Raw genomic sequence first — 72089 nt, 5'->3', positions numbered from 1 at the left:
TTTGTACGGCCAAGTCTGTTTTACCTGTTGATAAATTTATTATATCGACGCTTGAAAGGCAAACATATCTAAGCGACATTTAGTAAACTTTACAGGAGAGTGATTTAAAGTTCAAATTTTTAGAAAAAAAATCATAAAAATTTACCTAATGGTCGGATTTCGATACTTTTAACATACGTATATATGTATTATATTTTTTATAGCTATTTATGATATTAAAATAAGCCATAATATAGCTCTTGTATAAAAGGCACTTTATGTCGCTTAGATAAAAATTTACCCCTTATGATAAACAGGTAAAATTATCTAAGCTATCAATGAAAGTTTTGTAATAACAAGTGAAATTATATAATTCTTTTCCGAAATATTAGCAGCAATATGTAAAATTATATAAGCTATCATTAAAATTTCCGCGGCACCAGGTAGAAATAGATAAATTCAAAAGGCTTTAGAATTTATATACAGAAATAAGTAACTAAATGATCTAATAGTTTATAAAAAAATCAAGTTAAGTTGTATAAATGTTATTGTACATTTAGTATCAACCACTTAAAATGTATCTTAATAGATAAAATGAATGCGAATGATCCTTCTTAACCGACAATATTTTACTAAAAGTAATAAATAATTAATAACACATATAACACACATGAAATTAAAAAAAGTTATGTTGAATAAAATTCTTTATTTAAAATAAATCTATAAAATCAAAACAATATTGTATTGTATTTAATTTGTATTGTGTAATTTGTATTATAGAACACTTATAAATTTATGTAGTTCGGAACTTTAAGGCATAAAATTAGATCAATATTAGTATCAAAACCAGTCTTCAAAAACAATAACAAAAAAGTAGCTCTTGTGCTCTGCATTAATAAAACATAAAGTAAACCTTTGGCAAACAAAACATCCTTACAAATAATAGCAACATTAATGCTTAAATAATTTTTAAGGTAGGAATAATTAATCAATCAGTCTTCAAAAACTACAAAATATTAAGATTTAATATGTTTTGTAAAAATATCTAACCGACATCATTGATAAAAAAGTTATCAAGTAAAAATATCTAGAATTCAAAAAGTTATATTGTTTTAAAGTAGTCAAAACATCTAAGCACCAATAATATTCCATTTCAGTACAGGTAAAATCTTATAAGTCACAATTTCACAAAATAAAGGCATCAAGTAAATATAACTGTAGGTACAATTCATAATATTTTTTTACGGGTAGAATCTACTAAGTATTTTCGAAGAGAAATTTTCAAACAAGTAAAAATAATTAAGTCCAAACAAATAAAACATTAAAGACATGAACAATATACTAAGTTGATATAGCCATTTCCTAATTTTCTTAAGTGTAGAATTTTCGAAAAACCCCTTTTTTTTCGTCGGTTAGTAAGCACATAATTGGTGATTTTGTGTAAATTCCTCAATATCTAAGCGACATGAAATGCGTCGTAAACGCACGACGAGTAGACCAAACGACGCAGAAAAATTGACGATTCGAATGGTATATAGAACTCATTTTAGGTATTTTTGTCGATTAGATATTTTTGCCTTTCAAGCGTCGATATATTATATGATGACCATAAGTGGGTCACTTGGTGGGGAGGCTCAAAAAAAATAGTGTCATTTATTTTCTTAAAAATATATATATCAGTAGTATAGTATTAAGTTTACTTTGTTCTTTTGCAAGAAATAAAAAGGCTTTTTATTTTTATTTATTTACTTATAAGTTATAAAACAATGTGTACGCATAAAATTATACAAGAAAATATGACATCACAAATTTTACAAACATCAATTAATGTTTAATGTTTAAAGAACTTTATTTCTCATTACAAAAAAAAAATGTTTTTTTACATGAGAAAATTAATATAACGTATATCGCCATCGGCCATCCTAAGTTTTGTCTACTAGGCTCATTCTGATATGTATCTTTAATGCCCTTTTGAATTGCTTAAACACCCGAATATTACGAATTTAAGACAGTAATTGATTAAATAATTGCACACCCTCATACTTAATAGACTTCTTCAAATAATTTGTACACGGCTTAGATTAGAACATTAGCAAGGGAAAAAATTAAACAAGCACCCACAAATAAATAATAATAACTAAAAACGTAAATGAAAACTTTTACCTCATTAAGAGCATGATAAACAAAGTTACGGTAAGGTGTTGTAAAATATATGAAATAAAATATTTTTAATTTCATTATTTCGTGAATAACCTTTATCGCGGTCTTCGTAGTTCGTACTGTTATACGAGTTCTTGGATTCAAATAAAAAAAAAATACGTGTGGCAATCGGGGACTGCCGCGGTAAAGTGTAGCATTTTTTATAAACGTATGCAATATAATTATTTATTTTTTGCAGTATTTTTTTTCTTTGATATTAACTCAATCTACCATTCTACCAGACTCAGACTAACACGCCTATCCGATCACGCTAAACCGATGTGAGACGCAGTATGCGTTCTGTCCCGCTCTAACGCGTATTGGCCGCACCTATGTTACGTCATCGTGTGTTAGGTTTATTTCGTTACGGAATTTCTTGATTCGGTCGCCGCGCTCAAAGCCCGCGATAAAATCTATGCAATAGCTTAAAAAAATATTTAAATAAATATATTTAATAACTTGCCATGTGCCCCATCCATTTCCACTTTAGATTATTTATTTGTATTGTAACATCTGTTACCTTAGTTGTTTTTCTTAAAGCTGTATTATTTATTTTGTCTATTCTTTTCTTCTCTATAATTTTCTTCCCTTTAATTCCCTATAATCGTTCCATCGATCTTTGTCACATTTATTTAAAGAGATTAGCTTATAAAGAAATAGGAAGTTAAGTTAGAAGTAACTGAAATCATATCCTCCATCACGTGTACAAATCAGTGACAATGATAAATATAATTCGTAATTATTTTCATATTAAACTATTATTATAAAATACTTTTAAATATTATATTCTGCTTGACACTTCCGTATTTCATATCTAAGCTGTTGTTATCTGGGGGCCTACCAAGAACTTTCTTAAAACAATCCTGTTGAGATGCAGCGGAGTTTAGGTACCTAAAGTCAATAGCATTTTTTCGTACCATGACCGCCTATAGGCTGAAACGTATTAGCATCGCAAGACCGAATGAAAGAACGATAATTTTGTTTGTGGTTTCTGAGTACGTTTAGAAATTTAACTGTCAAACTTACTTCGACAGATGTTTCTATGAAAATAAATAAAATATAAAATAATTCATCAATGACAATAAGCTATTATGTCTTAATATATATATTTATTTTATATAAAACTATTCTTTTGATATATTTTAGACGGAAAGTTCTCTGGTGCTATGACAGTTGACACTTATTATTTTTAAACGTTTCCTTCAAATTTTGATAGGAGCTTTCAATATTTTGGTGTTTACAAAACTTCGGTTTTATAAATATAGTTTTACAAATTGTTTCACTTATAAAATAATGGTATGGGGTAAGTATTGTTCACAAATTTGTTTATTAAAAAAGATATTACAAATCAACTTATTACTCTAAAATCATAAGTAACTATAGTAAAAATTAATTCCTTCAAATTGTACAAACTCAATTTATACGTTAACTAATTCATATAATATAAATAATTATACTTTCTTTACAGGGAAGCCCCTCTTCATCTCCCAATACGGCTGGTCACCGCGGGGGATAATGACTACAACCTTCCATCTCCAGTACAAAACTTCGATGTATGCACTTACAATGCAAAATTTTTTCTATCAAATGAAAGATTATTATTATGACGAACCACCAAACTATTCCAATAAAGGTTAATAACAGTACATTACAATATGTTTAAAACTATCTTTACCTGGTCAACAAGTATCTTTCTCAAAGACAAGACACGACGATGAGCTTTAAAAGACGAGTCAACATAACCTGGAATAAATCCTGGAGCAATAAAGAAACCCTTAAATCAGAATTTTAAAACTTAAGAAAAAAAAATGGACTCATATTTAATAGCTTGTCTTACATATTATGGCTTCCAGACATGGATTTACAATAACTACACCAAAAACAAAATACAAGTGTGCCAGAGAATGATGGAAAGGAGTCTACTTGTTACAAACTATTTTAGAGTAGGAATTTAGTAAAGAGAAATAAATAAAACAGCTGAGTTAGACAATGGTGCGAACCGCTCAATTTCTTGGAACAGAGAGGGGCGATACAATTATTATAACAGACTACATTGACAGATACAGATTACATTGACAGATACAGACTACATAATATTAAGTGGTTGCGTTCAGTTTAACATCCTCCCTTGAACGCAAACCCATAGCGATGAGGAAGTGCTGGTGTTTGGGCTTCGGTAGGGCTTTGGTGAGGCAGTCAGCAACAATCGAATCAGTGCCCACATATTCAATCTTGACATCACCACATTCAACTTTGTTCCTCAGATAGTGGTGACGAACATCAATGTGTTTACTCCTAAGTCCTAGCATGATAACTGTAAGTACCTGTAAGTTTAATAGCACTTTGATTATCACAGTACAAAGTAATAGGTGTAACCTTTAAAGAAGGCCACAGTTCACAGTGCAACTGTCTCAGCCACATAGCTTCTTGAGTAGCAGCTGAGAGCGCCATATACTCTGCCTCAGTAGTAGACAAGGCAACAGTTTGCTGCCTTTTTGAATTCCAAGATATCGCTGCACCCTGGAAATTAAAAATGTACCCAGTACATGACTTTCTGTCTTCAGTACAGGAAGCCCAATCAGAGTCTGAGTATCCAGTAATTTCTTCATCAACATTACTTTTGTATACAAGCTGTAGATACTTTGTACCTTGTAAGTATCGAAATAACCACTTAACAGCATTCCAATGCTCTTCTGTATGAGAACTATTATATCGACATAATGTATGCACTGCATAGCATATATCTGGCCTAGTTCCTTGTGAGATGTATAATAAGCAGCCAGTGGCTTCCTGGTAAGGTATACTTTCAAATTTTTCAGAACTTGAAAACTTGATATTCGGTTCCATTGGAGTTCCTACTGAGTTACATTGTTCCATACCAAAACGTCTTAATGTATTTTCTATGTACCTAGTTTGATCAATGGCTATTCCTTCTGAAATGTATGAAATACAAAGTCCAATATAACAATAAGCAATTTCAAGCTCATTCATTTTGAAATTATTCTTCATTTTTATTTTTATATTGTTTGCTGACTCATGACAGTTGTGAAACAACAAAATGTCATATATAGATATATAGTTATAAACATAACATGTTCATTTTCATATTTATAGTAGACACAAGGATCTACATTCGATTTTGAAAAAACCAATATTACTTCAAAAAATTAACTTAAAGGCTTGCTCCAATGTTTCAGGATCTGGCTCAATAGATTTCTTAATTTCCTTCTGACAGAGGAAGGTAGGCATAGCTCTGTGTTTTCTAGGCCTTAAATTAATTCTGTTTATAGGTGATTCACTCCTGGATATAGAATGCTCCGGGACATAATCATCATCACTTGCACAGACTGCACTATCAATTTCCTTTAAAGTCATGTCAGTAGTATCATCTAAATTATCTTCATTTATAACTACTTGCGATTCAGTAAGTGGTAGAAAAGCAAAATCTTTATTTACACTCTCTTCTAGGAAGATTACATCTCTGCTTCTCATTACTTTTCCTTCAGTTTTGTCAAACAATCTATAACCCTTGGACTCTAAACAATAACCTACAAATATAAGCTCTTTTGACTTACAGTCCCATTTTAACCTCTTCTCCTTTGGCACATGCATCATAGCTCTGCAACCAAACACTTTAATGTTACTGATATTAGGTTTAATGCCGGACCATAATTCCTCAGGAGTTTTATATTGTAAAGACTTTGTTGGTGAGCGATTGATAACATATGCAGCGGTGGCTACTGCCTCAGCCCATAACTTCTTAGGTAGGCCAGAATTAATAAGCATACATTTAGCACGTTCTGTTAAAGTTCGGTTCATCCTCTCACTCATGCCGTTCTGTTCGGGGGTATAGGGTATAGTGAGTTGACGTTTGATACCAGAATCCCTACAAACCTTATCAAATGCTTCATTGACATACTCCTTTCCATTGTCAGATCTTAGTGTTTTAATTTTAGCATTTAATTGATTCTCTACTAGTAGCTTAAAATCTTTAAACTTTTCGAGTACTTGTGATTTAGAGCTGATAAAGTAAACGAATACCTTTCTAGACCAATCGTCGACAAAAGTGACATAATATCTGGCACCACCGAGAGACTTTTCCTCCATTGGCCCACATACGTCTGAATGCACCAACTCCAGGAGGGCGGAAGCCCTTGTGCCAGCATGTTTGAATGGTTGCCTTGTTTGCTTACCTTTTAAGCAAGTATTACATACCACATGCTCCTCTCTACTTGATTCTATATCTGCTCCTTCTGTAGACTCATTAAGTTTCTGAAGATCATTATAATTTAGATGACCCATCCTTTGATGCCATAGATGTACAGATGACATCAAAGCATAAGTTTCATTATGAACCACATATAAATTGTTCTTTATATATCCAGTGAGAATTAATTTAGACTCTTTATAAACATTACATGTATTCTTACTAAATTTTACTTGACAGTTATTCTGTGTCATTTGGCGGACTGACAGAAGATTAACAGCCAAATCTGGCACATATAAAAAATTTTTTACTTGTATTGTACCAATTTTTAATTCACTTTCACCATCATATGTTTCTATATTTACTTTACCACAGCCTTTTACTGTTAATATTTTGTTGTCTGCAACTTTATTGTTTGTTACTAAAGCAGGTCCGTAATCATAAAGCCAATCTCTATTGTTTGTCATGTGCATTGCAGCTCCTGAATCAATGTACCAGCATCCACTCTCTAGGCCTGGTGAGGCTGGAAACGCTGCAACATAGCTAGAAGAAGTATTAATAGTTTCAGACTTATTCTTTTGATTTGAGCTGTTTGAGGCACAAAATTTGGCTAAATGACCATGCCTATTGCACCTAAAGCACCTGGGACCTTTACTATTTGCTTTAGAACCTGAACATTTACTATTCTTTGCCTTGCCTTTGTGGAAATTTGAAAAAAAAACAGATGAGTTGTCCGGAGACTTTACATCCTGTAAAATCTTTGTTTTAACTAAATCAGCAGTGATGGACACACCTGAGCTTTCCATAGCCATAATCATAGGCCTATATGACTCTGGTAACCCGGCTAATAATAATGTGCCGAGCCACTCATCATCTACAATGAATTTAATATAACGAAGCTTGTGTGCACATGTGATGATTTTGTTGACATAGTTCTCAAAACTACCACAACTTTCCAGATCTGTTGTAATTAGTTCTCGCAGAAGACCTACCTTCCTCAACAAGCCGGAGTCATCAAAAGCCTTTCTCAGGTTATCCCATACCTCCATAGCCGTGGTGGCATCCTGGATATAAACATAGTTCATAGGGTCAACTAGAAGGACTATTTTTGACCTTGCCTTCGTATCTTCGGTCTTCGTAAAAGCCATGCCCGATGTCTCGACACATTTCCACAAATCTTCATGCTCTAAAAAGGTTTTCACCGCGAAACTCCATGTAGGATAATTATCACGGCCCGCCAAACGATCAATTTGAGCAAAACGGGGGTCCGCCATTGTAAGCTGAAAAGTTAATGACGTCGCGACGTATCACGAAATCAATTTGCATCAACGTGATGCCTTTCACTTTATTAATCCTACTTTCCTATTTCTATCCGGGCGTCTGGGCCCATAACCTGTTACAAACTATTTTAGAGTAGGAATTTAGTAAAGAGAAATAAATAAAACAGCTGAGTTAGACAATGGTGCGAACCGCTCAATTTCTTGGAACAGACAGGGGCGATACAATTATTATAACAGACTACATTGACAGATACAGATTACATTGACAGATACAGACTACATAATATTAAGTGGTTGCGTTCAGTTTAACACTACTAAACATACAAAGACAACATCGGAAGAGAAATACAGAAATAAGGAAAACAACAAAAATAATTGACGCTTTAGACAAAAATGTAATTGGGCGGGTCTTACTGCTTGCATGGACAAGGAAAAATGGACACCAAGGGTATCCTGGCGAGAACCAACAAAAAGATTAAGAGGTAGACCAAAGTAAAACTGGATTGATGAAATAAAAAGAAAAGCTGGTGAAAACTGGACCACCAAAGCAAAAGACAGACAGATGTGGAGCAAAATGGAGGAGGCCTTTACCTGTAGGGGTCCATAACGATTTAATGATACTTTATAATGATTTATAAAAATGAATTTTGGTTTGATTCTTATTAATTTATTTATCATTTCAAACTTATATACATTGAAATTATTAATTATGATTGATTCCAATCATAATTAATAATATTTAAAGATTATAAATAATAATATTGTATTTTTTAATGCATATTTTGTAATAATTAATCTTATGATATACTTGTTTAACATGTTATTCATTATGGAAATAAAGAGGCTGTAATAATAATAATTTTCTTTACAGCTTAACCTGACAAAATTGCTAAATTGAGACTATATGAATAAATGTTTATATCCAATTGAACATTGCCTGAAGACATCTTTTTCTATCTTGATGGAGTCCTAACTAAATAAATACTGTTATTTTAATTTTTTTTAAATGGCTTATTATTTACACATTATAAATTTAAAAATACCTATGTTTTTTTCAACAACAAAAAGCAGAGGAGAATAATACAATTCATGAACATAGTGAGGAAAAATGTAATTATAATAAATATCTGCTAGTAATATGGCATTCTTATTTATTGTAAAATATGATATTATATTGGGGGATTATGTTTTTGTTAGACATTAATTGAATATTATTGAACAATGTGCAATTATTTGTAGGTACACTGAAATCTTCAATGAATCAAAGTCAATAATCTATAGTAAATTATAAACTCAATATCTACGAAGTCGGTAGTCGGAAGGGCATTGCCGTCTTGTTTCTCATCTCCGTCTATATTTTAATAATTTATTTATAATCACACTCTAAACTCAAAATACTCCAAAATATCGTAAATATAAAAATTATATTTTTTTTCCTATATTAGCCATAGTAGATAAATCTTATTATTTTAACTTTATCAACAAGTTTTAATACAAATATTGAATTTTATAGGTTCTAAACTATTATTTGGACATTTCGATACAAAAAAGTTAAACAAAAAGTAACTTTTTTAGAATCGCTTATTCTGTCATAGTTGGAACTTGGAAGGCGCAACTGTCAAATTGCGGTTCAGCCGAGCGGCCATGGTACGGATTTTCATACAAATTAAACGAAGGAAATCTGATAACCGCTAAGGTCACGTGGGAACATAAACTGTCTCGTTTTTTCGATGTCATGGTACGAATTAGCGATGCATCTCAGTTGTAGGTTGTCAATAGGCTCGCAATAAGAGTTCATGGTAGGCCCCCTGATCTTGACAACTAGAACATAAAGCTCGAAGCTCTTAGGCCGGGGGATAGTGACACAAAATAGTGGGTCATTTGTAGCAGTATGGCGGTTCTTCAGGGGTCTTATTATGCAATGAAAAAAAGAAAAATGATCGCCCAATCGTGTGGGATTAATTAGGGTGTCAAACGATTTCTTCCACAAAAATTCTAGTGTTTTCTGATAGACCACAAAAAAATAAGAGGCGGCAGTGTCATGCCATACTTCTCCTGTGTGACTTACAGCCATTTCGAAGGCTGATTACCTGAACAGGTACAATCTGCGGCCTATATGTTGTAGCGCCACTGGATTATTATTATAAGCAATTGATCACATAGGAATAAATGTGGTATTATTTCACATTAAGATTTTACCTTTATAACTTTCAAACTATTATAGAAAGCAATGCCTATAAACAAATAGGAAAACTAAACTTTCCATAAACAGTTTTCCTGCGACTACCAGGAAAAACTAATGTGAAACAAGAAACCGGATAGTACTGTGCAATGCAACGTTATTACGATAGTATTATTTAATATGTTATATAAATATTGTATTTATTGTATATGAACCATCCATTGCTCGGATTGGTTTAAATATAGGTTATTTTCAATGTCTTCTATAAAACTAATACATCATATTGCTTAGAAGAGATTGCTTATGGCTCACTAGCCATAACACTATTAATGTGTCACATGTCAGAACCATAATGTATGTAACTTCTATGTAAAATTCCTTTTAAGACAAATTGGCCGCCAATCGCCATGTGTGGCAGAATTGCAAACTTTAGATTGTAATACTAACACCATAATAATTTGTACCATATTCTTGCTAATAAATTATTATTATTATATATACATGTATGTTAGAAAAAATGCCATAGATAATTTATATTATAAAAAGGTTTTGTATATTTGTAAGGATCAAATTCGAAAACTGGTAACATTTTCACAAAATCTTAAAGGTGCAAACATACTACTAAAACGCCACGCGACGCAACGTGTCGACACCCGATGTCCATCGTGCACATTACCAACACGCGACACCACGACTTAAATCCATTTCGTAGAAATTCCACACAGTATGCATTTTCAGTAAGAAACAATTTAAGGAATATTTTGGTGGTGTAGGCGCCGTTCCGTGACAGCTTGATATAGTGAGGAAAGGTAGACAAAATTAAAAACATGCAACTCATACAAAAGTCTTTTAATATTATATTTTAATAAAACTTTCCGCTTGTATTCATTTGTTCGGCTATTTCTTCCCATGCATTATTTCTCACAGTATGGTCGCTGTATTGGGCTAATCTTATGTCATATAGAACAGAATATTGTTTCACCAACTCAGTTAATTGTTGGTCGTTCATTTCGCCAAATAAATAAATCCAAAAATATGTAAGTATATAAATTGACATTTGTGCCAAAAACTCGAACGTTTGACGCTTGGCGTCAACAACACGACAACACGCTGATCCAAATCGATTGGATATTACCGCGTGTGATCACATGGCGTGTTGTATATGTGCACCTGACCATATTAAATATATGGGGATTGATAAGTACTGACATGCGTCGGATGGCGTGGTGTAGCGTCGCGTTTTAGTAGTATGTTTCCGCCTTAACTTATTACTACTTAATTGTAACTATAACGTCAAGAAATTATTTCTACCAACTCAATGAATAAAATTATTACTAAATGTGCGACAGGCTAATTAAAACTTAAATTAGAATCTCGATTGAGTCCAACAAAAACGAAAGCTTTACAAAATCTTAAACCGTATAACAAAGTTTTGTAATATTAATCGTAACACAATTTTATACTTTTAACGGAACAAATCAATATAGATTACGCAATTAATCTGCTTAGCGGAAGCATGTTAATCGTTTTCATAATATTTTTGCGTAAATAACATTCCAATTTATCAATTAATTTGACCATATTACATATGCGGTATATCTTCGCACGGCTGGAGCTCGGGTTTTTAATTTTGATAATCATCATCAGCCTCTCTGTTTTTTAATGCTACGGTAAATGGATGCTAAGTTAGTGTATAAAATATTAAGTTCGGTTATATGAGGTAAAGCTAGTTTTTTGTAATTGTTGTAATTTTTGGTATGTTGTTAACATATTTTATAGTGAGATCTTTTTCACCCTTTTCGATCCTTAGGGCAAGTTCGTCTCGCAGACCTTTTAGCTGATCTCTTTGGTACGGGGTCATATCTGAATAAACTCTAACGGGTTTACCAATTTTACTCTTGTTTTTTAAAATATCGGTAGCGGCGCGTTTATTCTCGAAGACGACTTTTATCGGACGTGGCTGTGAGGGGTTAACGACTGCCGGTTTACCTAAGCGAAACACATGCACTATCTTGGGGTCAGGGATTGGTATTGGATTGAAGGCGTAGCTTTGTCGTAATCCTTTCTTTCCTCTGAAGAACATGATTTTAATTCCGGTATACCAAACACAATAACATTGCAACTGCGCTTCTTCCTCTCCTCTATTTCATTTATAACAGTATCCAAGTTGACAATGGACGGTTGAGTGGTCTTCAGAACCTCGAACTCTTGTTGGAGCTCAGTAACCAATCTACGCAACTCTGGAACTTGCCTTAAACCGGTCTCACAGTCATTACAAAGATACGATAGTTTGTGCGTCTGAAGTCCAAAGACACGCAGTTCGGTCGCAGAAAGACCTTTGCATTTGTTACAAATGAGTCGGCAACACCCTTTGCAAGTTACTTTGACATTTTTCTCGTCCATTTTAGCAAGACACTTAAAACATTGAGACATGTTGGGACTTTTTAATGTCAATATATATATATTTTTTTTCTTTGTTTTTTGAGGGTAGGTCTTTTATAGCACTTTTAAATTACTAATTTTTAGAGTGTTACAAAACAAATAGCTATGTTTCCAATAGTTCTAGCACAAGTTAAAAGTTTTCTCCAAATCACATACACTTTTCACTACAATCGCGCGTATACGACCATATAATTAAATTAAAAAACACAGGAGCTGCGTAATACGATGTTGACAGGTTGACGACGCGGCGAGTACATTGTTTGTTATCGTTTTGATGTTTCAGGTTGTTGTCGTTTTGATGTTTCAGGCTATTTAATGGTTCATGTGTTTCGTTCGCACTTGATGTGATTTGCTTGTTGCAGGTACTCGGTATTGTATCAGTGGGCACATCTGGCTCGGCGATTGTGTAGGCGGGTTTGAGTCTGTCAATAGAGATATTGGTTTCGCGGTTCGGTAACTGCAGCGTGAATATCTTGCTGTCTCGTTTCAGCACGCGATAGGGTCCGTCGTAGGGTGCTTGTAATGGCTTCTTTACGGCGTCTATGCGTACGAATACGTATTCACATGTTTGCAGGTCGCGGTGTATGAATATAGGTTTTGTGTTGCTGTGTGGTTGGTTAGGCATTGGTTGCAAGTTACGTATTGCGTCGCGCAGCTGATCGATGTAGGCAGAATCCATAATGACGTTATCGCGGGTCGTTGATAAGAAATCATCGGGTAAGCGTATGTTGCATCCGTAGGTAAGTTGGGCGGCGCTTACGCCGGTGTCACTTCGCATAGCGGTGCGTAATCCGAGTAAGACGGTTGGTAGCTCGTTAATCCAGCTTCTTGCGGTCTGTAGTCTTGCCTTCAATGCGGCCTTAAGGACACGGTGCCATCTTTCGATGATACCGTTACACTGTGCATGGTATGATGTTGTACGCGTTTTCTCAATTCCGAGTAAGCGAGAAAGAGATGCAAATACTCTGCTTTCGAATTGGCGTCCTTGGTCCGTTGTAATTGTAGCAGGGCAACCGAAACGGGAAATCCAACCTTCGTATAATGCTTTGGCTACGTCTTCGGCTGTTATTTCGCATAATGGGTATGCTTCGGGCCATCTCGTCGCTCTGTCGATCATTGTCACGAGGTATCGATGACCGGTGGCCGCGGTAGGTAGCGGACCAACGATATCGATGCGCACGTGTTCGAATCGTTCGGTTGGTGAAAAAATTGATAATGGACTTGTTGTGTGGCGTTGTATTTTGGCGCGCTGACACTGTAGGTATACTTTTGCCCACTTGCCGACATCTGCGTTCATTGAGGGCCAAAAGTAGCGTTGCGTAATTAATTTCCTCGTGGTCTTTATTCCAGGGTGGCTAACGTTATGTACTGCGTCGAATGCGGTACGTCGATATTCTTCAGGTAGGTACGGACGTATGTATGAGGTCGAAGTTTCGCAGAGTAATTTGATGTTTGACGCGGGCAGGTTTACTTCCTTGAAAGATAAGTTGCTCTGTAAACCGAGTGCTTGAATTGTATCGCTATCGCGCTCTTGAGCTATTGCAAGTTGATTGTAGTCAATCGGCGATGGACACGTGATTGCGTCGATGCGTGATAATGCGTCTGCGGCTGCATTTTGAGACCCACTGACCTGTCGAATATCAGTGGTAAATTCGCTGATATAAAGTAGCTGTCGGGTGCGTCTCGGTGATTCGCTGTTTGTATTTGATTTTGTGTAAGCGAAAGTTAGCGGCTTGTGGTCCGTGTATATTGTGATTTCTCGTCCCTCGAACATTTTTCGGAAATATTTGACAGCCATGTAGATGGCGAGTAGCTCTCGATCGTAGGTACTATATCGAGTCTGTGCGTCGCTGAATTTCTTAGAGAAATAGCCGAGTGGTTGTCACGAGTCGTTGATAAACTGGTTGAGTGCGGCACCAGCTGTTTTATCGCTCGCGTCGCTGAATATAGCAAGCGTCGCATGGTGAGACGGATGAGCGAGTAAAGCGGCGTTTTTTATGCTCTCTTTACATGCTTCATAAGCTTGCGTCGATTCAGCGGTCCAGTCGATCTTAGTTTTGTCACGCTTCTTGATGTTGTGCAGGTAGGTATTTAACGGCGCTTGTATGGAGGCGGCGTCTTTGATATTTTCGCGGTAAAAGTTGATCATACCGAGAAAACGTCGCAGTTCCTCTACGGTTTGTGGCTTTGGGAAATCTGTGATAGCCTGTACCTTCTCTTGGGGTGGCTGTATTCCTTCCGCCGTGACTTGATGACCGAGGAATTTGACAGTTGGCTGGCCGAAAACACATTTTGATGGGTTGATGGTAATGCCGTATTCTTCTAGTCGCTGTAATAGAACCGCGTAGATGTTTTCGGTGCTCTTCCTCGTCGATTGACGATATCAGTAGATCATCAACGAAAGGGAATACGAAGTCGAGTTCGCGCAGTACTTCGTGAATAAAGCGTTGGAATGTCTGTCCGGCGTTCTTTAGACCAGGACACATGCGCGGGAACTCGAAAAGGCCGAATGGTGTTATGATAGCTGTTTTCTCCACATCTTGCTCGCTGACTGGCAGTTGTTGGTAGGCGCGGTTGAGATCAAGTGTGGAGAAAATTTTCTTCCCTGCGAGTTGGTATGGAAATCACGTATGCGTGGTATGGGATACCGATCGGGCTTGGTTATAGCTTTAAGCCTTCGGTAATCGCCACACACGCGTAACTCTCCACTCTTCTTAGGCACGACGTGAAGAGGTGATGCCCAAGGGCTTTTGCTTGGTCTGCATAACCCTTGATTTATCATGTTCTGAAATTCTTTCCTGACCATTTCGTAGCGATGCGGCGCAATGGGGCGTGGCCTGCAGTGAAGAGGCGGTCCATTTGTTTCAATGAAGTGTTCGACGGAATGTTTAGGACTAAGCTTCATTGAAGTGAGTCTAGTTGTGCCTGGGAAATCTGCTAGTATGCTGTGGTAATTTTTCCCAATGTCTATACTGCGAACTGTAGGTATGCCTGCAGTACTGAGTTGAGCGTTAGTTACCAGCTGTGTTTTCCCGTCGATCAATCGTCGGTTTTTTACGTCGACAATGAGGTGGTGGTACTGTAAGAAATCTGCTCCCAGGATTGGCTTGGACACATCTGCTACGACGAATTTCCATGTGTATGGTCTTCGGAGGCTAAGATCGAGTGTTAGTGACTTCTCTCCGTATGTAGGAATTACAGTGTTGTTGGCGGCGTAGAGTTGAAACGGCAGTGGTTTTTCGCGTGAGCCTTTTTTCTTTGGTAGCACGGAGATATTGGCTCCTGTGTCGACCAAAAAGGTAAGTTTCGTTACCCTGTCGGTAACGAAAAGGCGGTGTGATGATTCGGTAACGCCAGCTCCCGCCGCGGCCAGCGTTACTTTTAGTTTTCCGACTGCTTAATGGGCTTGAAACTGCACGGTGGTGCGCATTTCTTCGCGTCCATTCCGTAGCGATGATGGTAATAGCAGTACGGCATCGGAGATTTTTTTCGGCTTCGGTCTTCCATCTGCGACTCTCGTCGGTTTTCGTTGTGATGTGGAGATGCGTTCCGCGAGCGTGATTGAAAACGGTGGCGAGAGCGACTGTTGCGGTAATTGTCGCGAGGTTGTGCTCGTAGCTCAGCCACTTCCAAAGACAATCTTCTTATTTCACCGATGAGTGTGTCGATGGTTGGCTGTTGCGGATGAGGTGGTGGCACACGGAGCGACAGTGAAATACCGGAGACTTCTTGGCTCGACGGTGTTGATGAAGTTTGACGCTCTGCACCGGAATTTTCTGTTGTCGCCATCTTCAATGTTCTTGGTGTTCTTCTCGGGGTTGTTCTTCTCGGAGTTGTACTTCTCGGGGTTGTTCTTCTCGGGGTCACCACTTTAGGGATGTTGCTTCAAGTTTGAGTGCTTCAGAATTACTTAGTCGATGTTAAAATAAAACTCCCTAATTACTTGTAGAGAAGAGGTGAAGATGGAATAGTGAATGATATTTATTTACAAAACTGTGTACAATTATACTTAAAAATTATCCTACACTTACAACTAATATTGACATGTGGTGCCAAGATGCGGAGCGCTGGTTGGTTGCGCAGGTACCAGAGAAAGCGATAAAAACGCGGCGCGGCAAAAAGTTGGCCTTTTTCTGCACGCAGCCGTCGAAGCGTACGATAACGCTAAAAACTGTCCTTTTCAGGACAAATTATCGTATCTCGACTAAACGTCTAACAACTGTCCTTTTCAGGACATATTACCGTGTCTTACGACACGATGAAACTGTTCTTTTCAGAACACACGACTGTATCTATTCTGATATGTTCTTCTCAGAACACATCACTGTTTCAATACGACACGTTAATCAATCACCTACAAATCCTTTGAATTGTTAAACGTAGGCAATATATTTTAACATTAGACGGTATTGTGTTGATTCTTGGCGATTTATAAAGCTTGGGTAGAATAGAGTTTTGAACAGAAAAATTATTACTTTTATTTGAAATTTTCTTCAGTATAAACGTCACCAAGTATCTATATACAGTTATTAAAAATAAAATATTCGTAAAAAATTGCTCCTATGGATGTTGCACAAAGAATGACTTAAGTAGCATTTGAAACATTCAATTATTTAATGTATTTAGACCAGGGATTTGAAATAATATATCATAGAAAATGTAATAATCTATTAAGTTAATATTTTGCTATATAATATCGTATTCGTTAGAATGCGACTTATAGCGCCATCTTTGGATATTATAAACAAGCATTTTCGTATACTTTTTTTTACTTTTTAGTATTGATGTTGATTAAATTTGTTAATGTTATTATATCTAGTTTATATATTATATAATTTACACCACGACTTAAATCCATTTCGTAGAAATTCCACACAGTATGCATTTTCAGTAAGAAACAATTTAAGGAATATTTTGGTGGTGTAGGCGCCGTTCCGTGACAGCTTGATATAGTGAGAAAAGGTAGACAAAATTAAAAACATGCAACTCATACAAAAGTCTTTTAATATTATATTTTAATAAAACTTTCCGCTTGTATTCATTTGTTCGGCTATTTCTTCCCATGCATTATTTCTCACAGTATGGTCGCTGTATTGGGCTAATCTTATGTCATATAGAACAGAATATTGTTTCACCAACTCAGTTAATTGTTGGTCGTTCATTTCGCCAAATAAATAAATCCAAAAATATGTAAGTATATAAATTGACATTTGTGCCAAAAACTCGAACGTTTGACGCTTGGCGTCAACAACACGACAACACGCTGATCCAAATCGATTGGATATTACCGCGTGTGATCACATGGCGTGTTGTATATGTGCACCTGACCATATTAAATATATGGGGATTGATAAGTACTGACATGCGTCGGATGGCGTGGTGTAGCGTCGCGTTTTAGTAGTATGTTTCCGCCTTAACTTATTACTACTTAATTGTAACTATAACGTCAAGAAATTATTTCTACCAACTCAATGAATAAAATTATTACTAAATGTGCGACAGGCTAATTAAAACTTAAATTAGAATCTCGATTGAGTCCAACAAAAACGAAAGCTTTACAAAATCTTAAACCGTATAACAAAGTTTTGTAATATTAATCGTAACACAATTTTATACTTTTAACGGAACAAATCAATATAGATTACGCAATTAATCTGCTTAGCGGAAGCATGTTAATCGTTTTCATAATATTTTTGCGTAAATAACATTCCAATTTATCAATTAATTTGACCATATTACATATGCGGTATATCTTCGCACGGCTGGAGCTCGGGTTTTTAATTTTGATAATCCTCATCAGCCTCTCTGTTTTTTAATAATCAGCATGATATTTATTAATTAAAAAAAAGTGTGTGTGTACTAAGTACACATGTCAGAAGTGAAACTTCTGTGGCAAACTAATCTTTAAGTGTTGTTCATATTTATACAAATCTAAAAGTTTAGATTTCCGATATCTAGAGGTACGGAAAAAGGAATATATGTTAGAAATTTAATGTATTTAATTGTCATTAAAATATTAAGTGTCGAATAATAAATAATATTTATAATAAATAATAAATAAAAACGTGACGATTTGCTACAAAATTTCTCCCATACGTCGATAAAGAACTTTCATTCCAACGCCGATAAAGAAGTTTGACTTCAAAAAGCAACATGGCGCGTAACCTAAAAATGTGACGCGTAACGAAAAAATGTGACGCGTAACGAAAAAATGTTACACTAAATTTTTTTCCAACCCCGATAAAGAAGTTTCACTTCAAAAAAACATTTTTAACTGAATAGAATACGTTTAGTTTTCAATTATCTTAACTACTTTTTTAAACAGACACAATTAAATAGGAACTTAAAATAGAAAATAACGGTGCATTTAATGCTTCACAATCAACTATTCTAAAAAGAGAACTATTATAATATTTTATTTATCTGAAGATATTATAACTAATCTAATTATCATTACAGCTTCAATCTTCATTCAGACTGATTAGTATCATTAATATTTAATTTATTAACTATTTATTATAATTTTTGCAACATAACGACTGTATAGGGTGGGATATTTTACTGATCTTTCTAAAAGTGCATGAACGCTATCTGCCTCGTTTTGAGTATATTCCTTTTCAAAGAAACGATGGCACAAGTCTATCTTAAATTATAAAACATTTTTTCTCTTATTCAAACTATTAATAACTTATATTTATTAAAAATTTTTACATTATTCTTAATTAATATTTAATAAAAATTATTTTCTGTTTTTTAGTTTAGTTTTCAATGTAAAGCGTGTGTTCTAGTTTTTTTTAACTATTATTTATTTATTTTTTCGGATTATTGCATTGTCATCGATCTTTGACAGGTGCGCAAAGTTTGAATTAAATCTGTCCGTTAAAAGTGGGTCAAAATCGAGTCTGAAGGAGTCGGTTACATACATACATACATACATACATACATACATACATACATACATACATACATACATACATACATACATACATAAATACATACATACATACATACATACATAGCATACAAGCGTGGGGTGCATGGTGTCAATAGTTATAAATATTTAATTATATTTATTAATTTATTTTTACATTATTCTTAATTAATATAATTAATATTTATTAAAATTTATTTTCTGTTTTTTAGTTTAGTCTATATATATAAAAATGAAACCCGTTTTCCGTTGTCACGACATAACATGAAAACGGCTTGACCGATTTGTCCGATTTTTTTATATAATATACCTTGAAGTACGAGGATGGTTCTTACGGATAAAAATTAAAAAAAATTGAGTGAAAAACAACACTTTTCTATATTCCCATACAAAATATTCGTAATAATACTTAAAAGTCAATTTGAACTTTAATACCATAGCATAAAGTTCAAGTTAGTGGAGGGGTTCCGGGAAGGTAAATTTTTATTTTTTGACATAATGTATATTTTGCTGTCTTATCAATTTTCTTTTTTTTTCTTACTAGCTAGACCGGTGTCCCGAATAGCAGAATAAGTATTATAAACAAATAAAGAATCGACTGTTAGGCGGTACGATGTTCGCCAGGCCAGCTAGTTTTCTATATAAAGTGTGTTCTAGTTTTTTTAAACTATTATTTATTTATTTTTTACAACACTGAACTATGAATTTTAAGTATGAAAATTTTAATGTTTTTTGACGAAATAAAATATTAAATGAAAACTTATAAACTTGAATCCATATACTGGTGTGTTCGCCTATTAAAGACGAGTTTAATGATACCCAACTCGAGGGGGTAGGGGTGGGGGGTTAGATTTGGCGCTAGAGGGGGAAAAAATAATATTTTATAGAAAAAAGGGGGGTTTATGAGGGAAACTATGGGCTTTATCGAATTCGCCTCGCCGAGTTGGTTTAGATAAGCCCAAGCTCGGTGGGTTTCAGACAAAAAATTAAAAGTTGAAAAATTTTATGAAATTGGGGCTGGTAATCCACCCTACCTGATTTTTCTATGAAGGATCGCTCGCTTGATATTCTTCGGAGGGAGCGGATGTTTGGTGTTTTCTGTTAGCCCTCGTCGATGTCTTGCCAGTGGAGATGGAGTTTGAGCTGTTCCAGCTGGTCGCCTGGTGACTTGGTGTCCAGTTGGGCAGGTGAATATGTGTGCTGTGCGATTTGTAATTGATCCGATGGAGTCTTGAGCGGGCTGTAAGATGATAGTGGTTTCCGATTTTTGAGAGGTGTGGATCCCCTGGAAACCATCTATCTGGGTTGCCAGAATACAATCCAACACCAATAATAACTCAGTCGGGCATAGACTATACAGGCAAAGCATATGATGAACATTATGTCCAACAAATTATTGGACCAGACCCACCTATCATGAGGATGTTGAAAATAAAAACAGAAAAGGAATATTTTAATCGTAATATGTAAGTACTTAGGTGTAATTGTAATAGGTTATAAATAGGAAATAGAAAATAGTTTGCAAGCCTATATGGGAAGGTTCGGTACAAATTTTACAAAATTCGTTTTTATTTTAGTAAACGCCACAAGACAGTAGGAAATAAAGATTTTAAAAAATTCTAACTTAATAGCCACAATTATAGTGGTCACAATTTTAGATTTTAAACACTTACCATTATTAATAATATTGAATTGTAGTTTAAAGTTCTCAAAATAATTTTAAGCGATGGTGTAAAAATATTTCTCTGTACAAAGTATGCCATTTATTTTATTTCATTTCATATTTTTACTTTGAATAAACATTTAATTTACTAATTTTAAAAAGGTAATCCCCATTGGCATTACAATAAAAGCTTACATTAACAGGAACACAGTAAAATAAAAATTGATTGTACACCCTTACCAGGCAAACTGATCATGCTTTGTACTTAATAAGTATTGCTAACTTACACAATTCTTACAAACTATAAATATGTGATCTAAAAGACGTGTATGTACTTATGTTCACGCGTTAGAAGTTATACTTCTTTGGCGTAACAAGATAAAAATCGATTGCGAGTGAGTTTTATATGATGACATTTACTTAATATCATTACATTATTGTCACACGAATTTCGCTAGCTTATTTAAGTCGTGAAGGAGGGATGCATCTTCTTGCGTTTCAATCTCTTTTTTGAGATCGATCCTTTAAAATGGTGTCTAATATTGCAAAATGCATTTTTAAATTGTTTACATCGCAGTCTATATTTCTCTTTTTCTTATACTATGTATGTAAATGAAAGTGCATGTGCAGATTTAAGCATTTATTCGCGTCGTAGATATAACCCCAGTGACGTATAAACCCACTATATTATATAAGAATAAAAGCAAGTGAACCCACATCTTTACACATCAGTTTCTAACATATCTTAATTAACAGATTAAATAAGGAAATAAAAATGGAAATGAACTTGAAGACTGAAGACGTAGCAAAATCGCTAATGCATTGGGCCAAGTTGGGTGCGATTTCTCCGACGTCTGAATTATTCCATATATTTCATAAAATTAAGTCAAACAATTTAGTTTACCAGGGAGATATGAATGATTAGTTTATTTTTAAATAAAAAAGCAATTTTGTATTTTGTTTTAATTAACCATAGACCTATAAATTTTTATAATAGTAGTCTCTCGTTGCGTCTTACTTTGTGTTGCCTTAGGCTAAGTTCAGATGACCGCGCGTAGCCGCGCGTCGCCGCGCGGTTGGAGCATTCACATTACGGTATATGTACGCGCGGCAGTGTGGCTTCAACATTGATTGACAATGGACGTGGAGGAGGCAATTTGCTTATGGATTTTATATAGAAGAATGAGACGTCGCAGAAGAAGACAAAGACGATACTGGGTGCATCCAATTTTAAGTGACAGACTTTCTTCCAGCCTGTTTGTCACTTTGTATCCCGACTTGAGGTTACACGAAGATAATTTTTTTAACTATTACCGGATGTCAGTTGCATCCTTTGATTTTTTATACGATTCTATTGAAAATGATTTAAAATCCAGTGAAGATGCTATAAGATATTGCATATCACCAAATACTTAATACCATATCTTCGGTACTAATTTTGCATCGATCTATGTGTCTTTCCGTCTCAAGCCGCGCGGATCAACTGAACAGGTCAATACAGGTTTGCAAAACTTGTGCCGCGCGCGGCCGCGGGGAAGCGCGCGGTTCAAGATTTTGCGCGCGGGTCAGAGCGCGCCGCGAGTTGGCGTGCGGTAATGTAGACGATAATTACCGTTTATATTGATCTTGTACCGCGCGGTACCACGCGGTCATCTTAACTTAGCCTTATTGGTGTCTAAGTGCTCGTTCAGACACGGCGGGAACCGCGCGATTGTCAGATCGTGCGGTTTGAACCGCAAAAATGTCGACTGTTCAAACATTGGCGGTTAGTTAGCGATCAGTTTCAAGATGGAAGTCGAAAAGTAACTAACGTGTCTGTGGTTGATACAGAAAATAAAGAAAAGGCAGATTCAGAGAGAATCGACTAACACATGGCAAATTTGTAACACTATATCCCAATTTAAGAATGTTTGAGAGAAATTTTTTTGACTATTTGAGAATGTCAATATACTCTTTTGATGAACTCATTGAACTAATCAGGGAAGATATTTCAAGCTCTGAAACACATATGAGGGCAAGCGTGTTACCAGAAGAAAAACTCTCCACTTCATCAATAAATAACTCAGTGTCGAAGCGATAGCGAGCTCACGGTGCTCTTGTTATGACGTGTTAATCGCGCGGTGCCCGCAATGCTAATGAACGCTGAGTAAGATCTTCATAGTAATAGAAACGCGCGGGAGTATCGCGATTCTATTTTCTGGCGGTTGGGTTGCGGAAACCGCGCGGGTATGTCTGAACGATTACTTTATAACTCATTCAAATAAGACCCGCGCGATTTCCATGCGATTCTGAAATCGCGCGGTTCCCGCCGTGTCTGAACGAGCACTTAAACTCCATAGAAATTAATTAAAACATCACGATTTGTGAAATGAATGAAATAAAGTACAAATTTTTGGCTATAACGTAACGCTTTGACCGAGATAAGGAGAGTTGGATAAAAATAAAGTAAAGAAATTGAAAGGCAGAATAGTTGGGAAACAAGAATGGGATCTTACGCAAGCTGTAACAAAGAAAAATCTCGGTAAGGGCCAAAATAAAAAAGGTGGTCTGGATTCACTGGGAACTGAGACAATATTATTTACATCATGCATTTTTTCTTCTTTTAGGCAAACAGCCAGGAGGCTCACCTGATGTTAAGTGATACTGCCGCCCATCGACACTCACACTGCCAGAAGTCTTGCAAGCGCGATGCCGGCCTTTTAAGAATTGGTACGCTGTTTTCTTGAAGTACCCTAAGTCGAATCGTCCACACTAACCCTAAATCCACATATCGGTGGTGCGCGGCAAAAGTTGTCTTAAATAACGCTCAGTTGTGGAACGACGGACGTCAAGGTGATACGGATGGTATTTGGTATTCTGCCTTGACGTCTGATGATGAAACTCAGATCCAGATTAGGGCCTTATCACACTGGCGATTTGAAAGCGACGCGATTGCGCAGGAGTCGCTCTCTCCCAGTCGATTGCTTGATGATGAATCCTCCCATATTTGTAGTTATATCTGCTTACGCTTCCTGCGACGAAGTAACAAAGCCAGCTACTGAGTGTACAAAACGCGGAAGGTACGCCGCGCAATCGTGTCGCTTTCAAATCGCTCATTAATTGCCAGTGTGACAATGCCCTTAGTCCGAATACTCTCCATGGTAAATGCGGTAAAGAAGATGCAGAGAGATCCCACATCTCTACGCAACGCCAAGGGATCAAGCCGCTCGGAAAGTGACTTTTCGAATCGCTCTTCGTTGAATACGGTCAAGCGGAAGGAGCTGGTACTGGGGAGCTCCCGCTCAGAGTTGAGAACAGTACTCCATGTGGAGCCGAATTTGCGCTTTATAGAGTAAATGCATGTAATATTATCAGTTTATCAAGAGGTCCACAGCCATGCGCCTCCTTAATATTACTTGAGCTACTATACCAGTCGTAAAAACAATAGAAAAATATTTGGAGCTGTTTTGGTGGAGCAATGATTCGAAAAACAAATTCTAAATTCTAAGAACATTCAACAAGTATCTACTTAATTCTTAATTGAATTTAGTAAAAAAAATTAAAAATATTTAAATTCTAACAAGAATCTAATTGAGCATTAGTTCTTATAAAATTAAACACCAAAATTATTTTACTTTCAGAAATAGTTTTTTCCTTAAATAATGTTTCATTTGAGTAATAAATTATCAACTCCAATATTCAATATTGTGTTTGGGTCAACTGAGTGGTTAAATAAAACTTCTTGAACAGAATTATTTTATTGATTACTTTTAGCATAAGGTCATTAAAAACAAAGTTACACAGAAGATCAATAGCGCCAATTTAACAGAGAAAAAACTATTAATTTCTTGCTTATAATTCATTATAATACGAACGAGAATTTATTACATTATTTACATAACTCGCCGTTTCCATTGATTTTCAGCACTCATTTGGACTTAGCGAAAGCGTTGGACCGGGTGTGGCGATTCTTTTAAAGCTCCTGGCATATGGACGGCTCCCTGAGAAATAGGCCAATTTGAAGATTGTACGAAAATATACCAAGGCTTTACTTTTTGATTGCGCATCTCACAAACTAAATTGAACAATAAATCATTGTGTCACACGGTTACAAGTGATTTATTACTTTGGGTGTTAAGTGAAGTTAAGTGAAAATCCTCATTACCCGATAAAATTTTTCCCTATTTTTCTGAAACATGTAGGTAGTCATTTCACTCATGAAACATGTAATTATGAAACGAATACGGTTTATATTTATATATATATATTAGCAATTTTTAATTCAAATTTTATTAACAATACTTATGCTGAAACAGAAACTATTCTTCTTGTGTAACAAAAGTATAAATCGTGTTATGTAGAAATTAATAGTTACGTCAAGTACAGCTGTTTATATCAAAAGGATATAAACTGTACTTAGGTACTATCTGCCCACGACACAGGAATCCTAGTGTAATTTCTCTTAACTAAACATCGCTGTATGTGTAATAAAGTTTTTTTTTCCTTTTCATTTTTCTTTTAGTTACGAAAGCATAGCGCTTTTCATTAGTTAAATATTGGTTTATTATATTCATGAAATGCCTTTGAATGAATCGTTTCTTTCATGTGACCCTTTATTTAATTACACGTATTACTTCCTAGGTGTACAATAAAGATGTGCCTTGTACAATGGACTTCAGTATGAAGTACTTCTTTTTGGACGACGCGACCTTGAGGGACTGGAACTATGTATATGAGATTACCCGGTAATGTTCATGACAACATTTTACATAACATAATTATTGTATGCTTATTTTAATGCAAATAGCTTTATCAACTAAGTTAAGGAATTAAATATCATGCTAAGCTGGTGAAGCTTGTATTAAAAAAATAAAAAAAAACTTCTACCTCTACAACATAGTAAAAGTTGCCCTTCAGCCATTTGTGATCCCGAAATCAAATTCGACAGCTCATCTGAAAGCTCATTTGAAAGAGCTTTCCAACGATATATCGCCCAATAACCTTCGACAAAGGAGTCCGAAGTCGGTAACAGTGTTGAATACCACCGCACTTTTTTGACGATACTAATTATTTAGGAGTCTCGGGGGACCACCTCCAAGTGAGTTTTGCTACGGAAACGCGTCTAAATATTAAAAAAAAAAAAAAATCACCTGGGGAAACCCGATTATGGGCCCCCGCGCCTGGTCAAGTGTGATTGGCGCGGGGAGTGTGGGGATCAAGGTCGTAAAATGCGATGGCCCCCATACAGACAGACAGATAGACAGCTCCGATCTAAATAATAATTGTTAATTCAAGCCTCCTCAACCTGGCTTCTTGGTCGCCTTCGGCGCCTGTGCCTGTGCTTTGTTACAGCGGGTGTGGGCTGCTCTTCCTCCGCGCCTCCGATTATTTATATACACTCTAGGGGTAGAGCAGACAAGACCACGTGGATAGTGGGGTGCTCTGATTCGGTTTTGGGTACTTTTTGGATATTAAAGTAAACACTTTATTCTAGTAAAAATTAAATAATATAGAAAGTTGCAAACAATGAAATACAAGTACTAATTAGGAAATACAGACGAGTAGGTATCGACACGAAATTAGGTTAATTTCAATGTTGATTTATCTATAACTTTAAATTTCAAAAATGAGGAAATAATCGATAAATTAAAAACACGATTTTTTTAAAGTGAACGTCACATCTCTTATAACTGTCACCGTAAAATTATAAAAACCGTTAGATTGTAATCTATCTCGCGAGATTATAAACTGTCGAAAGATTGTGAATCGAATCGATTATTTCCTCATTTTTAATTTTAAAGTTAAACCTAATTTAACCATTGTTCACGCGCACAGCTACGCGTGAACATCCCTAGCATGAGGGCGATTGTCTGTGGACAGCGTCCCATCCCTGAGAAGCCCTGCGGGGAGCGGGCGGGCGCGAGGGGAGGGACCGAGCGGCAGCGTACGCGCCGGACGCGTCACTAGCCACCACCGCACGCTACTGAGCACACGCACTCTTACCTCGTTAATTTGTACCATTACGTTATCCAACTTAGTTTAAATGTTTTAAAGAACCTAACATGTAAAATAGTTTTTGTTTAAATAAATCACAAACAAAATTGGCGACCGTGACAGGACAAGGTGGATCCAGGAGGACGGACGCGGCCATCACCAGACATACAAGATCGCCAGTTAAGTAGTGCCATCCTATCCATTCTTTTTCCAAAATACTTTCCTCCTTCGATTTGTATCGAAGCGAGCTCAATATCTGCGTGATTCGCTTACAATAGCATTTCAGTGTGCGCATGGGCTCTTGCCTACCGAGTTTGATCCTTTATCCCTACTCGTGCATGATTGCCACATGCGTGACACTTTATTATTTTCCAGCAAATTATTTCGTAAGTTCATTATCGTAGTGTTTCCATCACTGCTAGCTTGCAATAATTTGTATGGCATAAAATCTTTTCTTTGGCTACGCCATCTTTGGTATTTGATTTGGTACATTGCGCAATAGCACGTTTTGTGTGAAATAATTTTCCTAATGCTAAAAGCGCGAGCTTCCTAAAATCATCATTAGCATTGCATAAATCGGGATTCTTAATTAAGGTGGGTGTGGCTAGTCATCATTTTCTCACATGTATTTACTTAATCCATTAAAATACATGCAATCGTTAAACATAAGGCCTTAAAATTGCCAAAAAACTTAAAATTAATGTCTAATAAACCATTCTCTCATAATATTTTATTATTTCATGCCTCAATTCTTATGCTAAAATCTCTAGTGTGTCATAGATCGCCATTATTCCAACAAGTGTTTCTTCGTACGTTATTCACGTGAAACCCCCGGTGAATTCCAGGATTGATCATCTTCCTGCCCAGTGGACATTACAGCCTGCCTATCACGTGGCTGCCCTGGGTGCATCGTGCCGTCCCGGGTCGTACCGAGCTCGACGTGCTGAGCTGCCACGTGCAATATCGCGAGGACTTGACCACCGTGTCAACTGGTTTGGTGCACAGATTACTTTCTCTAATTGATTGTTTGCCCTTTTTTTGAATCGTGTTTATCACAAATGTACCCCATTCTCGTACATACCTAAGTTCGTACCTAGGTACTTAATTTAAATTCGAATCATGTCTAAAGCGGATGCTGCTGATAAGTTTGAAGGCGAAGGCTCTTCTAGCGATTCAATCGAGTTTCAAAGGCTGATTAATCTGCGCCGGTCAATGAAGGGACGCTTAACTAAATTCGAAAATCACATAACACCTTTAACATCTGTGAAACCAGGTGATCTAAGTAGTATACAGGTCAAGGAACTAATCAATCGCCTAAACAAGGTACAGTCTATGTTCTCTGAGTTCGATGAGGTAGAAAATAGGTTAGAAGCTTTGAATGATGATTCTGATGAACGTGATGATATCGAGGATAGGTTTTTTTCGTTGATATCTCTTGCTCAGGAGTTAATAGAGTCATGTTCCAAGTCTGATTCCAAACAGAGACCGAGTAGTGCTCTTTCACACCGGTCTGGTGGCAGTTGTGACCACTATGCAATCAAACTACCTACTATCAAGCTGCCTACCTTTGACGGGAACTACCTTAAGTGGCTTGAATTTAGAGACACATTCGAGTCCATGATCAATCAAAACGATTCAATTTCAGAAATAAATAAATTTCATTATTTGAGATCATCTTTAGAGGGAGGTGCAACTGTAGTCATAAAGTCAATTGAGTTCACTTCCAAAAATTATAGCTTGGCATGGAATCTCTTGTGTGAACGTTACGATAACAAAAACATTTTAATCAATAACCACATAAAAGCGTTATTTAGCATGGATCCTTTATTCCGTGAATCTCACAAGGCTATTAGATATTTAATAGACACTTTCTTAAAGAACTTAAGAGCTCTCGAGAACTTAGATCAACCAACTGACAAATGGGACGTTCTCATTTGTTTCATTATTTGCTCAAAATTAGATTCAGTCACCTGCAGGAAGTGGGAAGAGCATAAAAATACCTTGCCCAACTTACCGTCATTAGCAGACATGATTCTATTTCTTCGAAACCGTGCTGACATTCTTGAGACGATGTCTGCCAATAGCACTGAACGATCTAAACCTGAACCTAAAGTAGTAAGGAGTAGTGATAATAAGAGCGCATTCATACCACGAAGCTCGAAAAGTTTCGTGTCGTCATCAAGCTCTAAACGCAAAAACATTCATAACTGTCCAATGTGTAAGCATCAGCATAGTATAGTACATTGCAACGTCTTTAAAGATTTACCTCTTAAAGTTCGGTTAGACGAAGTCGTTAAATTAAACCTTTGCTCGAACTGTCTCAGGAGGGGTCACGTTGTGGAGGACTGTCGCCTTCAAAGTACTTGTAGGGAGTGCGGAAAACGACATAACACGCTCTTGCACTCAGTCAGTGAACCAGCCGTCAAACCGGCAGCCGTTGAATCCACATTAACTTCAACAAATTCTGTGTCACTGTCCGCACAGTCTTCTAATCAGCAGGTTCTTCTATGCACTGCATTGGTCAGGGTCACTGATCCACAGAGTAAAAATACTCACCTTGCTCGAGCTCTGCTTGATGCAGGAAGTCAGTCATGCTTCATATCTGAAACCCTAAAACATAAAATGGGTATAATCAGTAATAATACAGATTCTTTATGTATATCTGGCATTAATAACGTCAAAGTTCATATAACTGACAGCTGCGAGCTAGCCATAAGCTCACTTCACCAGCACTTTAATGTCAGTCTTAAAATGTATGTAGTACCTCAAATAACTGGCTACTTACCAAATGCTCCCGTCAATGTTCGCGAACTTAACTTACCAGTTAATATTCAGTTGGCAGATCCTAAATTCTATGTTCCTTCTGACGTTGACATACTGTTGGGGGCTGGAGTCTTCTTCGACGCGATCTCTCCAAAGCAGATCAAATTAGGACAACATAAGCCCATTCTTCAAGAGTCAAAATTCGGTTGGCTAGTGGCAGGTCCTCTTCATAGTTACTCTCATAAACAAAGTAATGTCATTCATTGCAATTTCACCAAGGAAATTAGCGACATCTTAACGAAGTTCTGGAATCTTGAGGAGCTTCCACTTTCAGAACTCACTATGTCACCTGAGGATGAATTTTGCGAACATCATTTTCAGGAAACAACGAAACGTCTAGTTAACGGGCGGTTTTGTGTAAAAATGCCTTTTCGGGAATCACCAGAGCAAGCGCTTGGTAATTCATACATGATGGCCGAAAAGCGCTTCTTAAATCTTGAGAAAAAACTTGATAAAAACTCTGATCATAAAGACAAATACACTCAATTCATAAAGGAATATGAAAGGCTTGGTCATTTATCTAAAGTAGACAGACCATCATTTGGGTACTTCCTACCACATCATTGTGTAATTAGAGAAACCAGCGAAACAACAAAACTTCGTGTAGTTTTTGATGGATCCGCTAAAACTTCTTCAAAGAAATCACTTAATGACATTCAATATACAGGCCCTGTAGTACAGGATGAACTGTTTAATATCTTGATTAGATTTCGTCAACATAGGTTCGTCCTTACAGGTGACATAATGAATTTTTATCGACAGTTTTCTATAGATCCCTCTCAAAGGCATTTACAGCTGATCATCTGGCGAGACAACAAGGTTCAGCCCCTTGAAATTGCGGAATTACAAACTGTAACCTATGGCACAAATTCTGCCCCATTCCTAAGTACTAGATGTCTCAAACAGCTTGCTTTAGAATGCAATGATCCTATTGTCTCAGAAGTTATTCAAAAGGATTTTTATATTGATGACATGTTGACCGGGTCATCTTCCGAGCATGAATTGCATCATATCTATAGAGAGGTCATAGAAGTTCTTAACTCGGCATGTTTGCCTATCCATAAATTCCGAACTGTCCTCAGATATTTCAACACAACACTGAAACTCAAGGCCTTGATCTTTGTAAAGAGTCTAGTGTATTGGGTGTCCTGTGGGCCCCGGACACTGACACATTACGCTTCACCCTAAATGTTGATTGTACTCAACAAAAGGTCACCAAAAGAGTAATTTTATCAAATACGTGTAAAATCTTTGACCCGCTGGGGTTAATCAGTCCCTGCACTATTGCTTTAAAAATTTTGCTACAAAGGTTGTGGCTCCTCAAGCTTGATTGGGACGATCCAGTCCCCACTGAAATAAATAATGTGTGGCAACAGATGATAGGTAGCCTTAACTCTTTACTTACAGTTAATGTTCCCAGATTCGCGCTATGCGCTTCACCCATTTCCACAGAGCTTCACTGCTTTGTAGACGCATCGCAGAATGCCTACGCTGCCTGTCTCTACCTACGTTCAGTGGACCCCAAAGGCATAATAACCACTGCATTACTCTGTGCAAAGACACGTGTTTCCCCGATAAAGCCATTAACAATACCGCGTCTTGAGCTATGCGCGGCCTTACTCGGAGCTCGCCTCACAGCTAAGGTGACGAGTGCTCTTCGGTGCGATATTGATTGTACCTATTATTGGTCTGATTCCACCATAACATTAGCGTGGATAAATTCACAACCTCAGCTTTTGAAGGCATTCGTGTGCAATCGAGTAAACGAAATTCGTGAGCTCTCAGCTCAATCTCTATCATCGTGGAGATACGTACCCACAGCTATCAACCCCGCCGACATGGCGTCGCGAGGTCTAGAACCTAGTAATTTATCAAAGTCTGATTTGTGGTGGCGCGGACCCTCCTTCCTTCTAAGTCAGGAAACGGAGTGGCCACAAGCTCCTAAATCTAAAATAAATTTATCAGAATTGAAAAACAATATTCAAGTTCATAATGCATTAAACACATCTACCTTTGTTGACTTTACTAGGTATTCAAACCCCATTCGGTTAATAAGAATATATGCCTACGTATTAAGATTTATAAGTAATTGTAAAAATAAAAATAAAAATGTTAGTCCCTTGTGCAGTAAGGAACTCAACGATTCACTCGAGCTACTGGTTAAAAATTCTCAGTATGAATCATACTCATTAATAATAAATACCTTGAATAAAGGAAATAAACTCAAACCTAAATGTTCAATTTTGCAGTTAGCTCCGTTCATTGACCAGAGTGGAATATTGCGAGTAGGTGGTCGTCTTGATAATGCGACACTTTCTTTTGAACAAAAACATCCGGCTCTGCTAGATAGTAAACATCACTTTACGAAAATACTCATGAGACACGAACATGCTCGTCTCTTTCACGCCGGCCCTCAGCTGCTCCTTAGTTCATTTAGAAAACAATACTGGCCTATAGGCGGTAGAAATTTAGCACGCAGTACAGTTCGAAAATGTATTGTTTGTACAAGATACAAGGCCAAGCCAATGGAGCCATTCATGGGAAACCTTCCTTCAAATAGGGTTTCACAATTTTATCCCTTTCAAACTTGTGGTGTTGATTTCGCGGGACCGTTCATGATTTCCAATAAAATCGGACGTGGTAATAAAATCTCAAAATGTTACCTATGTTTATTCATTTGTTTTTCTGTTAAAGCAGTCCATTTGGAAACGGTCAGCGATCTCAGCACTCAAGCGTTTATTTCAAGCCTAAAACGATTTATCGCTAGAAGAGGCAAGCCTGATAACATTTGCTGTGATAACGGTAAAAACTTCGTGGGGGCCAACAATGAATTAGGTAGGGTAATGCGGTCAAGCCTTCGTGATCTTAAAGATTATTCCGCAAATGAGGGCATTAAATTCACCTTCAACCCACCTTATTCACCTTCACTCGGAGGTCTATGGGAGGCCGGCATAAAAAGCGCAAAGCATCACTTAAAGCGCATAGCGGGGAATACAGCATTAACTTTCGAGGAGTTGAGCACGCTTTTTACGCAAATCGAAGCGATCCTCAACTCCCGACCCCTTACTCCTTTAACATCTGACCCAAACGACCTTTCTCCTCTCACCCCAGGGCACTTCATCATCGGACGGCCGCTGACGTCACTGCCATCACCTCCGGCATCCGACTTGAAGACACGCATCCGCTGTCGATACCGAATGATCGAGGGACTGCGCCAACACTTCTGGGCACGGTGGAGAAACGAATACCTACTAGAACTCCAACAGCGGTACAAAGGACGCCATCATGAGCGAAATCTTCAAGAAGGAGACCTCGTCGTCTTCAAGGAAGATGGTCTCCCTCCTCTCAAATGGAGAATCGGACGAGCCGTGCGTCTTTACATGGGCTCTGACAACGTCTGCAGGGTGGCCGACTTCATGACGTTCCGAGGAATTGAACGACGAGCCGTAAACAAGGTCTGCTTACTACCACTTGAGAACGACATCATCACAGAAGAGGAGAACAAGGATCTTGAAAGTTGATCTTTCAAGGCCGCCGAAGATGTTCACGCGCACAGCTACGCGTGAACATCCCTAGCATGAGGGCGATTGTCTGTGGACAGCGTCCCATCCCTGAGAAGCCCTGCGGGGAGCGGGCGGGCGCGAGGGGAGGGACCGAGCGGCAGCGTACGCGCCGGACGCGTCACTAGCCACCACCGCACGCTACTGAGCACACGCACTCTTACCTCGTTAATTTGTACCATTACGTTATCCAACTTAGTTAAAATGTTTTAAAGAACCTAACATGTAAAATAGTTTTTGTTTAAATAAATCACAAACAACCATTACTTGTCAAATGTACATACATTACATTAACTTCATGTTTCAATTAGTGTAGGGTTCCGAAATTTTTGAAATTATTCAAAAATAATCTATTTTTTAAAAGTGTAAATCGATTTTTGTATTCGATTTCGAGTTTCAGTTAAACAGTTATTTAAAAAAAATATTAATATACTAACCTAACCTATCCAAATAATAATACATTTTTTGGACAGCTCCGAAAATGTCAGATCACTTATAACCAATAGAAAACGAGAATGTCACATCTCTTATAACCAATAGAAAAGTAGAAAATGGCCGTTTCACAATTTGACGGTTTTACTTCGATAGATTACAATCTACGAAGTCAATCTACGAAGAATCTACTAATCTAAAATCGTTGACATTACGTGACAGCAGTAACATTGTGTGTGCAGTTTTAATAAATTACCCAGTAAACACCAAGTGAATCCCAACAAAAAGTGCATCCGGTACTTTATAAAGGTACTGTGAATTACTACATATATTGGAGATTCTTCTGATACATGCTAAATTACTGAGTAAACTAGATAAACCTATGCGACACATTCTACGAATTATATTTAAAATACCCTCATCTTGTTTTGTCCACAAAAAAAAAGAAATATCCAAACACGTCAGTCAACGTCATTGTTAACTTGATTTTGGCATTTGTCATCTGACAGCGGCACTATTGCCATACCTAGTAGACCTGTCGGCTGGATACAAGGATTTTGGACCTAATTATTACAACTTATTACAACATATTATTCCTACATACGGTTTTGAGTAGAAACTGTAATAATGGATTGCCGCAAGTGTTTAAAAATTGCACCTGATGCGGAGGGCATAAAATGTACCTCCTGCCTAGCATGGTTGCATTTCTATTGTGCTGAATTGACGGAATCAGACTTTAAGAAAATCTTACCTATGAACAGAATAAAATGGAAGTGTTCTGCATGTAAGACTAAAAAGAAAACTACGCCTTCGACGACCACCTCACCTACACTTACTTCGGCTTCACCCTTGAATGTGGACACGGAGGTTTTAACTAGATATATGGACTCAAAATTTGCAAACTTAAGTCAACAGTGGCGTGATGATCTCAACTCTGCTATCTTGGAGGTTTCGCGAACATTCAGGAACGATATAATTGCCCTAGAAAATCGCATGAACACATGGGAGGAAAGGGTAGCTCAAGTGGAATCAGCGGCAGTCATAGGCTCCTCTTTCCTGCCGTCCAACCTCATGGAAGAAAATGCTTCACTACGTCACGAGCTTGAAACCTTGCGTAACAGGCTCGACGACTTCGATCAAGCCTCTAGAAACTGCAATATTGAGATTCAAAATGTGCCCGAAAGTAAAGGTGAAAATCTTATGCAGCTCTCTCTTACACTAAGCAGCATTTTAAACGTCGAATTAAAAGACTCTGACATAAAAACTGTACACCGCGTTGCACCAGGTGTCAGGTACGCGGGTCGCCCGAAAAATATTATACTGCAGTTGACAACTCGCAGAAAACGTGATGATTTTATCGCTGCTGCGCGTGTGCGTGGCTCTCTAACAGTTGATCAATTGCTCGGTGGATCTGCGGCTGCCTCGGGTGTCAACAACAATCGATTCTACGTCAATGAGCACCTTACCTTGAAAAACAAAATACTCTTTAGTAAGGTCAGGCAACTTGCAAAGGAAAAAGGTTACAAGTATGTATGGATAAAAAACTGCTGTATTTTTGTTAGAAAAACTGATGAAGCTAAAGCCATCCAAATACGATCCAATGATGATTTAGCCAAATTAGTATGACTATATTATACCTCTCTGTATGGTTTACATATTTTTTGTATTGTATTCAAATTTTCTTTATTTTTTGTTGGTATCTTGTTCTTTTCATGTTCTTTTACGGCAGTGTGGAGTGCGAAACTGGATTTTTCTATAATCTTCACTTTATTCCTACCCATCTTTCATATTTCTGATTATGGATAATGGCTCAAAATACCTTATCTATTTATTATCAGAACTGTGGAGGCATAAAGAGTAAAATAGATAAGCTCAAAAATAGTATACTTCTTAGCAACTATGATATTATTGTTCTGGTAGAGACGTGGTTAGTGGATTCTATCTTTGATGGAGAGTTGCATTCTGGCGGTTATGATTTATTTCGACGGGACAGAAACCTCCAGTTTTCTCGCAAAAAAGGAGGTGGTGGGGTCTTAGTTATGGTGAAAAGAGGAATTAAATCTATCAGATTGACTGAGTTTGAAGCCCCGGATTTGGAGGAATTATACATTCACTTGCCATCTCACGCTGGTCTCCTCCTCAATGCCTGTTACTTTCCTCCCGTTACTCATACCTCTTTATACATAAAATTCTTTCAAAAACTCCATGACATACATGCTAGCGCTAGATTCTCTAATTACATAATTACAGGTGACTTTAATTTACCTCATCTCAACTGGTTATCCTCTCCAGATACCCTACTACAATCTGCAAATACTGAGTCATCTAAATTATTGTTGCATACCATGTCTTTCTTGAATTTAAAGCAAACTAATGTTGTCCTCAATAGCAATGCGCGGCTCCTAGACCTAGTCCTATCGACGCTTCCCGGGCGTGTTGATAATTCCGATGACCCGTTGCTTAATCCTGTTCCTCATCACCCGCCTTTAGATATTCTTAGTACTGTTAACAGGTCAATTTTCATGACATCAGCTGTTTTCCATCAAAGAAATTTCTTTAATGCAGATTATGACTTAATAAATAATGCTATCTATAAGGTAGATTGGGTGTCACTGCTGGCCTCGTCCCATTCTGAAGATGCTGTTGCCATCTTCTACTCAAAAATAAATGAAATTATATCTGTTTGCGTGCCATTCTCTAAACCTAAATCCCGTAAGTATCCAGTTTGGTTTAGCAGAGGACTGATAAGAGCTCTTAATCGTAAGAAGAAACTCTGGTGTCGCTGGAAGACCTACAAAAACTTGCTCGACTATCAAGAATTTTCTTTATTAAGGGCACGTGTTAAAAGTCTTATGAAACTTTGTTATAATCGATATATAGAAGGAATTGAACTTTCGCTGAGGGCAAATATCAAGCACTTTTGGAAATATACGTCTTCTCTAAAGCAGACTAATTTAGGATATCCTAAACGTATTAAATATGGCAGTGTTTCATCTGACGACCCTATTCAAATAGTAGAGTTGTTTTCGAGTTATTTTCGGTCAGTGTTTGAGTCTCAAACTGGCTCAGTTGGAGACACTGTGTACACCGATGAAGAGAGCCTTCCCAATGACTCTCAGGTCCTTTTGCATAGTTTGTACTTCGATAAGGATGAAGTCAGCAAGGAGCTATATTTGCTCGACCCAAATAAAGGTCCTGGCCCAGATCAAATCAGACCAGTTTTTCTCAAGAAAACAAGTCGGTCAATATGTGTCCCCTTACATATTATATTCAACAAGTGTATGTCCAGCGGCACTTTTCCTGACTGCTGGAAATTATATTATATAACGCCTATCTTCAAGGCTGGTGAAAGGAGTGATGTCGAAAATTACCGACCGATTTCAATACTTTCTGCAATCCCTAAGGTCCTGGAAAGATTAGTTCACCGACGCATTTATTCCAGCCTAAGGCATGTTATTATAGACCAACAGCATGGATTCTCAGCTGGTAAATCTACTCTCTCTAACCTCCTTGTTTTTACTAATTATATTTTTAGCGGTTTGGATAATAAACATCAGATAGACACAATCTACACAGACTTTCAGAAGGCTTTTGATAAGGTTGACCATATGATGCTTTTACAAAAGCTATCTTTTAATGGTATTAAGGGTAATCTTTTAAGATGGTTTGCAGCATATCTACATAATCGTGTTCAATCGGTGGTAATAAATGGGTTTACCTCTTCTCAAACAGTAGTGACATCCGGCGTTCCCCAGGGCTCAATCCTTGGGCCGTTGTTGTTTTCCTTATTTATTAATGACATATCTAAATGTTTTTTACACTGCAATTACTTGCTGTATGCAGACGATTTAAAGTTATATAGAACGGTAGTTACACTTTCCGACGTGGAACTTATTCAGGAAGATCTCGATAGGCTAGATGATTACTGCAAGATAAACAAATTATTCTTAAAATATAGTAAATGTCAGCATATCGTGTTTACAAGGAAAACACATAACGCAATCACGGCCAATTTCACCCTTGGAAACCATGCCCTTGAAAGTGTGTGCTCTGTAAGGGATCTTGTTGTCCTTCTTGACTCCAAATTAATCCTAGATAAGCACATAGGCTCAATTATTGATAAAGCCTACCGTATGTTAGGCTTCATAACGCGTGTCACCAGACATTTTAAAGAAAAAACCACGTACATTCACCTCTATAAGGCGCTTGTGCAGTCCCAGTTGGAGTACGCCTGTCCAATCTGGAATCCCCATTACGCTATATATGTCGCACAACTGGAGGCTGTACAAAAGAAATTCTTACGTATTCTAAATTATCGTATGAATGGTAGTAGGGCTAGTTATAAGGAACTTTTAAAAAAATATAAATTACTTTCCTTGAGTACTAGGCGTAATTTGACAGACTGTGTCACTGTAAGAAAAATATGTGTAAATGAAATAACTTGTTCCCATCTTCTCGAACTGATACCATTTAATGTTCCTGCCAGATCTCTGCGCTCGCACAAAACTTTTAACCTTCCGACTCCCAGAACCAACATTGGGTTCCGTGAGCCTCTTCACAGGATGTGTTCCACCTTGGATTCCATCACTAACATCGACCCTTTTTCGCACTCCTCTACTGCTTCATTTAAGAATAAGTTAAAACTCTTATTATCTTAAGCTTTGTGTCGTCCTTGTTTTTTTTAATTTTTGTTTGTTTTTGTAGCTGCTAGTTTAGTGTCAAATTTTGCTGTCATGTTTTGTATTGTCTTACTTTGTATTGTATTTTTTATTAGTGAAACTTTTTTCGAGGATATGTCCAATATGTCTATTTATTTTATGTTTACATTTATTTTTATTTTTTCTATATAGTGATGTATCTGTTTAGTTTCCAATAAATAAATAAATAAATACCGAATAATAATACGTTAAATTGTAAGCAGTATATTGAGTTGACAATCTTTCGACAGTTTATAATCTCGCGAGATAGATTACAATCTAACGGTTTTTACAATTTTACATTAACATAACCAATAGAAAAGTAGAAAATGGCGGATTGTTTACAAATTTCAATACATTACACAAAACTTAATTACACTTCTTGGGCAATCCGAAGCCTCTCTTTATAGTACCGGATCGCCTTCGCAAAATCTCCCAAAAGGTAGCAAGTGTTGCCGAGGTTGCCACACGCCCGACCCGCTGCTTGCCTATCGCCTACGCTGCGCATCAACTCCAAGTTCTCTCTGAAATACCACAAAAAGCTAATTTATTACCACCTTTAAAGATACAATAGTTCCACAGAGAAATTGGCAACAGGCAAACATGGAATTAGGAAAAAATATTTTCAATGAAATCTGAGTGAGAGTGAAGCTATGTCACTCGTAGTTCTACCCTAATATAGTGTAATAAAAATCAAACATAGTACTAAACCCCATGGGTGAATTTGCAGACAACAAACAATTTAAGCGAATGATGACGAAAACTTACTCATAGTAAGTGACAGCTTGCAGGAGGCAGTCACGTACTTCTTGCGGAAAGTGTCCCGGATCTCTTTGTCCCGCGCGTCCTAAATGCTTGCCCTGGGCGTGGTAAACATTGCCAAGGTTGTATAAAGCTCGCCCTTCGCTTAACTTATCTCCCAATGTTCTTGATATCTCCAAGTGTCCACTTGCCCATCACTTTTAATGTGTTTCCTAATTTACCAGAAGCCTTTGCTTCGCCTAACTTGTCTTCCATGGTCCTTAAATAGATTTGTTAAAGGGTTAAATATTTTATAGTACATTTTTATACAATTTAAAGTGAAAAAGACACAAAAAGTTTCAATACAAACCTAGCTAATGTGAGATCATGTTGTATGTAGAAGTAAGCATTGCCAAGCTGGCTGTATATAGCACTCAAAGTTCGCAGGTCATCAGTGCCTGCCTGTATGGCTGCTTGGAAAAAGGCAACACCTGCGCGGCAATCTCCCGCCTTGCAAAGTCTTTCGCCTTCCAGCGCCAGCTCCAAACACATGGAGCCTCCATCGCAGCTCTAAAATAAAGTTGAAATAGAATGATCAAATCAAATAATCACAGTTGTTTAAAATCTAGAAAAGCCCTTAGGAACCCACAGACTATATTAATAATATAAATAAAACCCAAACATTTATAATTGTAAATATTGAATAATAATTGTATACATACATAAGTGTAAATATAGATGTGAGAATGAGATAATAACTGTAAAACTAGTTATACAATGTAGGAAGCCTAATCCTGTTGTTCAGTGCACATAATTATACATTATATAACTGTTTCAAATACCAGTGCATGCAATGCACACCATTAATATTCAAGTCACACCATTAATATTCAAGTCAGAACTTTATAACACTTAATCATTCGACAAATAACAAATTTTGACGATGTGAACAATGCTCTGTCTTCGATTGTCCATTGGTTTAGTATGAATAACTTTCTACTTAATGCAAAAAAGACAAAATGCATTAAATTTTGTGCAAAAAATGCAAGGGTTATGGATACTAGACCAATTATAAACGGTGAGGAATTGAATCTGGATGATACAACTGTATTTCTCGGAATCACCATGGATTCAAAACTTCAGTGGTCCCCTCATATTAACGGATTGGCGAAGAGACTTAGTTCTGCAGCCTACGCGGTTAAAGAAATTCGCTCACTAACTGATGTCGATTCAGCTAGACTTGTTTATTTTAGTTACTTTCATAGCTTAATGACTTATGGCTTATTATTATGGGGTCATGCTGCTGATGTCGAAACTATTTTCATCCTGCAGAAGAGGGCTATTCGTGCAATCTATAATTTAAAATGTAGGGAATCTCTTAGAGATAAATTCAAGGAAATTAATATACTTACCTTTCCCTCGCAATATATTTATGAAAATATTATGTATGTATACAAAAATAGTGATAAGTTTACTAGAATAGAACATACGCACAATGTTAATACACGGAACAAACGCAGGCTGCAATTTCCCCGTACTAGACTATCTAAAGTTAGTAATTCTTTTTTGGGGTAAGGGATACTCTTCTTTAATAAAATCCCAGAGGCTCTTTTATCACTGCCTTTCAATAAATTTAAGAAATGTATTAAAGAAAAGCTGTGTAAAAAGGCTTACTATAAAGTCAACGATTATCTAGTTGATAAAAGGGCCTGGGACTAGTGCTAGACAGGCTACTTCTAATTAATTTGCGATATTTGTTTTAAAATAAGTGTTGTTTGATGATTTGCTATTTTAAAAGAGTACCGAGAGTTTTTTACGCCGGCTTTTTCTCTCGGCCTACACCCTCTGTCTTCTTTGCCGATGAGTAGGGATGCCTTCAAATTTAATGACGTGGAATAAGTGATACATGTATCTTATGTTCCATAATAAACATATTTATTTATTTACCTATTATAAAGATTATTAGAAAACGTACATGTATGACTATGTATTTACTACTTTAAAATTATCTTTACCATATAATACTGTAAGGTAATAGGATTTTTTTTATTGTCTTATCTTATTAGATAAATTCAAAATTAAATTATGTTTCTACACCAAGAAAATTCCTTTTTATATTACCAAGAACCCTTAATGTCATTAAAAATTAACAATTAACAGTGATTGATAACATTAAAATTTTATTAGCTATAATATTTCATGACTTAGGTTTAGCAGGTTGCAAAATATGAAGATTCAGTTCATAAAATTTTGTGCATAATGTTTACAATTTACTTTGAAGCTTGGGCTACATCAACTAGGAGAAGGCAGTAGACAAAGGGTGTGTCACATATACAGAAGAGGCATTGATGTTTAAATATAAGAGTTTTTCACTGTGTTCACGCAATCCAGTTACCTTTAGTCCTCTCTGATCACATTCTCTATCCTTACCGCACCCATTTCCTAAACACCACTCTTTCTCTTTTGCGGTATTAAAGTGTAGAAGGAGGGGACCGCATTCTACAATCTACATGCTCCCGCGCCGCAGAGAAGATTCACCCGCCGCCGCGAGGTCACGTGTTTGCTTTCGCTTGCGCTTACGCTTCTTCTTTTGTGCATATAGTTTTATTTGTGGTCTTCTTTCACGAAGACAGGTGAAGAGACGGAGGACTTTAGGTGAGTGGTGTTCCATTATTTTTACGCTGCATTCCACTTGCCCCTCGTCCTACTTCTCTTTGTCTTCGCCGCTACACACTGCAATGAAAATTTGCTCGTATATACCGGTTTATGGTTGGTAAGATAACATTTGACCTAGTTAAAATAAATAATAAATAATAGGGACGAGAATGTGACGCGTAACCGAAACATGTGACGCGTAACCGAAACATGTGACGCGTAACCGAAAAATGTTACACTAAATTTTTTTCCAACCCCGATAAAGAAGTTTCACTTCAAAGTTACATGTAAGTCTGATCTTAGATTCCGTGTCGAATTCCGTGAAAATAACAGCCGTATATCAAAATTCAATACGTTTTTGACATATTTTGACATTATATTTAGCGATAAGACTCGATGATGAATTTTATTTTATAATTCTTTTGAAGAAACTCAATGAAACAATTAATGTATTAATGTATTCAAAAGCAAAAAGATTTTTGAAAAGACTGAATACTTGTTTATCCATGGCCCAATATGGACCATTAAATTCGCTTACATTCTCCTGCTCCAGTAACTCTTAGCTTATCTTGTTGGGACTGCAATACCGTTTGCAAATTGCGACCCGCTTCCGTCGTGTCCCCACGGCCCGTTACCCCAAGCCGAAGCTCGTAGAGGGCGGATAGCTGGAAGACCAATGTAAATTTTAAATAAAGAAAAAAATAATGTGTTGACAATTTGTACAGTTACATTGAGCTTATAACACAAGACGCCCGCCACATACAACCTATGCTGGGTATTATTTATTTAACAACTATCAGATTTCACATAGCAAAATGTAAAGTGCATTGTATCAAATCAAATCAATCAAATCAAAATACGTTTATTCAATTTAGATGCTTCTTAGAGCATGCTTATGAATGTCAACAACGTTTACAAAATTCACGAAAGAGCAAGACTACGCCATCCGTTCGCAAAACTACCAGGAGGCCTTGTTCTGAGAAGAACGGGCAAGAAACTCAGTAAGTTTTGCCCTCCCTTTACATTACAATTATTCAAAGGGAAAGGTCATAAACCACAACGTCATTGAAGTTACATAAGTAAAATAAAAATAAAAAAATCTGTTCTGTGATTTACCACATTCACCATTACACACATATTCATAACACTTCAAAGATAACAAATCAAATTATAAGAATATAATTAGAACAATTGCAAAGCGTTTATATCTTCCAGGTAGTCATTGACTGTGTAGTAAGTAACCTTTATACATTAAGGTTTTTTTGATATGTGTTTTGAATCTGTTTAAAGGCAGTTGCAATATTTCACTAGGAATCATGTTATAGCAGCGTATACTTAGGCCCATAAATGAAGTATTTATTTTCTGCAACCTGTAAGACGGCTGGAAAAGTTTTCCATTATTTCTTGTATTGCTTAGTGTATCCCTTATTTTTTGTAATTATATTTTAATAAAATCAAAGTCAAATTAGTTCAGAACTGTTAAGTGGTTTATTTGAACTGAATCCGAATCGACTACAGAGTCAAACGGCACTCATAGGAACGAATGTCAAAGAATACTTTTAATAATAATAATAATGACTATGGAATCATTATTACTATGTGTCGGCTCTGCTAGTTATAATATAAACATATATAAAATAAAAGATATACAAATATTACCCACGTAGCAATAAAAACTTTGATTGAGAACTCAAACATAAAACTCAAAACACACTTATGTATAAAAAAAAATTCTTCAAAACCTTGTACGAGTAACAAGTCTACCTTCACAACTAGATTAGAATATTTCAATTTAAAAATGTAACAACTTTTAAACAATTGAAGGTCGTATCTCCCCCGAGAAGACCCCCACCGGGAGTCGATTGACAGTTCGCTAGTTCGCATTCCGACTTCCAGCTATCAAGGTGATTTAGTAAAATATACTAAAGTATACGAGCGCTTGTAGACGTCCGTTTTTTCACCGGATAACGGACCGTATTTTTTGCCGGATTCGCGGTGGTGTATGAATTATAATGAATGTGTGTACATGCACCGGACATCGGTCCGGCGAACAATTTACGCCGGATGCACCACCGCTTCCCCTTGGCGCGACGGACACCGGTCCGGTGTAAGAAAGGACGGTCATCCACGCCAGTGTATTGGTGCGTGTTGACGCTGCCGGACGTATTGCCTGTTTTCTGTTAATTTAGTGCCGTCTACCTGCGTTCTTTTAAAAATGGGTTTCTTTCTTCATCCGAAAATAATTGTAAAATTTAGTTTCATCTTCTTCCAACTGCGTAAAAGAGTTTGAAATGCACCATATTTTTCCCTTTCCAATAATATAGGATGCACCCACGATGACCTTTTACGTTTTTCTATTTCATTTTGTTTCTTCTTGTACAAATAGTAGGCCAATACGAGCTTTTTTTCTCATTATTTCACACGTGTGAAATCTCTAACTACCAATTCAAAACTAACGCATATAGATGGCAGTCCATCCATCCGGTAAAAAAAAAATGTATACAAGGATAGCCGTTTATTGACGGTCCGTTATCCGGTGAAAAAAACGGACGTCTACAAGCGCTCTAACTCTTAATGTGTGTGTATTCCTACTGCAATATAGTTTACCCATATTTGCCGTCCCCTAAAGTTTGCCGCTCCAGGTAATCAGCAGGCCATCCTGTCACAGCATGTAGGTAAAATTCCTTCCTTACTCCTGCCTACCAGACTCGTAATCGTGCTTTGTTACATGATCCCCACATCAACACTAACTATGCAAAAAAATCAGTTTTGTATCGCGCAGCCCGGACATACAACGACCAATATTTATGTCTTGACTTGTTTAAGCTATCGCGGAAAATAGTTAAAAGGAGTATTAAGAATATCCATAGCGCAAAATCACCTCCATCATGAGCATACCCCACATACACACCTTCACATACTTTCCCCTATCTTTTACACCATCACACGACACAGTCAAATTAGGTACCACTTCGGCTGTTGGTATAATGATTACCAAGATAATTTTTAACCTAAATTTTAAAGAGAAAAGGATCACAATGAAGTCGGGACATAGATGTGACTTTAAAGTTCTTTTAAATAGGATAATCTTTATACTTAGTGATTAATTATTGTTGGTACAGAAGAAACATAATTAAAAATATATTTTTTTATAACTTAAAAGTACACATTAAATAACAGCATACATTGTAAAAAAGTATAATTAATGTTTATTATTGACCTCAGTATCATGGTTTTAACCTTATGTAGATATAGCATTTTCTCTTAATGCTTACGCAAAGTCTGTAGCCTCAAAGTAATAATCATTTTAAAATTATGAAAGACTACGTTTTAGTTTCATCTGAAAATGCTTATCTTAGAATAAAATTGAATACGAAATAGTTATTTATTGATTCCGTCCGTCCACCGTTGAGTTTATCAAGGTATTGTTTGCTTACTACATGACGCTGTCACAATAAAATACAATTTATTACCTACATATTATGTTCTCCATGCTGACTTGGTTATATTTCTATCGACAATTGCCATGAACGTAGAATGTAATATAGTACTCACTACTATATTCGTAAAGCCTTTGTGTATGATAATAATGTACTTTTTAACCGACTCCAAAAAGAACAATGTGAGCGGTTCAATACGACGTTTTTTGTTGTTGTTATATAACATTAAAACCCATACTGCAGAACACAAAACTAACGTAGACTAAGAGCATAATAACAAAAGTAACACCCATTTGTAATTTTTTAACAGTATTGAATTAAAGTGGCTTTAATATTATGTATAACTCTCAAATTACTATGGAACGGATTTCCAAAATGACGGCAGATTTACCAGAGTAGGCGCAGGTGTTACATGTTCCACAGGACAATTGTGTTTATACAACTACTGAATGCTATTGAAATTTTTCGTAGTGAAATCGAAATTGCGTATTTTATATTTCAGCCCTATCTGGGAATCAAACACGAGACATGATAATATGCAGTCACGTACACTGACTAAATATCGGCAATAGACATTTTTTTAAATATGAAATGTGATAGTTGACCTATTTTATTATTGTAATGAATCTTGTGTTATTTATATTAATCTAACCTATTTTAATATTATTGCTGTTATTTTATACAAGACACTTTCTTTAGTGAACTGTGGAATCGACTCCCGGTCTTCCCTGTGATATGCGATCAATTGTTTAAAGAAAAAGTATAAATACTCTTCTTTCAAAGATTGGCAACGCACCCACTAAAATCGATGTCCGTGGGCTGTGATGACTGCCTTTTTTGGACTGTATCGAATAAAGAAAATCAACTACTGACTTATAAGTTAATGCGTCGCTAATTCAACTAGGACAGGTTAAAGGCAGAGATTACTCGCCGTTAGTCGTTATTTTAATTGATATTAAAATTAAATCGCCATGTAAACCCATCTTAACTTACAGTCGAATACATTTAAAACAGAAATATCATTGTTGTAGCAAATACAAAAAGTAGGTCAATTTAAAAAAAATATATTAATTTGTTCCTTTTGCTTTAAATGTATTTTTTTATTCCTGTCGTATTTGATAAACCATATTTATATATAAGTTCTGAAGCAACGTGTAAATAAGACATCACAAATTTTACACACATAGGTAGGTACACAATTATATTAAAACATAAGCAAGCTAGCAAGGGAAAAAATTAAACAAGCAACCACAAAATATAAAACCAAAAAACGAGACATTAAGAGAATTATAAACAAAGTTACGGTAAGTTGGAAGATTGTTGTAAAATATATAAATATGTTCATCGGTTAATATTTGAGTTGTAAGAGCAAAGTAGGCACTTCTTTTTTAAATTTGCGCTTAATGAATGCTGTCTCCGACACTATCGACATCTTTATTTGTTCACTGTAGCGATATTGTGTATCTTATGTATTTAATATTATATATTTTATTACCTTATACTTTCTTTCGACATTATCGTATTAGCTTAGTACTGTAAGGATATGTATTTCTATAAATAAAAAATAATCTTTTTTAGGAAGAAATCACTAGCGAAACACACAAACAAATTAAGTGTCACTAAGTCATACTATAATAATTTATCTAGTCACTTTGTACAACGTCGGTTCGTACTGACGGCAGCATGAGTAATACACATGAAACGTGTCACACTAACGCACACATTGACATATTAACATTCGTCGGTGTGTTACTAACGAATATTATTTTTTTAGGGATTCCGTAGTTTTATTATATAACAAGTAATAATGACTTTATTATTATTATTTTTCAAACTCAAAACTCAAAATAACTTAATTCATATAGGTAACCAAGTACACTTATGAACGTCAACAGAAAAGATATTACATTGATTCTAAATTTACATTTACTACAAGTTCGCAAGTCAAGGGTATAGAGCGGGCAAGAAAGACTGGCGAGAAACTGTCCGCCACTCTTTTTAATCGCCAAGATTTGAATACAATTGTTGAAACTGGAGCAAATCAATCCCAAGGATGAGGATCATTTAAATTAATCGTCAAATTTGTAAAAACCTTTATTGATTAATTTACGTTTAACGGGAGTTTGGAATTTATACATTCAGACAAACTGAAAGAGTCCCGAAACTTTCGGCAATACGGTAGGTATTTAAGCGGCATACCCGCCGTTGCCCCCGCAACTGACCAGTCGGACAAAATTCATCAAAAAGGGAATGACTTGTCACTGTTATAAAAATTACACGTAAGTTATTATCCTAGATTTCGATATTTTATTGATGGGACGCCGGGGTTCAAAGTGCCGGGGGTAGGTTGTTCCGATCCGAATAACTCCGCCAAGAAAAGAGATAGCAATAAGTGTGAAGTGCGTCGCGAAACGTCATACCATCACGCATTTGCATCAGCCATTTTAGTAACGTTCTGTCGGCGTGTGAGAGCGGTAACCGATTAGTGACACATAAACGTCACGTAAGTAAATATTTTCGTTCTTAAAGTTTTTGGTCTATATCAATCATTTTTCTAGTTATTTGTGAGTAGCTTGCAATTATCGGTTGGGCGAACTATAGTGAATATCTTTTAAATGTTATTGTAGGCTTTTTATAACCTCTTTAATAATTATTGGACGTCACTTTGAAAATGGAATTTGGGGTTCAAAGTTCCTCTAGTGTGGGGCTAGTTGTTCCGGGGAACAACGTGCCCCGTAATGAAATACGTATATAATAAAACTAATATTTTTTTTAGGATGAGAAACTATAAACGGAAAACCGAACGGGGCAACCTTTTGCAGCGGGGAGCTGATGCTGTTATTAAATCTGGTCGTAAGCTTAAAACGGTAGCCCGGGAACTAGAAATATGTCATATGACATTAAAAGTTGAAAGCCGGTTTAACACGAACTGTGGGTTACTATTCTAGAAAGGGTTTTCAATCACGACCAGGAGAAGACATTGGCAGATTATTTGTTAAAATGTGCATCAATTTACTTTGGTCTCTTGCCAGAAGAAGTGAGGAAGTTAGCATATAGTTGTGCTGTTAAATTTGACATGCCTAACATTCCAGTATCTTGGCATAGAAATAAGGAAGCTGGAGCTGATTGGTTCACGTGTTTTCTGAAAAGAAATCCGAAGAAAAGAAGAAGCTGTTAAACCCTTACCTAAAGCACCACCGAGATCATCTACAACAAATATGCGACGAATAAGAAAATCAGCAATACTGACAGATACGCCTGAAAAGAACGCTTTGGCTGAAGAAAAAGCAAGAAGAGGAAAGAGCAATAGGAAAATAAAGGGGAAGGAAATTCAAAAAAGAGTCGGAAAGAAAAAGGCAACCGGTGAAAACAAGCGCAAGTGACACGTTAATCCGTAAATGGTAAAGAAAATGCGACTCGGAAAGTCCTGCAGGAAGATGATCATGGAAGTGATAATGAAGAAGACAGCCTGGAATGGTATTGTTTAATATGTTGCGACTCATATTCTAATTCACAACCAGTTGAACAATGGATTGAATGCGTCATGTGTAAGAATTGGTCTCATTTAAAATGCCTAAAATCTAAAGATGTTTATTACTATGTTTGTCCGAATTGTAATTCTGACGACGAAATCTTTAAATAATTAATTTTTAAGCACTGCGAGACTGAAATAAAAGTATAATTTAAGTAAACCTTTAATAAGATTATTGATCTCAGTAAAGAAAATGCTATGAGACTGAATATTGTTGGAAATGTTAAAATTTGTTGATTTTTCTTTTTATTTTAATTAAAATAAATGGTTTGGTTTTTTGAAAAATTGACGTTTGTCAAAGTTGATTAATATTATAGATGTTTATTAGACATAAGCCCTAATTAAAAGGTCGTATTACATTATTAGTATTAATACTTGCTACTATTTTGTTTTCATTAAAGCCTGTTAGTTGAAAATAAGTCGTAATCATTAAAATTTTGTACTTTATTCATATTATAAATGAAGCTTTCATAAATATTCAGAAAATTATTTATTTTATACATACTTTTCCATCTAATATAACTACTATTACCTCATGAATGATTGGAGTTGACAGCGGAACAACTTACCTCAACTAAGCAACAACCAGCCCCTTTGTGGGGCGAGTTGTTCCGTGTCGACTTGCTACAAAAAAATATCCTGTGCCAAAATATATTATTATTTCAATGAATTTGACTTTACAATTTAAAACAAGGATAATTTCTGATTATATTTATACAGGTATCGTGGATTTTAATCTTTCTATAACATTCATATTACGTCTTTCTTCAAAAATCTAAACTTCGAACCCCGGCCTCCCCTATTGTTATTATAATATTATTTTCTAAATAATTGAAAATCATATTTCATATTTCTGTGGCCACTATTTAAACTATTGATGTGTTTAATTAATTAAAGTGAATTGTAGAAAAAAAAGTCGGAGCTGAAAATATATTATATACTGCTCAAAACAATTAGCGGAACAAGATTTTTCTCCTTTCTATTGCTTAAACTAAAATTAGATTTAAATTAACTTGTACGCTATTTTTTACCTTGTTAATTTGTTAATTACTACAATTAATAAAAAAAATCAATTTGTATATTTTTTATTAAAAAAAAATTAAAATGTGCATTGTAGACGAAAAACTAATTGGTGATAAAAAAGGTCCATCAAAGAAATATTCTTATATCGTTTGAATATTCGTCTTTAGTGACTTTCAGTAACGTGTGTGGCCTCCATGAGCCCTAATCACGGCTTGACAACGACGCGGCATGCTTCGTATGATCCTCCGAATATCTTCTTGTGGAATTCGCTCCCATTCTTCAATCAACGCTTCAGTGAACTGCTGCAGTGTTTGAGGTGCAATCGGACGCTTCCGGATGCGCCTGTCAAGCAAGTCCCAAATGTGTTCAATTGGATTTAGGTCAGGGCTCATGGAAGGCCACTCCATTACACGGATTTCCTGCTGTCGTAAGTAATCTGACGTGATGGCTGCAGTATGCGGCCTGGCATTATCTTGCATTAAAAGAAAATCTGGGCCCATACCATATGCTGCGGGCCAAACATGATCTTCGAGCACATTTTCAATGTAAGTTTGAGCACACAAGCGCCCGGGAACAACGACGAGATCTGTGCGCTCGTCCAAACTAACTCCGCCCCAAACCATCACAGAGCCACATCCAAATTTGTCATATTCCTGGACTACTGCTGCACTGTATCGTTCGCCTGGGCGTCTGTAAACACGGAGACGACCATCGCAACGTGTTAGACGGAATCGTAATTCGTCAGTAAAAAGCACTGGCCTCCAATGTCGAAGTTGCCAATTAGCGTGATTTTGCGCGAACTGTCGGCGAGCTTGTCTATGTTGAATTGTTAGACGCACAGCCCGAACTGGTCGGCGTGATCTCAAATTGGCTTCCAACAACCTATTTGTTACCGTCTGGTCGGAAATTTCTACACCAGTAGCCGTCCTTAGTGTATTTTGTAGATCTCTTGCAGTTGTGGTGCGGTTACGTAAAGCACAGTTGACGATGTAGCGATTCTCTTTCGACCTTGACCACGCCTTCGTGAGTATTCTCCCGTCTTACGGTATCGCTTCCAAAGTCTGTAGATAACAGAAGGGGCTACTCCTAGATCATTTCCTACATAACGCATAGTTCGACCCTCTTCAAGCAAAGCGATAGCTCGGGAGACATGCAATTCAGTCAGATCTGGCATTATGACCTAAACTCACTCGCTTCAATGAATAACAATACTCAAAAGGCTCACTTCAATTTCTATTAATACTCAATAGATTGAAAAAAACTACTTAAAATGTGTTTTCTGTGATTAGAAAGTAATGAAAATTCAAAGACGTCACTTTGTTTTTAGGTGTTTCTAGACACACTGCCACTTTATTATAGGACTACTAACCAAAACGCCGATGCTCTTTTGTTTTTTATTTTCTTCGACAATACCTTAACATTATCTAGTGGCCCGTAATAATTAAAACCTTAGGTAAAAAGTTTAGTTCTACTTTAAAGTTTTGTTCCCGTAATTGTTTTGAGCAGTATATATTTTATACATTACGACTTTTTTGGGTGCCCACCTACGGCTGAATTTACACAGAGCGCCACAATTTTACAGTATATGTTCAAATACATGAACTAGCAGCACAAAAAAAAATTCAAATTAAACCTGTCGTTTTCGAAATCCGAGAAATAATTGAAGATATATTTTTCTTTAGAATTAGGAATCAGAAATCGCGCGTAAAACCATAAGTTGTGCTCTCACGACATAATTTTTTTCTTACCTTGAGAAATATTTATCCGTCTGCAATTCCTCTTCACCGTGACGCAGTAAATGTCTCTCATCAACATCGAGTTCTGCCACCTTCTCGAAGAGCTGGTTGAGAGCCTGGTTACTATGAGTTACTACCAACGTCCGTTGCCATGGGAAGTTGTGGTAGGTACAGGTTAGATATTATTTATACGGCCACGTCTGTTTTACCTGTTGATAAATTTATTATATCGACGCTTGAAAGGCAAACATATCTAAGCGACATTTAGTAAACTTTACAGGAGAGTGATTTAAAGTTCAAATTTTAAAAAAAAAATCATAAAAATTTACCTAATGGTCGGATTTCGATACTTTTAACATACGTATATATGTATTATATTTTTTATAGCTATTTATGATATTAAAATAAGCCATATAGCTCTTGTATAAAAGGCACTTTATGTCGCTTAGATAAAAATTTACCCCTTATGATAAACAGGTAAAATTATCTAAGCTATCAATGAAAGTTTTGTAATAACAAGTGAAATTATATAATTCTTTTCCGAAATATTAGCAGCAATATGTAAAATTATATAAGCTATCATTAAAATTTCCGCGGCACCAGGTAGAAATAGATAAATTCAAAAGGCTTTAGAATTTATATACAGAAATAAGTAACTAAATGATCTAATAGTTTATAAAAAAATCAAGTTAAGTTGTATAAATGTTATTGTACATTTAGTATCAACCACTTAAAATGTATCTTAATAGATAAAATGAATGCGAATGATCCTTCTTAACCGACAATATTTTACTAAAAGTAATAAATAATTAATAACGCATATAACACACATGAAATTAAAAAAAGTTATGTTGAATAAAATTCTTTATTTAAAATAAATCTATAAAATCAAAACAATATTGTATTGTATTTAATTTGTATTGTGTAATTTGTATTATAGAACACTTATAAATTTATGTAGTTCGGAACTTTAAGGCATAAAATTAGATCAATATTAGTATCAAAACCAGTCTTCAAAAACAATAACAAAAAAGTAGCTCTTGTGCTCTGCATTAATAAAACATAAAGTAAACCTTTGGCAAACAAAACATCCTTACAAATAATAGCAACATTAATGCTTAAATAATTTTTAATTTAGGAATAATTAATCAATCAGTCTTCAAAAACTACAAAATATTAAGATTTAATATGTTTTGTAAAAATATCTAACCGACATCATTGATAAAAAAGTTATCAAGTAAAAATATCTAGAATTCAAAAAGTTATATTGTTTTAAAGTAGTCAAAACATCTAAGCACCAATAATATTCCATTTCAGTACAGGTAAAATCTTATAAGTCACAATTTCACAAAATAAAGGCATCAAGTAAATATAACTGTAGGTACAATTCATAATATTTTTTTACGGGTAGAATCTACTAAGTATTTTCGAAGAGAAATTTTCAAACAAGTAAAAATAATTAAGTCCAAACAAATAAAACATTAAAGACATGAAAAATATACTAAGTTGATATAGCCATGTCCTAATTTTCTTAAGTGTAGAATTTTCGAAAAACCCCTTTTTTTTCATCGGTTAGTAAGCACATAATTGGTGATTTTGTGTAAATTCCTCAATATCTAAGCGACATGAAATGCGTCGTAAACGCATGACGAGTAGACCAAACGACGCAGAAAAATTTGACGATTCGAATGGTATATAGAACTCATTTTAAGCTTTCAAGCGTCGATATATTATATGATGACCATAAGTGGGTCACTTGGTGGGGAGGCTCAAAAAAAATAGTGTCATTTATTTTCTTAAAAATATATATATCAGTAGTATAGTATTAAGTTTACTTTGTTCTTTTGCAAGAAATAAAAAGGCTTTTTATTTTTATTTATTTATTTATAAGTTATAAAACAATGTGTACGCATAAAATTATACAAGAAAATATGACATCACAAATTTTACAAACATCAATTAATGTTTAATGTTTAAAGAACTTTATTTCTCATTACAAAAAAAAATTGTTTTTTTACATGAGAAAATTAATATAACGTATATCGCCATCGGCCATCCTAAGTTTTGTCTACTAGGCTCATTCTGATATGTATCTTTAATGCCCTTTTGAATTGGTTAAACACCCGAATATTACGAATTTAAGACAGTAATTGATTAAATAATTGCACACCCTCATACTTAATAGACTTCTTCAAATAATTTGTACACGGCTTAGATTAGAACATTAGCAAGGGAAAAAATTAAACAAGCACCCACAAATAAATAATAATAACTAAAAACGTAAATGAAAACTTTTACCTCATTAAGAGCATGATAAACAAAGTTACGGTAAGGTGTTGTAAAATATATGAAATAAAATATTTTTAATTTCATTATTTCGTGAATAACCTTTATCGCGGTCTTCGTACTGTTATACGAGTTCTTGGATTCAAATAAAAAAAAAATACGTGTGGCAATCGGGGACTGCCGCGGTAAAGTTTTTATAAACGTATGCAATATAATTATTTATTTTTTGCAGTATTTTTTTTCTTTGATATTAACTCAATCTACCATTCTACCAGACTCAGACTAACACGCCTATCCGATCACGCTAAACCGATGTGAGACGCAGTATGCGTTCTGTCCCGCTCTAACGCGTATTGGCCGCACCTATGTTACGTCATCGTGTGTTAGGTTTATTTCGTTACGGAATTTCTTGATTCGGTCGCCGCGCTCAAAGCCCGCGATAAAATCTATGCAATAGCTTAAAAAAATATTTTAATAAGTATATTTAATAACTTGCCATGTGCCCCATCCATTTCCACTTTAGATTATTTATTTGTATTGTAACATCTGTTACCTTAGTTGTTTTTCTTAAAGCTGTATTATTTATTTTGTCTATTCTTTTCTTCTCTATAATTTTCTTCCCTTTAATTCCCTATAATCGTTCCATCGATCTTTGTCACATTTATTTAAAGAGATTAGCTTATAAAGAAATAGGAAGTTAAGTTAGAAGTAACTGAAATCATATCTTCCATCATGTGTACAAATCAGTGATAATGATAAATATAATTCGTAATTATTTTCATATTAAACTATTATTATAAAATACTTTTAAATATTATATTCTGCTTGACACTTCCGTATTTCATATCTAAGCTGTTGTTATCTGGGGGCCTACCAAGAACTTTCTTAAAACAATCCTGTTGAGATGCAGCGGAGTTTAGGTACCTAAAGTCAATAGCATTTTTTCGTACCATGACCGCCTATAAGCTGAAACGTATTAGCATCGCAAGACCGAATGAAAGAACGATAATTTTGTTTGTGGTTTCTGAGTACGTTTAGAAATTTAACTGTCAAACTTACTTCGACAGATGTTTCTATGAAAATAAATAAAATATAAAATAATTCATCAATGACAATAAGCTATTATGTCTTAATATATATATTTATTTTATATAAAACTATTCTTTTGATATATTTTAGACGGAAAGTTCTCTGGTGCTATGACAGTTGACACTTATTATTTTTAAACGTTTCCTTCAAATTTTGATAGGAGCTTTCAATATTTTGGTGTTTACAAAACTTCGGTTTTATAAATATAGTTTTACAAATTGTTTCACTTATAAAATAATGGTATGGGGTAAGTATTGTTCACAAATTTGTTTATTAAAAAAGATATTACAAATCAACTTATTACTCTAAAATCATAAGTAACTATAGTAAAAATTAATTCCTTCAAATTGTACAAACTCAATTTATACGTTAACTAATTCATATAATATAAATAATTATACTTTATTTACAGGGAAGCCCCTCTTCATCTCCCAATACGGCTGGTCACCGCGGGGGATAATGACTACAACCTTCCATCTCCAGTACAAAACTTCGATGTATGCACTTACAATGCAAAATCTTTTCTATCAAATGAAAGATTATTATTATGACGAACCACCAAACTATTCCAATAAAGGTTAATAACAGTACATTACAATATGTTTAAAACTATCTTTACCTGGTCAACAAGTATCTTTCTCAAAGACAAGACACGACGATGAGCTTTAAAAGACGAGTCAACATAACCTGGAATAAATCCTGGAGCAATAAAGAAACCCTTAAATCAGAATTTTAAAACTTAAGAAAAAAAAATGGACTCATATTTAATAGCTTGTCTTACATATTATGGCTTCCAGACATGGATTTACAATAACTACACCAAAAACAAAATACAAGTGTGCCAGAGAATGATGGAAAGGAGTCTACTTGTTACAAACTATTTTAGAGTAGGAATTTAGTAAAGATAAATAAATAAAACAGCTGAGTTAGACAATGGTGCGAACCGCTCAATTTCTTGGAACAGACAGGGGCGATACAATTATTATAACAGACTACATTGACAGATACAGATTACATTGACAGATACAGACTACATAATATTAAGTGGTTGCGTTCAGTTTAACATCCTCCCTTGAACGCAAACCCATAGCGATGAGGAAGTGCTGGTGTTTGGGCTTCGGTAGGGCTTTGGTGAGGCAGTCAGCAACCATCGAATCAGTGCCCACATATTCAATCTTGACATCACCACATTCAACTTTGTTCCTCAGATAGTGGTGACGAACATCAATGTGTTTACTCCTAGCATGATAACTGTAAGTACCTGTAAGTTTAATAGCACTTTGATTATCACAGTACAAAGTAATAGGTGTAACCTTTAAAGAAGGCCACAGTTCACAGTGCAACTGTCTCAGCCACATAGCTTCTTGAGTAGCAGCTGAGAGCGCCATATACTCTGCCTCAGTAGTAGACAAGGCAACAGTTTGCTGCCTTTTTGAATTCCAAGATATCGCTGCACCCTGGAAATTAAAAATGTACCCAGTACATGACTTTCTGTCTTCAGTACAGGAAGCCCAATCAGAGTCTGAGTATCGAAATAACCTCTTAACAGCATTCCAATGCTCTTCTGTATGAGAACTATTATATCGACATAATGTATGCACTGCATAGCATATATCTGGCCTAGTTCCTTGTGAGATGTATAATAAGCAGCCAGTGGCTTCCTGGTAAGGTATACTTTCAAATTTTTCAGAACTTGAAAACTTGATATTCGGTTCCATTGGAGTTCCTACTGAGTTACATTGTTCCATACCAAAACGTCTTAATGTATTTTCTATGTACCTAGTTTGATCAATGGCTATTCCTTCTGAAATGTATGAAATACAAAGTCCAATATAACAATAAGCAATTTCAAGCTCATTCATTTTGAAATTATTCTTCATTTTTATTTTTATATTGTTTGCTGACTCATGACAGTTGTGAAACAACAAAATGTCATATATAGATATATAGTTATAAACATAACATGTTCATTTTCATATTTATAGTAGACACAAGGATCTACATTCGATTTTGAAAAAACCAATATTACTTCAAAAAATTAACTTAAAGGCTTGCTCCAATGTTTCAGGATCTGGCTCAATAGATTTCTTAATTTCCTTCTGACAGAGGAAGGTAGGCATAGCTCTGTGTTTTCTAGGCCTTAAATTAATTCTGTTTATAGGTGATTCACTCCTGGATATAGAATGCTCCGGGACATAATCATCATCACTTGCACAGACTGCACTATCAATTTCCTTTAAAGTCATGTCAGTAGTATCATCTAAATTATCTTCATTTATAACTACTTGCGATTCAGTAAGTGGTAGAAAAGCAAAATCTTTATTTACACTCTCTTCTAGGAAGATTACATCTCTGCTTCTCATTACTTTTCCTTCAGTTTTGTCAAACAATCTATAACCCTTGGACTCTAAACAATAACCTACAAATATAAGCTCTTTTGACTTACAGTCCCATTTTAACCTCTTCTCCTTTGGCACATGCATCATAGCTCTGCAACCAAACACTTTAATGTTACTGATATTAGGTTTAATGCCGGACCATAATTCCTCAGGAGTTTTATATTGTAAAGACTTTGTTGGTGAGCGATTGATAACATATGCAGCGGTGGCTACTGCCTCAGCCCATAACTTCTTAGGTAGGCCAGAATTAATAAGCATACATTTAGCACGTTCTGTTAAAGTTCGGTTCATCCTCTCACTCATGCCGTTCTGTTCGGGGGTATAGGGTATAGTGAGTTGACGTTTGATACCAGAATCCCTACAAACCTTATCAAATGCTTCATTGACATACTCCTTTCCATTGTCAGATCTTAGTGTTTTAATTTTAGCATTTAATTGATTCTCTACTAGTAGCTTAAAATCTTTAAACTTTTCGAGTACTTGTGATTTAGAGCTGATAAAGTAAACGAATACCTTTCTAGACCAATCGTCGACAAAAGTGACATAATATCTGGCACCACCGAGAGACTTTTCCTCCATTGGCCCACATACGTCTGAATGCACCAACTCCAGGAGGGCGGAAGCCCTTGTGCCAGCATGTTTGAATGGTTGCCTTGTTTGCTTACCTTTTAAGCAAGTATTACATACCACATGCTCCTCTCTACTTGATTCTATATCTGCTCCTTCTGTAGACTCATTAAGTTTCTGAAGATCATTATAATTTAGATGACCCATCCTTTGATGCCATAGATGTACAGATGACATCAAAGCATAAGTTTCATTATGAACCACATATAAATTGTTCTTTATATATCCAGTGAGAATTAATTTAGACTCTTTATAAACATTACATGTATTCTTACTAAATTTTACTTGACAGTTATTCTGTGTCATTTGGCGGACTGACAGAAGATTAACAGCCAAATCTGGCACATATAAAAAATTTTTTACTTGTATTGTACCAATTTTTAATTCACTTTCACCATCATATGTTTCTATATTTACTTTACCACAGCCTTTTACTGTTAATATTTTGTTGTCTGCAACTTTAATGTTTGTTACTAAAGCAGGTCCGTAATCATAAAGCCAATCTCTATTGTTTGTCATGTGCATTGCAGCTCCTGAATCAATGTACCAGCATCCACTCTCTAGGCCTGGTGAGGCTGGAAACGCTGCAACATAGCTAGAAGAAGTATTAATAGTTTCAGACTTATTCTTTTGATTTGAGCTGTTTGAGGCACAAAATTTGGCTAAATGACCATGCCTATTGCACCTAAAGCACCTGGGACCTTTACTATTTGCTTTAGAACCTGAACATTTACTATTCTTTGCCTTGCCTTTGTGGAAATTTGAAAAAAAAACAGATGAGTTGTCCGGAGACTTTACATCCTGTAAAATCTTTGTTTTAACTAAATCAGCAGTGATGGACACACCTGAGCTTTCCATAGCCATAATCATAGGCCTATATGACTCTGGTAACCCGGCTAATAATAATGTGCCGAGCCACTCATCATCTACAATGAATTTAATATAACGAAGCTTGTGTGCACATGTGATGATTTTGTTGACATAGTTCTCAAAACTACCACAACTTTCCACATCTGTAGTAATTAGTTCTCGCAGAAGACCTACCTTCCTCAACAAGCCGGAGTCATCAAAAGCCTTTCTCAGGTTATCCCATACCTCCATAGCCGTGGTGGCATCCTGGATATGAACATAGTTCATAGGGTCAACTAGAAGGACTATTTTTGACCTTGCCTTCGTATCTTCGGTCTTCGTAAAAGCCATGCCCGATGTCTCGACACATTTCCACAAATCTTCATGCTCTAAAAAGGTTTTCACCGCGAAACTCCATGTAGGATAATTATCACGGCCCGCCAAACGATCAATTTGAGCAAAACGGGGGTCCGCCATTGTAAGCTGAAAAGTTAATGACGTCGCGACGTATCACGAAATCAATTTGCATCAACGTGATGCCTTTCACTTTATTAATCCTACTTTCCTATTTCTATCCGGGCGTCTGGGCCCATAACCTGTTACAAACTATTTTAGAGTAGGAATTTAGTAAAGAGAAATAAATAAAACAGCTGAGTTAGACAATGGTGCGAACCGCTCAATTTCTTGGAACAGACAGGGGCGATACAATTATTATAACAGACTACATTGACAGATACAGATTACATTGACAGATACAGACTACATAATATTAAGTGGTTGCGTTCAGTTTAACACTACTAAACATACAAAGACAACATCGGAAGAGAAATACAGAAATAAGGAAAACAACAAAAATAATTGACGCTTTAGACAAAAATGTAATTGGGCGGGTCTTACTGCTTGCATGGACAAGGAAAAATGGACACCAAGGGTATCCTGGCGAGAACCAACAAAAAGATTAAGAGGTAGACCAAAGTAAAACTGGATTGATGAAATAAAAAGAAAAGCTGGTGAAAACTGGACCACCAAAGCAAAAGACAGACAGATGTGGAGCAAAATGGAGGAGGCCTTTACCTGTAGGGGTCCATAACGATTTAATGATACTTTATAATGATTTATAAAAATGAATTTTGGTTTGATTCTTATTAATTTATTTATCATTTCAAACTTATATACATTGAAATTATTAATTATGATTGATTCCAATCATAATTAATAATATTTAAAGATTATAAATAATAATATTGTATTTTTTAATGCATATTTTGTAATAATTAATCTTATGATATACTTGTTTAACATGTTATTCATTATGGAAATAAAGAGGCTGTAATAATAATAATTTTCTTTACAGCTTAACCTGACAAAATTGCTAAATTGAGACTATATGAATAAATGTTTATATCCAATTGAACATTGCCTGAAGACATCTTTTTCTATCTTGATGGAGTCCTAACTAAATAAATACTGTTATTTTAATTTTTTTTAAATGGCTTATTATTTACACATTATAAATTTAAAAATACCTATGTTTTTTTAAACAACAAAAAGCAGAGGAGAATAATACAATTCATGAACATAGTGAGGAAAAATGTAATTATAATAAATATCTGCTAGTAATATGGCATTCTTATTTATTGTAAAATATGATATTATATTGGGGGATTATGTTTTTGTTAGACATTAATTGAATATTATTGAACAATGTGCAATTATTTGTAGGTACACTGAAATCTTCAATGAATCAAAGTCAATAATCTATAGTAAATTATAAACTCAATATCTACGAAGTCGGTAGTCGGAAGGGCATTGCCGTCTTGTTTCTCATCTCCGTCTATATTTTAATAATTTATTTATAATCACACTCTAAACTCAAAATACTCCAAAATATCGTAAATATAAAAATTATATTTTTTTTCCTATATTAGCCATAGTAGATAAATCTTATTATTTTAACTTTATCAACAAGTTTTAATACAAATATTGAATTTTATAGGTTCTAAACTATTATTTGGACATTTCGATACAAAAAAGTTAAACAAAAAGTAACTTTTTTAGAATCGCTTATTCTGTCATAGTTGGAACTTGGAAGGCGCAACTGTCAAATTGCGGTTCAGCCGAGCGGCCATGGTACGGATTTTCATACAAATTAAACGAAGGAAATCTGATAACCGCTAAGGTCACGTGGGAACATAAACTGTCTCGTTTTTTCGATGTCATGGTACGAATTAGCGATGCATCTCAGTTGTAGGTTGTCAATAGGCTCGCAATAAGAGTTCATGGTAGGCCCCCTGATCTTGACAACTAGAACATAAAGCTCGAAGCTCTTAGGCCGGGGGATAGTGACACAAAATAGTGGGTCATTTGTACCAGTATGGCGGTTCTTCAGGGGTCTTATTATGCAATGAAAAAAAGAAAAATGATCGCCCAATCGTGTGGGATTAATTAGGGTGTCAAACGATTTCTTCCACAAAAATTCTAGTGTTTTCTGATAGACCACAAAAAAATAAGAGGCGGCAGTGTCATGCCATACTTCTCCTGTGTGACTTACAGCCATTTCGAAGGCTGATTACCTGAACAGGTACAATCTGCGGCCTATATGTTGTAGCGCCACTGGATTATTATTATAAGCAATTGATCACATAGGAATAAATCTGGTATTATTTCACATTAAGATTTTACCTTTATAACTTTCAAACTATTATAGAAAGCAATGCCTATAAACAAATAGGGAAACTAAACTTTCCATAAACAGTTTTCCTGCGACTACCAGGAAAAACTAATGTGAAGCAAGAAACCGGATAGTACTGTGCAATGCAACGTTATTACGATAGTATTATTTAATATGTTATATAAATATTGTATTTATTGTATATGAACCATCCATTGCTCGGATTGGTTTAAATATAGGTTATTTTCAATGTCTTCTATAAAACTAATACATCATATTGCTTAGAAGAGATTGCTTATTAGTGAGCCATAACACTATTAATGTGTCACATGTCAGAACCATAATGTATGTAACTTCTATGTAAAATTCCTTTTAAGACAAATTGGCCGCCAATCGCCATGTGTGGCAGAATTGCAAACTTTAGATTGTAATACTAACACCATAATAATTTGTACCATATTCTTGCTAATAAATTATTATTATTATATATACATGTATGTTAGAAAAAATACGAAAAATGCCATAGATAATTTATATTACAAAAAGGTTTTGTATATTTGTAAGGATCAAATTCGAAAACTGGTAACATTTTCACAAAATCTTAAAGGTGCAAACATACTACTAAAACGCCACGCGACGCAACGTGTCGACACCCGATGTCCATCGTGCACATTACCAACACGCGACACCACGACTTAAATCCATTTCGTAGAAATTCCACACAGTATGCATTTTCAGTAAGAAACAATTTAAGGAATATTTTGGTGGTGTAGGCGCCGTTCCGTGACAGCTTGATATAGTGAGGAAAGGTAGACAAAATTAAAAACTTGCAACTCATACAAAAGTCTTTTAATATTATATTTTAATAAAACTTTCCGCTTGTATTCATTTGTTCGACTATTTCTTCCCATGCATTATTTCTCACAGTATGGTCGCTGTATTGGGCTAATCTTATGTCATATAGAACAGAATATTGTTTCACCAACTCAGTTAATTGTTGGTCGTTCATTTCGCCAAATAAATAAATCCAAAAATATGTAAGTATATAAATTGACATTTGTGCCAAAAACTCGAACGTTTGACGCTTGGCGTCAACAACACGACAACACGCTGATCCAAATCGATTGGATATTACCGCGTGTGATCACATGGCGTGTTGTATATGTGCACCTGACCATATTAAATATATGGGGATTGATAAGTACTGACATGCGTCGGATGGCGTGGTGTAGCGTCGCGTTTTAGTAGTATGTTTCCGCCTTAACTTATTACTACTTAATTGTAACTATAACGTCAAGAAATTATTTCTACCAACTCAATGAATAAAATTATTACTAAATGTGCGACAGGCTAATTAAAACTTAAATTAGAATCTCGATTGAGTCCAACAAAAACGAAAGCTTTACAAAATCTTAAACCGTATAACAAAGTTTTGTAATATTAATCGTAACACAATTTTATACTTTTAACGGAACAAATCAATATAGATTACGCAATTAATCTGCTTAGCGGAAGCATGTTAATCGTTTTCATAATATTTTTGCGTAAATAACATTCCAATTTATCAATTAATTTGACCATATTACATATGCGGTATATCTTCGCACGGCTGGAGCTCGGGTTTTTAATTTTGATAATCATCATCAGCCTCTCTGTTTTTCTCCATTTCTGGATGTAGGTTTTTTCTCCATCTCTGCATCCACTGGGAGCCAACCGTCTTGACGATATCGTCAGTCCACTTAGTTGGAAGGCGGCCGCGCGGTCTTTTGTTTTGTCGATGGCTCCATTCAAGGAGACTCCGGGTTCATCCTGGTCTGCCACCACCGCCACTTTGATGTCGCGACAGACTTTACGATGACGTCTCTCACGCTGGTCTTTTCAAGAATGGCCTCATTTCGTAGACGATCGCGAAGGGAAATGCCTAGCATTGCGTGATCCATCGCCCACTGCGTGACTCTCAGGCTTCCCGTCGTGCGTTGTGTGAGCGGTATGGTTTCGGCTCCATGAGTATAACCAGGCAGGATGCACTGAAAACCATTATTTTGAGTGCTATAGAGATGGGTTATCATTATCTCTCCATTTGCTCCAAAAGCTGTCCGAGAAATACGTCTTTCGACTTCAGCTTGACACATGCCCACGGCACATCCATAAATATAGCGTTACTTCATCTACCTGCTTTTTTACCTCCAACGTAAGCTCCAAGTACAAGCGTTACCCCTTTTAAATGTAATATATATCATACACAAAACAAGTCAGAATTTTGTGAAAAAAAAAACATAGTCAGAACTTTTACGAAATCAGTCTTATTTATTACCTTATAATCATAGCATTTAAATGACAATATAAAACAAGATCGTTTTTCAGTTTTGACTGAAATATTAAACTTTTAATTTTTTTTGTGACCACTGAAGGGACATACTTCCACAGAATAGAACAAAAACAAAAACAATCGTTACGTTAGTCTTAAAAAGTTATTCATATAAACAATACAAAGTAAAAAAATGATTTTAAAAGTTTATCATCATCACTCGAATCAAAAAATGAACGGCCTTTACATTTCTTTTGTGGTGCATTTGAGTCGTCAGAGTCACTGTATTCTGGGAATGCACGGACTCTGGATTTTTTAGGTGTTACTTTTGGTGGTGTAATTGAGTTTTCCAAGTCACTTACATCAAGGGTTGGAAATAACCTGAATTTATTAGGAGTTACTGAGTCATCAGAGTGTGTATTAATTAAATTTGGCTTTTGTGGGGTTAATGGTTGATGGGTTGGGCTTGGTGATGATTCCAATGATGGTGTATTGAACAAGGGTTCAAGCAGAGTTGGGGTTGTCGGTCCAGTGGCTGTAGAGGCTGATGTAGTGTTATTAGTAGTTGCTGGACTGGGGGTTGAAGAAGATGTAAAATTCTGTAGAAGTTGTGTTTCTATAAAATTACACGAAATGCCCTCAACCTCTATTTGTCCAATTTCAAAATGGGTACATTCAATATGGGCTGCACATAATAAGCAGCTCAATCGTCTGCAACGTATAATGTTAGGTGCTTTTGCACTCCGTGCAACCTGATGAATCTTGAAGGTCCCTTTAAAAGGACGAAGTTTGACGTTTGCAATTTCTTGTATATTAGATACTTCATTATCAATACGAATAATTTCAATGCCTTCACAGTTACCTTTTAAACATGAAATAAAACTATCAATGTTTGATTTATCTTGGCCATTTGTAACTGCATTATCGCATGTCCGTTTTATGCATCCACCTACCCCATCAGTAGCACCTTTGCCATGTCCTGCCTCGCTGAAATGCCAGTTAATGATTTCTGCTTTTGAAATTTTGCTAAGATTTGCTGTTTTATTACGATACTGGGTAGTAGGCCCATCACTGAGTACATGCAGCTGCTTCAAATCTGGTGTAAGTAACTTTATTCTTTGAATAACAGGTTTTAAATGTGCACAAATGAACACGGGATCGTGTCTTAAGTTTTCTGATACAGTGCAAAGACATGTGGTTTGTGTAAGGTTTGTTGGTGGCTGATTATAATTACGCAACGCTACTTTTGGCCCTCAATGAACGCAGATGTCGGCAAGTGGGCAAAAGTATGCCTACAGTGTCAGCGTGCCAAAATACAACGCCACACAACAAGTCCATTATCAATTTTTTCACCAACCGAACGATTCGAACACGTGCACATCGATATCGTTGGTCCGCTACCTACCGCGGCCACCGGTCATCGATACCTCGTGACAATGATCGACAGAGCGACGAGATGGCCCGAAGCATACCCATTATGCGAAATAACAGCGGAAGACGTAGCCAAAGCATTATACGAAGGTTGGATTTCCCGTTTTGGTTGCCCTGCTACAATTACAACGGACCAAGGACGCCAATTCGAAAGCAGAGTATTTGCATCTCTTTCTCGCTTACTCGGAATTGAGAAAACGCGTACAACATCATACCATGCACAGTGTAACGGTATCATCGAAAGATGGCACCGTGTCCTTAAGGCCGCATTGAAAGCAAGACTACAGACCGCAAGAAGCTGGATTAACGAGCTACCAACCGTCTTACTCGGATTACGCGCCGCTATGCGAAGTGACACCGGCGTATGCGCCGCCCAACTTACCTACGGATGCAACATACGCTTACCCGGTGATTTCTTATCAACGACCCGCGATAACGTCATTATGGACTCTGCCTACATCGATCAGCTGCGCGACGCAATACGTAACTTGCAACCAATGCCTAACCAACCACACAGCAACACAAAACCTATATTCATACACCGCGACCTGCAAACATGTGAATACGTATTCGTACGCATAGACGCCGTAAAGAAGCCATTACAAGCACCCTACGGACCCTATCGCGTGCTGAAACGAGACAGCAAGATATTCACGCTGCAGTTACCGAACCGCGAAACCAATATCTCTATTGACAGACTCAAACCCGCCTACATAATCGCCGAGCCAGATGTGCCCACTGATACAATACCGAGTACCTGCAACAAGCAAATCACATCAAGTGCGAACGAAACACATGAACCATTAAATAGCCTGAAACATCAAAACGACAACAACCTGAAACATCAAAACGATAACAACCTGAAACATCAAAATGACAACGACCTGAAACAACAAGACATTGGGAACAACTCAATACCTACAAAGACAACTCGCCGAGGCCGCGTTATACGCCTGCCGGTACGCTTCGCTAGAGGGGGAATCCTGTAGGTGATTGATTAACGTGTCGTATTGAAACAGTGATGTGTTCTGAGAAGAACATATCAGAATAGATACGGTCGTGTGTTCTGAAAAGAACAGTTTCATCGTGTCGTAAGACACGGTAATATGTCCTGACAAGGACAGTTGTTAAACGTTTTCGTCGTGAAACAAGAATAATATGTCCTGAAAAGGACAGTTGTTAGACGTTTAGTCGAGATACGATAATTTGTCCTGAAAAGGACAGTTTTTAGCGTTATCGTAAGGCTACGATACCGAAGTGTTCTGAAAAGAACACGTTCGTACGCTTCGACGGCTGCGTGCAGAAAAAGGCCAACTTTTTTTTTTTTTTTTTTGTGGAAGGGATCTCGCTGTTGGCCTTTAGGGCCTTGACAGCTCAGCTCGGGCTGTTTTGGCGAGCGTAGCTCGACCAGAAAGAGCGTTTTTCCCGCGACTAGCGCAAGGGCGTCTCCTGTGAGACTCGAACCTCGGCTTGGGCCGTCACGGGGTGGTCAATCGCCTGAAGGGCAGGACGGAAACTCACTGGAGTGAGCGAAGTGCGAAGTGCGTGGTCCTCGCCTTCCCCGGTGAAGGCGGTTTTTAACCCTAATCTGTGTCTGAATACTTTGATTGTTATTATTGGCCGCGCGGGCGGCTTTTAATTTATTGTTTGCTACGGTAATTGGATCATCCGGATCCGTTAGTGTGTGTCGGGGCCTCCTATGACTCTTTTTTGTCGGCGGGAAGGGATAATAGTTGATGCTTTTACGCACCAAAGGGTTGGGATGGTGTTTAGCCTTGTCGAAGTGGCGTGCGGACGCCAACTTCATCCATTGGGATATGGTAGGGAGCTCCAGGTCGTGGTGGAGATCGACGTTTCTCACATAGAGGGGCGCCCCGGTCGCAACTCTCATGAATCGCATCTGAAGCGCCTGTAGCCGGTGGATAAGGGAGGGGGCACAATGCGCAAATACTACGCTAGCGTAAGTCATGCACGGTCGGATGCAGGCCTTGTACAATGTCACCTTGTGTCTAAGGGACATGTTACTCCTTTTGTTTAGGAGGAAATGGAGGCGAGAGAGGACGAGAGAGGCCTTCTTTCGAATGGCGGCTACATGCTTACGGAAAGACATGTCGCTATCGAGCGTTACTCCAAGATATTTGACGGATTTTTGCCACGGGATGGCTTGCCCGTATAGGGTTACCTCTTTTTTGAGGCGGAATTTTTCCCGAGAAAGAGCGTTCGCACCGGGGTTACCCCTGGCAAAGAGAACTGCGACGCTTTTCTCGGGATTTATTTGGAAGCCCCATTTCCGAAACCATTCGCCTAGCGACGTGGTAGCGGTCTGGAGTCTGTCCACGATGACACCTCTGTCTTTGTGAGTGGTATAGAGAGCGGTGTCATCGGCATAGAGGGCTAGTTCCACGTTAGGAGCCATAGGAATGTCGCCTGTAAACAGCGTGAAAAGAAGGGGCGAGAGGACCGAGCCTTGAGGGACTCCGGCCATGATGGGTCTAGGGGACGATAACGTCCCTTCGACACGATAGCGCATAGAGCGGTCGGACAAGAAGTCGTGTACTATACGCACGAGTCTTAATGGCACTTGAAGGTGGTAGAGCTTGTAAACCAAGCCGTTGTGCCAGACCTTGTCGAAAGCTTTCGATATGTCTAAGAAGAGCGCACCCGTGGCTCTCGGTCTCCTGGTGCTGTTATTCAGCCCGGAAAGGATGTGCTCCGTGATTCTGTGGACTTGGTGGACGCACGAGTGGCCTGGTCTAAAGCCAAACTGCTCATCGGGAATGAGCCCCTTTTCTAGGGCAAAGTCTAGGAGGCGCTTTTTAACTACCTTCTCGAATAGCTTGCTTAGCGTGTTGAGAAGGCTGATAGGGCGGTAACTGGTGGGATTGTTACGGGGCTTGCCTGGTTTGTGAATACCAATTACAATGGCCTCTTTCCACTGCGCCGGGAAGGTGCAGTTTTCGAGAAGGCAATTGAATATGGCCACTAGTAAGCATATCAGATGCCGAGCCTACTGAGGGCTCGCCCATTAGGGTTTTGTTTTGAACTATTCCAGTCCCCGTGCTTGCTATTCAGGTCCCCGGCCAGTAAGACCGAGGGGCCCAGTGCAGACAGGCTGATGACCGGTCATAGCCACGCGTAACACAGAGCACTCTATGTTTGTTAGGGAGGGCGGGTCTAGCGGTGAGCAGTGAAGCGCACGTCTATAATAAATGAGCGTACCGCCTTTCGCCGTGGGTCGGTCGTTTCGCACCGCGACGTAGTTCGCGAATCTAGGTGCGTGAACGCTGGGCTTTAGGAACGTTTCCTGTACTAGGAAAATATCAATTGGGTGACGAACGAGGAAATCCCGAACTAAATCTGACTGTGGCTTGAAACCGTTTGCGTTGAAAGTCACTACGGACAGTGATCGAGCCTTGACCCTCTAGGTCCACGTCTACGTGGTCGTAGCTATTGCGGTGTGTTAGAATCTACGAATTGCCGCACGGATTTAAGGAGCAGGGCGTGCTCGGTTATTACCTCCACCTTGGTGGACGCGCTTTTAGCGGACTCAAATGCTTCCGCGAATGCGACGAGTGCGTCTAAGTCTATAGCGCCTATTACGCTAAACGCAAGATTAAAGGCGTCGCGGACGTTGCCTGATTCCTCAGATGCCTTCACGGGAGGGCTGAGGGCTTTGGTGGGAGGGCTCGCATTTAATGTGGGCCTCTCTTTTAGGATGGAGGTTGGCGCAGGGACCTGGGAAGGCGCTGCGGTTGCCGGTTTAGATGGCAGAGGCGGGAAGGCTTCTGTCGTGAGTTGGGGAGGGCCCTCCGTAGCGGGGAGCTTGGCCCAGGGACTAAATTCGGGAGGCGGGGCCGGTATGTAAGTGGGCTTTGCTCCCATGCCACGACGGGCCGCATCGCGTCCCACCATGCGCCTAGCCGACGGCTTTTGCGCCTTGGGGGCTCTAGGGCAACCGCGATAATTCGCAGGGTGCCCATGTTGCCCGCAAAGCACACATGCCGACGGCTCAGCGCACGGGAGTGTCCGCTTACAGTCCGAGGTGCCATGGTCGCCTAAACACTTGACGCACCGCGCCCTCGCAAAGCAGTTTCGGGCTGCGTGCCCGTAGAGTTGACAGCGATGACACTGCCGTGTAAAAGAGTGTTTGAGGGGAGTTTCAACCCTCAACCCCGAGAACTTACAGCACTCCCGAAGGTTAAAAATCTTTTTCCCGCTCGGAGTAGGGTCTAAGACTACAAGTACCATATCGTACTCTTCTTTGGTGGTGCGGTTTAGCATACGGAATACATCCCTTACGGGGTATCCCTGCTCGGTCAAATCTATTTGGACGACCCCGGAGTCTATTTCCTTCGGGATGCCCTTGATAACTACCCTTAGGACGCGCTCCTCGGGCAAGGGGAAAGTGTGAATTCCGATTCCTTCGGAACTGTTATACCCTTAATATGTAGGAGTAATGGCTGACCTCTTGATTATCTAAATATGCCAAGTAATCGAAAGGAAAGCATATAAGCATAGCAAGCGGGAGCAGGGTCAGTCTTTATTCGGTATCCATTAAGGTTACACCTCTGTATTCTATTACTAAATCTAAATAAAATCATTTTGTTTTTTAAAAAGGTTATTTTAAGAACCCATATAACATTAAATGGTGGCAGCGGTGGGATACGAAAATCCCCTACCCGAATACGACTCCGAAGTTCCGTATATAATTATCTCGTGTGTGTTTCAAGTGGTAATTAAACAATAGTTTTATTTGGCCTGTTAAGTGAGTGTAGTAAAGTGTTACAAGTTATATATATCTCCAGTGAAGTTATGCTCTTCAAGGTTACTGCGATCATCGTTGCGCTGTAAGTCCCAAACACTTATCAGAGCTCAGAGTTAGGTAGTCTAAGAGACAGTGTATTCTTTTCATTTGTGACTCGTTCATTTTTCTATATCTTATTTTGTGTAAAAATATATGTCTAAAAACTTAAAAACCGAAGACAGTAGTTCCAGCAAAATGTCAGAAATCGACTTAAACATACTACTCAAGTTCATTACTACATTCGATGGGTCACGAGAAAAGTTAGGCCCATTCTTAACAAATTGTCAAAATGCGATGAGTATGGCCACACCATCGCAAACCGATGTCCTTTTAAAATATATTCTGAGTAGGCTAGAAGGAAAGGCAGAATCAGCGTGTTCAATTAGAGATTTTAATAAATGGCCTCAACTTGAGGATTTCTTAAAAGCCCAGTTTGGCGATAAGAAACATTATGCATATCTTTTGGCAGACTTACAAGACTGTAAACAGTCCACGAATGAAACTATCAGCCAATACTCCCTGAAGGTGGAGTCATGCCTTTCAAAACTATTGGCTGAAATAAACATATCAATACCCACGAAAAAAAAGGATGAACTCGTAGGTCGCGTAGCAGCAATGCAAGATTTAGCATTAAACATTTTCACAACCGGCCTTCAGCCACAACTCTCCACAATAGTGAGATGCAAGGACCCATCGACGCTTTCGGAAGCAATTGCTTTCGCGATAGCAGAAGAAAAGATATTGGGTATGACAAATAAAAAACATAACAACATACCACGTCCTAATTCAACACCTAATCGTTTCTCGAGACCAAACTTTTCCTCAAATAATACTGCAAATGTAATAACTTGTAGATATTGCAAAAACATGGGTCATAGTATAGAAAATTGCCGTAAAAGACAATATAATAACAGCCGAAACCCTAATCGTAATCCTAACTCTAATCAAAATCGCAATCAAAACTTTACTCAGAATCGCGCACAACATATTGACACACATTTTAATTACCAGGATAATAGTGACGAATATATCTCCCAAGGTAATTTAAACTAAATCGGTTTCCCGAATGGTATCGCCCGGGAAATAAAAATAATAATTTCAAAGCCGATACCAAATTTATTAACGCTGTATCCACTGAATCCTCTGTACCACACAGAAACGCTGTATCCACTGCATCATATAAAAACACTGTTTCCTCTGCATCATATAATAACACTACATCCACTGAATCCTTTGTATCACGTAAAAACACTGTATCCTCTACATCATATAAAAAAGCTACATCCGCCGTATCCACTGCATCACGTAAAAACACTGTATCCACTGAATCCTCTGCATCACGTAAAAACGCTGTATCCTCTGCATCATACAATAACAGTACATCCGCCGTATCCTCTGCATCATATAGTAAGACCGTATTCACTGAACCCTCTGTATCGCGAAGAAATGCTATATCCTCTGCATCCTCTGTATCCACTGTATCCACTGCATCCTCTGTATCCACTGTATCCACTGCATCCTCTGTATCCACTGTATCCACTGCATCCTCTGTATCCACTGTATCCACTGCATCCTCTGTATCCACTGTATCCACTGTATCCACTGCATCCTCTGTATCCTCTACATTATGTAGAAACACTGCAACCTCTAGATCCACTGCAACCTCTAGATCCACTGCATCCTCTGTATCCACTGTATCCACTGCATCCTCTATATCCTCTACATTATGTAGAAACACTGCAACCTCTAGATCCACTGCATCCTCTGTATCCTCTGTTTCCTCTACATCCGTTGAACCCACTGTGTCCACTGTATCCTCTTTATCCACAGTTCCCAAAACTCTCGCATTCACCGTATCAACTACGTCAACCATTTCTAAACCTATAATGAGCACTATGCCCACTGGTTCACTATTATCAAATGATCTTCCTGAAAAAATATATAAAATCAATACGAATTCTAAAAGATATTTACCTTGTGTTGTATTACGAACCTCTAAATCCTATCAACCTATAAATCTCTTAGTAGACACTGGATCCTCTATATGTTTGCTTAAGCGCTCGTGCCTATCTCAGATTCAAACAATTAATAAAAATAACATAGTTACTATTAAAGGAGTAGATATTAAGG

At 36.9% G+C, this 72089-nt stretch overlaps 2 protein-coding genes and 2 long non-coding RNA genes across 4 annotated transcripts in view; 3 read left to right on the top strand and 1 right to left on the bottom strand.

The window, feature by feature from the left end:
• The first annotated feature begins 20628 nt into the window (after nucleotides 1-20628).
• On the top strand, nucleotides 20629-21836 carry LOC125062930. Its single transcript, XR_007119391.1, has 2 exons — nucleotides 20629-20686; nucleotides 21640-21836. It is a non-coding gene; the product is annotated as an uncharacterized LOC125062930 (long non-coding RNA).
• Nucleotides 21837-27907: 6071 nt separating this feature from the next.
• LOC125062923 lies at nucleotides 27908-33504 on the top strand. The gene has a single exon (XM_047669131.1). The coding sequence runs from the start codon at nucleotides 27976-27978 to the stop codon at nucleotides 30865-30867; it is 2892 nt and encodes a 963-aa protein (XP_047525087.1). The 5' UTR covers nucleotides 27908-27975; the 3' UTR covers nucleotides 30868-33504.
• A 5180-nt stretch (nucleotides 33505-38684) lies between these two features.
• LOC125062938 lies at nucleotides 38685-51679 on the bottom strand. Its single transcript, XR_007119426.1, has 6 exons — nucleotides 51508-51679; nucleotides 42303-42429; nucleotides 41505-41842; nucleotides 39480-39679; nucleotides 39137-39389; nucleotides 38685-38892 (listed from the first exon to the last, which is right to left on the bottom strand). It is a non-coding gene; the product is annotated as an uncharacterized LOC125062938 (long non-coding RNA).
• Nucleotides 51680-69967: 18288 nt separating this feature from the next.
• Nucleotides 69968-72089, top strand: part of LOC125062914 — a 2298-nt gene continuing 176 nt past the window's right edge. The window contains exons 1-2 of the mRNA XM_047669124.1: nucleotides 69968-70002; nucleotides 70310-72089. The exon at nucleotides 70310-72089 is cut by the window's right edge and continues 176 nt beyond it. Of these exons, the coding sequence (XP_047525080.1) occupies nucleotides 69968-70002; nucleotides 70310-71012 (738 nt within the window). The 3' untranslated portion in view covers nucleotides 71013-72089. The remainder of the gene's footprint in view (nucleotides 70003-70309) is intronic.

Source organism: Pieris napi, assembly GCF_905475465.1.
Source record: "Pieris napi chromosome W unlocalized genomic scaffold, ilPieNapi1.2 SUPER_W_unloc_1, whole genome shotgun sequence".
In the NCBI taxonomy this organism is placed as follows: Eukaryota; Metazoa; Arthropoda; class Insecta; order Lepidoptera; family Pieridae; genus Pieris; species Pieris napi.
The sequence above is the reverse complement of the archived record's forward strand: the minus strand, read 5'-3'. Positions and strand labels throughout refer to the sequence as shown.

Excerpts from the sequence above, each read along its gene's own strand:
- LOC125062923 (XM_047669131.1), top strand. The coding sequence starts at position 27,976 with ATGTCTAAAGCGGATGCTGCTGATAAGTTTGAAGGCGAAGGCTCTTCT.